General features: G+C 32.7%; 2 protein-coding genes, 1 long non-coding RNA gene and 1 other non-coding gene across 7 annotated transcripts; 3 read left to right on the forward strand and 1 right to left on the reverse strand.

Annotated features, from left to right (window-relative positions):
* Positions 1 to 9,508: 9,508 nt before the first annotated feature.
* Positions 9,509 to 12,033, forward strand: LOC127150520 (uncharacterized). 2 transcript variants are annotated; one of them, XR_007822902.1, is made up of 4 exons: positions 9,509 to 9,734; positions 9,844 to 9,919; positions 10,823 to 10,874; positions 11,241 to 12,033. It is a non-coding gene; the product is annotated as an uncharacterized LOC127150520 (long non-coding RNA). The 2 variants fall into 2 exon arrangements; XR_007822901.1 differs by having other exon boundaries at positions 10,823 to 12,033.
* Positions 12,034 to 13,360: 1,327 nt separating this feature from the next.
* Positions 13,361 to 43,269, forward strand: LOC103486094 (ultraviolet-B receptor UVR8). 3 transcript variants are annotated; one of them, XM_051088450.1, is made up of 13 exons: positions 13,380 to 13,472; positions 13,660 to 13,880; positions 15,527 to 15,713; positions 16,279 to 16,425; positions 23,601 to 23,682; positions 25,446 to 25,601; positions 38,500 to 38,673; positions 39,781 to 39,852; positions 40,532 to 40,603; positions 40,724 to 40,842; positions 41,628 to 41,713; positions 41,801 to 41,853; positions 42,900 to 43,269. In XM_051088450.1, the coding sequence occupies exons 2-13, from the start codon at positions 13,808 to 13,810 to the stop codon at positions 42,981 to 42,983; spliced, it is 1,305 nt and encodes a 434-aa protein (XP_050944407.1). In that variant the 5' UTR covers positions 13,380 to 13,472; positions 13,660 to 13,807; the 3' UTR covers positions 42,984 to 43,269. The 3 variants fall into 3 exon arrangements, with proteins under 3 accessions (XP_008442146.1, XP_008442150.1, XP_050944407.1); XM_008443924.3 differs by having other exon boundaries at positions 13,361 to 13,880; XM_008443928.3 differs by lacking the exon at positions 38,500 to 38,673 and having other exon boundaries at positions 13,371 to 13,880.
* A 6,334-nt stretch (positions 43,270 to 49,603) lies between these two features.
* LOC103486093 (heavy metal-associated isoprenylated plant protein 23-like) lies at positions 49,604 to 51,393 on the forward strand. The gene is made up of 2 exons (XM_008443923.3): positions 49,604 to 49,792; positions 50,904 to 51,393. Exons 1-2 carry the CDS (start codon positions 49,651 to 49,653, stop codon positions 51,221 to 51,223), a joined length of 462 nt encoding a protein of 153 aa, XP_008442145.2. The 5' UTR covers positions 49,604 to 49,650; the 3' UTR covers positions 51,224 to 51,393.
* Positions 51,394 to 69,239: 17,846 nt separating this feature from the next.
* On the reverse strand, positions 69,240 to 69,311 carry TRNAK-UUU (transfer RNA lysine (anticodon UUU)). Its single transcript has one exon. It is a non-coding gene; the product is annotated as a tRNA-Lys (tRNA).
* Positions 69,312 to 72,089: the final 2,778 nt, after the last annotated feature.

Raw genomic sequence — 72,089 nt, forward strand, 5'->3', positions numbered from 1 at the left:
AAAGAAAACAATTCTTTAATTGTTTGCTTTTACCTGATGCCATGCATGGCACATCGGAAGTATGTGGGTATTATTTCTGACATTTTACTAAGAGCATCAGGAATAGGTAGGCACTCCCGATGTTTTCGAATGGCGTCGGGAGTTCTCCTATAAAACCCTCTTTTAGAATTGTAAATCACATATTTGAAAGAGAAAGAGTGAAAGAGTGAAAGAGGGAAAGAGGGAAAGAGGGAAGATGGAGAGAAATTGAGAGAGACAAAGCTGGACGTCGCTCACTGTTCTTGTCACTCACCGTCTCCACCATCGCCGACGTCTTCCACTCGTCGTCCATCACCGCTTGTTGTCTTTGCCACCGCTGTCGCTCGTCGTTCCGGTAAGGTTTTTCCCCTTTTTTTGTTTAATATAAAGAAAACTGTTTTGATTTAGTTTTTGAAATTGGTTTTGTTTGTTATTTGTTGTATTTTGAATGTTTGATTTTGTTAACTTAGGTTTAAAAAAATAATTTTTTTTTTAATTTAGTTTTAGGGTTTAGAAATGAAGGGTAAATTTTAGAAATATTTAGGTTTAGGAAAATGTTTAGAAATAAATGAATTGGAGAAATTGGAGATAGGTATAATGAATTAGAGGGGGTGGGATGTAATGAATTAGAGGTGAGAAATAGATAATCAATTGGGGGGGAGGGGGGTATAATGATCAATTAGATGGGGTATAATGAATTAAAGGGAGGACTATAATTGGAGAGGTATAGTCACAGATCAAGCACTTAATTGATTTGTTAAGCATCAAATGCTCACCTCTTTCAAAAAGTTCAGGGGAGACTGCCATAGGTATTTTTAGAAGTACAGCGACCCTGAACAAGCACGTGCCAACCCATTGTACAGATTGGTGGATCGTTTGGAAGATTGACACTTCCTTTGCGATCACTACTTAAGTCAACAATTTCAAGTGACTTACATCTTCTAACGTTCCTTCATGTTACTTCATTTTTGTTGTTTGCATGTATTATTTTTGTTGTTCACACAGGAGCAATCAATGACCAACAAGGCTGTTAGATAGAAATAGCCTTACAACCATAGTAGAAGGTCCAAGTTGTTCCTACAACGATATCATGAGCTTATTGAAGAATGAAGGCAATTAGTGGGACATGTGAGGCTGTTTAAAGAAACACTTCAATAAGAGTGGCTAATTCATTTCATAGGCAACAGCGAATGTGCATGTATGTTTATGGTTTATGGTGTTTTATTTTCTACTTTAATTGTGAGTTCATAACTTAAAACTATGTGTGTAGAATCAAATGTTGGAGCTCCAGTCCAATCGAGCTACTCAAAAGATCTTGGTTAGGGCCCTAAGCCTTAGTTGCGAAAGGGTGGTAGTAGTGCATCGAGTTCAACAACTCAAGAAATGCATGAGCAGAAGGTAATGCAATCTTGGATTAGAGAACTTAAAGAAGGACAACAACTTATGCTTGAAGAACAAAGAATATTGTCGGAGATGCACGCCCAAGTGGAAGAAATGAAGAAGATGATTGAGGAAATGACTTGGGTAAGCATAGGACCTTAAACTTACGGTACTTATTTTTGAAATTTTTAGTTATTTTTTATTCATGATAGAGAAATTGATTTCAAATGATTGAGTTTGGCTAACCTGCAGCTACGGTAACCTTTAGTTTAACTTAGCTTCTGAATTCTGATGAGTGGTTCTAGTTATCTTGCAATTATGGTAGCTGTTAGTTTAAACTTAGCTTTTGAATTATGATGATCTCTGTTTTCTGGCTATCCCTACAATTATGGTAGCTTTTAGTTAAACTTAGCTTTAGTGAAAGCTGCAAGATTGAGTAGTTTAGTATATGTAGTTTGCTCATGGGGTGAGTGTGTGTGTGTTAGGGGGGAGGGGGTAATCGTTTATGTTCAATGTGGTTGTTACGTTGGGTGGCACGCCTAAATTGAGAGGTTGGGTTGTTTTGGGTGGCACGCCTAGTTGTTTTGGACAGTATGCAGAACTTACAGAACAATTATGTTCTCACATACTGGTATCTCCCTCTTCTTTAATTTGAAGAAAAAGGAAGTTGGAGAGTAACACAGGGAACGTGGGAAAACCACTCATGTTCCTTATTAATTTAACTAATTAAATTAATATTAAAATTTAAATAATTAATTAATTTAATTAAATCATTAATAAAATCATATTTAATTAATATTTCATTTAAATCATATTTAATTAATATTTCATTTAAATCGTATTTAAATGATTATCTGTCACATAACCTATAGTTTTAATTTAATTAATTTAATTAAATTAAATTAAACTAGGGGTCTTTTTACAAATATAAAAAAGCGGCAAATTATTTACACTCTCTAGAACAATTTAAGAAACCAAAAAAGCCCATAGGCCCACAATGCGAAATAGCAAAACTACCTCAATAAACGCGGGATTAATCGTTCGAGCACGCCCGATTAACTAATAAACGATGGAAACGATCATCATACATAATCTTGTACATAACCATATATATAAATGATAAAGTACTAAATAAACAAAGATGCAGAAAAAGTTTAGATGTAGACGATCATATTTACAAAATACCATCAACATCGAGGGACTATAAAAAGTTTAAGGAACTTGCTCAAACTTTTAATCATCTTTACAATCCTTTATCTTCTTCACTAATTTTTCATTCATAATCTTCCTCGTCAATCGTTTATATCCTCGTAACTACTTCAACAAAAATATCTCGATCTATCACAATCTATCTCGCATAGAAAAACGTTTGAATATATATTCATTTCGATCTATTCGCATCATCTATATATATCTATCACGATCTACCTGGCATATAAAGAGGTATGAATCTATATTCATTTCGATCTATCTGTATTTATCTCGCATACAAAGACGTCAAAGTCTATACTCATTGTATATATTTCATTGAACAATTTATATTAGTTTTTTTTACAAATAGATGGTGAGCAAGAAGAAACAAGCATCATGTAACAAATCAATAAAGTCTAAAGTAAAGACGGAAGAAAGAAAAAAATAAGAATTAAAAAGAAATAAAGGTAACAAACTAGAACTTCAATATCTGTCGATATAGCATTGTATATTTGTGTATCTTTTTCTAAATAACGCTCTATATTTGTAAATTTGTTAAAACTAGTCATTGTTTGAAACATACTGTTTATTATGTCTTTCAACAGGTGAAACAGTATCCAAATAACATTATTATGGAAGATGAACAAAAAAAATGTTAGAATTACAGTGAATCAAATCAAGTCGAAAATAGACCAAAGAATTCTTTCTTGAGTTTTGACAAACAGCCGTTTTGGCCAGTTCCTTAACATTAAAATGGCCAAAATGCCAATACATTCATAAATTTTCTATTAAGAAAGCAATGCCATACCAAAAAAACTAATGTCCTTGCTTTCAACTTCAATGGACATGTAGCAGAATTTGGGCTGAAAGAATTTTGTTTCGTGACTGGACTCAAAGGTCACAAATTCCAGGAGTTAAATTTAGGAGAAAGAAAAGAAAATGGTCTGAAAAATACCCTTTTTCGTCATGACGACTTTATAACAAGAAGAGATCTAGAAAAAACTTTCAAAGCGTTACGCAACGAAGAAGACTCATTGGAAGAAAAACTAGTTAACCTCTATATTTTAGAAGCGTTTTTTATTCCTAAGCAAAAACACAACCACATAAATCTCCAAAATCTAGACATATTGGATCATGAAGAAACCTTCAAAGACTATCCATGGGGAAGGTTATCATACATTCTAACATATCAATTTTTGAAAAAAGCATCATACAGTGAGAATGATGTTGTATACCTTCAAGGATTTCCCTTAGCGTTAGTTTATTGGGCTTTTGAGACAATATCAAGACTTTCCAATTTAGATGTTGAGTTTGGAAGAAAGCTTGCAATTGAAGGGTCAGCCATTGTGACATCGGAATGTTTGGAAACAAGTGACTGGAGGACTCTAAACATGAACATTTTTTAATCTGCTAATGTAAGTAAATTTTGAGAATGCTTTATATATGTCTATCTAGATAGACAATGAAATATTTCTATCCATGTCTATCCTGAATAGATGATGATCTAAATCTATCACTGTTTATCAATACATTTGCTACTTTTTCACTAATAATGTAATATCATTTTACTTGTAGTTCTCTATGACACCACTAGGCTCCTCAACAGAAGAAGAGTCTCAAACAATTTTGAAATATTTCAAAGATATTGAGAAGCAGAAAAGAAAAGAAAAGTCAACAGAAAAAAAGAGAGAAAGAAATAGAAAAAAAACATAGAAACGAACGAAATGTTAAATGAAATAAGCGAAATTAGAAAAAAATCAAGAAAAAATAGAAGCAGAACAAATATTATTAAGACAAGGAATAAAAGAAATAAAAAGCATGTTGACAATGGTTATGAGAAGCTTGAATGTTCCACCACTATCGGCCAAACTTAAAAAACAACACAATGAGAAAGAAAGTGCATATACAAAAGTCATAGAGAAAAATAAACCACCTACTTGTAGCCTTGGCCTTCTTGATGAAGATGCAGAAGTTAATACAATGGTGAAGTATACAACAACGTATTGCTTTACGGTTAGTACCTTATTCATTATATACTCCTTTGTTTTGTTTAGTGTTGCTTAATTTCCAAATAAAAGACAATTGTATTGTTTCTTTCTCTATACAGGAAACTATCGTTTTGGAAACACAAAGTAGTTTGAAAACAATAGCAACTACAGATTTAGAAACACCCAAAACACCAATATTGACACAGGTTTAATTCTTTTCCAAACAATAAATATAATTTATATCGTATAGATAAAGATAGAAAGTCTATCTATGTCTAGATGTGATAGTAAGAGATAGTTTTCTTCATGATGTCTTCTAAACATTCTTACTTATTGCACTTGCAGATAGATGAAGAAGAAGAAGAAAACAACGAAATCATAAATTTAGAAACACCAAAAACACAAATGACACAGGTTTTAACTTGTTTAATATACAACTGGTTAAACGATCGTTTATTTATTTCCCATGATCGTTTATATATTTCACACGATCGTTTATATTGATCCCACGATCATTTATATATTTCCTATGATCGTTTATATATTTCACACGATCATATATTTATGTTATATGATCATTTATATATTTCACATGGTCGTTTATATATTTCACACGATCGTATGCATGTTTAAACAATCTTTATATTGCATAGTGGTCTACATTTTCTTGAACAAACACTTTGACAGCTCTTATTACATTCAAACAATTGAAGTTGAAGATGGAGAAAAAGAAAAAGAAGCTGAAAATATAAGGCAAGAAGAAACATCAAAACAAAGGCAGATTGAATTGGAAAATATTGTAATCGTTGAAGAAAAAAATAGAAAAAAAATATGACAAAAATGATGACAAACAAGGGGAAGAAAATAAAAAAGATACGACAAAAGGGAAAGAAAAGTTGATTGAAGATGACGTTGTTGATTGTAAGAAAACTGAAGAAGAAATTGACTCTGATAGCAGTGAAGAACATGAAGCACGAGAACTGGAAACAGAAGGAAACAAAAGAAAAATTAAAGAAAAGCAAAAGAAAAATAATGTTGAACAAAAAAAGACAAAAGTTACAAAAATGATATGGAGTCAACCAACCTCAACAAAAGAATAAAACAACAAGAAAAATGAAAAAAGAATGTCAACTCAAGAATACATGTATTTAGCTCCATCCTTTGACTTAAAATTTTTTCAATATTTTAAAGACGATTTATAGTATTTGTAAAGATTCAAATCATTAAACTTACCTTTTGAAAATTTCTTTATTTTATACTCAAGTAATTTGTATTCCATTTCACTCTTTATATCCTACACTATCCTTTAAAACGTATAATAGGGTCAATTACATTTATTACCACGATCGTTTAAATTCAACAACACTATCATTTAAACGTATAACTACATAGTTGTTGAAATAATATCATTCACGATCGCATAGTCGTTTAAACGTATAACAACATTGTTGATATGTAAAATGTATAGCAACATCTTATAAATGAAATCCTACATGATTGTCTAATTGTACAAAACATTATTGTTTAACATTATATCTTGTTGCCATCATGTAAAATGTATTAGAACATCGTTTACATGTAAAATATATAACAACATTGTTTACGTATAACATATAACTAATGAATATACAAAAATACTTTTAGTTAAAAATCAGTGATCGTTTACGTCTATCGTGTAATTAATGAATGTGACTTCAGTTATAAAATTAGTGAATTAAGGCGACGTGGCGACCTTGTGTAGAGTTTGTGGGTGAAAATGGTCAACAAGCATGTTGTAAATAATCAAAATCGTAAATCGTTTAGCATATATTACCATATCGTAAATCGTATAATCGAATTGTTTAGATAAACTAGCACGATCATGGTGACCATGTGTGGAGTTTTAGGGTTAGTGGGTAAAAATGGTCAAAACGCGTTTTATCAATGACCACTTCGCATTGATTAACCTGTCAGTGAGTCCAACACGAAAAGACACTTCATTTTTCGTCCCTTCATCTTCATCTTCCTTTCTTCTCACAAACCATTTTGATCTTAAGTTTCTCAACTTTTCAATTCAAAATTTTTGTCTCAAACTTCTCCTGTCAACATTAAAAACCATTAGATGTTGCTATTTGGATGAAAAAACAATGAGATCAAGGAGAAAAAGGAAACGATGTGCAAGGTGCTTCAGAAAATAAATGTAAAAGACTATGGTATGCTCTTAACAATTTCCTAGGTTCTGATGCCTCTTTCAGCCCAAGTTGGAAGATGACGGGATAGATAAAGGAAGATATTGTCACCATTTCGTGCACAGACCAAGCTAGAAATTGATTTCTATGTGTTTTAGATGATCGAAAAAAGTAGTACGAGAATCTCTTTAAAAGTTGAAATTTTTCGAGCTTCCTGCTCAACCCAATCTATTCTCGAACAGTATACGCCTGGATACACTGGAATCAGGACCAAAACAGAATTATGGCGAGGTAAAGCAACTGAGAAATAACTAGTAGGAAAAGTAGAATACGGTCTCAAAATGTAACATTAGTTAATCCTGAAATTCTCGACTGTTCAATTTTAGCTGAATGTATAAGAACTTTTCAGAACTTCTCTGTTTTATAGTTGTTAAACATGGTATGATATTATCCACTTTGGGTATACACCCTCATGACTTTGCTTTTGGTATCATCCCAAAAGGCCTCATACCAATTGAAATAGTTGTCCTCAATTATATATATCCAAGATGATTCCCTTATTTAACCAATGTGAGACTTTGGTCGAATTCACAAATTCTATGAATTAAAATTTTGTATTTCTGTTTGTTTTTTTGGTTTTGTTTGAAAAGTTTATTGAACTTAGAATTAAATTGGAACTCAAAAACATACCACAGGATGAAAAAAACTTACTCCCGACGTCAGATTATTACAATGAGGTCCTTGTATTAGTTGGTGAGCAATTAAATATGGTTGCCCGAGCCCACCCACCTACCCAATCGGATGGTGATAGGGTTATACTATCCCCACCAACTTAGTTTAAAATCCCATTTGAAGACTTAAATGTATATAACCACTTTCCACTTCAAAGATTAGCAATGTGGGACAATTAACTTAACTTTGGTATTTGGGCAAAAGCTCACAAGTCATTTCTAACAAGAGGTAGCTTGATTTCAACCTTAAAACTTTCTTAGAGTTCAAGATTGATTAAAGGAAAGTTTTAGAAGTGCCACCACCTTCACACCTTGCCTTGCCATCCTTCGACAGTCCACGATGGTTACTAGTGAGAGTTCTCCCTCATATGATAAATATGCATTTTTATTTCCTTTTATTGGTATGTGAATTTACAAGTTTTTCCATATTTGATATAACAAAATTTTATTTAAGGAAAAAAAAGGAGCAGAGAATTAAAACACATAATATTATAATAATAAATAAAACTCCAAAAGAAAAAAGAATTATAAGAAATAAAACGTGTATTTAAAAATAAGATAATTTACATAAATGTAACAAAAACAAAGAATATTTATGGTCCGTGTAACAAAAAAAAAATGTTCATGAAATCGATAAAATATTTTCATAATTTCCAAATTTGCACTTAAATATCGTGAACGATTCGTCACTTCTCTTTTATCTTCTTCCTTCTTTGTGTTTTTTTTTTGTTAATTTTCATAAATATAACAAAACCCCAAAAATATTTATGGCCCATAGAACAAAATCAAAAGGTCCAAGATATTTTCATAAATTTCAGGTTTGCCCTTGAATAATGCAGACAATCTTTCACTTCTTTTTCTTGTACTTTGAGATTTATTCATCTACTCTTCATATTATTACTTCTTCAGTTTACAATATTATGATTATTTATTTAAATATTTACCAATTTTTTCATTTCCTCTTTCATAATTTATTCCTTCTTCATTTCTCATCTTCTTCTTTTCTTCTTGGTACGAGATTTAAATGATATTGGTACAAGATCTAAACAATCTTGTACCAATATCTAAACAATCAATTGCTATCTCAGATAGACAACGAGATAGACAACTATCACTAGTAGATCATTTAGACTGAGTACAAGATCATTTAGATTTGATACAAGATTGTTTAGACTAGGTACAAGATTGTTTAGACTGAGTACAAGATTGTTTAGACTAGGTACAAGGGTACAAGATTGTTTAGGCTGGCCGATACAAAATTGTTTAGACTTGATACAATGGTACAAGATCGTTTAAACTTGCTACTGGATCGTTTAGACTGGTACAAAATGTTTAGACTAGGTACAATGGTACAAGATCACTTAGACTGGGTACAAAACTACTTTTTACGCGTGTGTGACCAATTAAGTGCGAAGGTATTTTTGTTATTTCATGTTGTGGGCCTGTGGGCTTTATCCTTTTTTTACATTGTTCTATATGGTGTAAATATATTCGCGCTTTGTTCTATTTTCGAAAAAACTGTAAGTCTTGTTCCACTCTCCTTTATTTTATTTATTTAATATCTCATAATTGGTGAAAAAACAAGTTGGAATACTTTTTATACTCCTTGAAGGTTGATTTATTTGAAAAGAAAATTTAGAACAATTTTTAGTTGGGTTTAAAACTTAAATTGTTTTATTAGACGTTGAAAAGAATGAAGATAAAAGCAAAAGGAAAGCTAATTATGGAGTGAGAGGCATATTGATCTTTTCTTAAGATCTTTTTTTTTTAATTAAAAAAAGAAAATGAAGAAAATGAGAAAAAGAAATATTTTTTCTTCTTCTTCTCCTTCCTCAACCTTCTAGAATGTCGACCCCCTTCCAATTGAAATTCTCGTTCACCAACCATCTCTTCATCTCTAACTCTCCTCTGACGTCGGATCGACGCCACATCCAGTAGTTGTGTGCTTCATCTCTTTCACTCCTTTTCGTCAACAGCGCGTCTGCATCTCTTCCTTTCTCTCCTCCAATCGACACCACAACCCCAACCAATTTGGCGAAACGTCGACCACCCCACATCGATTCAGTGACCGCCTACCATTGTTCTCTCTGGCTGGCCCGAAACCCCTATTTTCCTCTCCTTTAGCCGACGTACCACCCAACCACCCCTTGTGCTGTTTAACTCGCCGCTTATTTTTGGTCACACGATGCTGTTTGAAGCCATCAAAACGATAATATTCGCTGTAGTGCTTATCATGGGTAGTTGGATCTTGGAGTTGGGTAAGGTTTTGCTTATTTTAATGTATTTCAATTGGGTTTGTGGAATATTTTTGAATCCCCATTAAGTTTCAACTCAATATTCATAATACCCATTACGTTTTGAGGTTAGATTTGAGTTTTTGAAAGGATTTAGCTGTTGTCCAGCCTTTAAGAAACTCAGAATTGGGCGTTTTGACACAACTTGGGTAAGATTTTAAGTTCTTTGGAGTCGATCTTATGTACCCATCTAATATTAGTGATAATATTGAGTAAACCATGGTGGTGGAAGCTTGATTTTGAACTTAAAAGGTGGTTAGGATGTTGCCCATTGAAGTTAAGAGTACTGTGATTAGTTCTTGACAAGTTTTGGAGTGATTTAAGTGAATTTTCTTCGAGTTTGTACATGCCCATTGAATCTAAGCATTAAGATTAGATTACACATAAGACTCGAGTCCCAAAGTTGAGTATTAAAGGTCAAGAAGGGACTTTCTTCTAGCTTTGGAGGTCGTTGGTGTTATTTCTACATGTTTGAAACATAAATGGTTTGAGTGATCTTAGGAAGTCTTTAAGTTTGACTCGTGGTTATATAATGGTATAAATCCCAAGCGTTATCAATAGTGGGGATAAAAGCATATTTACATAAAAGACCCATTGAATTTGAACTAAGTTGGATGCTCATGGGGTTAAGTATCTAGATTTCAAGTCCAAGGATCTGTAGGTGAAAGGCTCAGTCTAATCTTAAGTGCTTTGAAATTTGAGGACCTTAGAAACATAAAATGGATTTAGGTGGCCTCATGAAGTGTAAGGTTAGTTGATTTGTGTTGATTTGGTCGAACTAAATCTAAAAATCATCAATAGTTGAAATAAAAGCATATTGAAACGAAAGACCCAATGAGTTTGACTTAAGTTTGGACATCCATTTTACTAAGGATCTAAATTTGAGGTTTAAAGGTTTGGAAGTGGATTTTTAGTCTAGTCTAAGGAGATTCGAAAATGTAAGGACTCTAGAAATGTAAAATAGGTCGAATGCTCATAGTGAAGTGTTTTTAGAGATTTTTGTGCTATCTTGCTAAGTGAAGATGACTGAGAGACCTTAATCTCTATTTCAGGCCAACTTGAAATGAAGAAGGCGTATAGTCCGGAGGGATCGAGTTATTGATAGTGAGTGGCTCATTTTCAAACTTTCTTTGCATATATACATGTTATTTTATAATTTCGTTTGAAAATTACCATAACTTAAACTTGTTATGACTACGTTTTCATTTATGTTTAAACAACGTGTTTACACATCATGATTTTAAGAATGTTTATGACTTGAATTTTATAAAAGCAGGTTTCAAGTTCTTATTTTCATTTATACTTAAACGATGTGTTTATTCATCACGATTTTAAGAATGAGTATGGCTTGAACTCTATAAAATCGTGTTTCAAGTTTTCTATTATATTTGGTTTTGAAATATGATTAACTGATATTTATGGCGAACGAGAATGTGATTTCCCTAAGGCTAAGCGAATGTGTTTCCGTAGCACCGCTTATGGTTGTCAGGAGGTTTCAAGGCTGAAAAAGACTGTAATTGGAGATCCGAGAACCTGAGCCTAGGTAAGGACATAGATGGAAGATTGTGATATGGCTTCGAGCCTAGCTTAACCAATGGTGGGTGGCTCTATGTCCACATATGAGCGGATATGGAGGTTGTTACTATTAAATATGCATGATCTCTGTTTGGCCGTGCGTTTTCTTGTGGATATGGATCATGTGTGAGCTACTATGGGCCGTTTATTTAGTATGCTATCATGGTTGGATTGGATCGAGGTTGATATCGTGGCTGGTACTAAATATGCGTGAGATAGTTTTGGCCACATGATTCCCTTGGTCATGTGCGAGCTACTTTGGCCGTGTATTTAGACATCTTGCCATGGTTGGATTGGGTACAGGTTTATTGGCCTTATTTGCGATTTATGGTAATATATGATTTTAATGCTTTAATTACTATTTTGTTACCGATGTCTTATTTAAATAGTTTGAAAACATGTCTTATGAGCTTTTACTTTTAAACAATTTGCCACTCACTGAGTTTTAGCTCACATTTTTAATGTTTTCTCCCCCGGTAGCAGTCAAAGACCAAGCCATCGTTGTGCTCCCTGTCATTAATTGTAAACTGTCATTCTTATTATATGTATTTACTTAAGTTTTGTATTGTATAATAGGGTGGTCAGAAATAGCAAGGGTCACGCTAAGGTCACATGTTTTGAAATCCCTTTTGGATTGTAATTATTTTATAACTAACATCTAATTTGGATAGAACTTTGATTGAGACTCTGGAATTGTCTGGATGAGTGTATGGTGAGACACGCTCGATGTTATTTAAGTTTGAAAAGCATAGAAGTGTGATTTAGTTCTTTTTTTCCAGGTGTGGTTAGTCTGTTTTTCAGGGGAAACTCTGCCGAAATTTTTATAGAATTTTTTTGAAAAGTGTTTTACTAATCTTACATTGGAAAAAGGAATGTTTTTAAAGAGTAGAATCATGCCACGATTTAGGTTAGAAGGGAAAAACCTAGAACGTGGTGTGACAAAAACCCCCCTTTCTTCTATTTTTAAATCATTTATTCTTCTATTTAAATCTCTTATTTCTTCTTCATCATTTTGTGCAAGATTCTTTAAAGATATTTCACGATTATTTCAATATCTTCTTCATCTTTCTTACATTCGAGAATATCAAGAGCGTTTAAATACCATTTTATTTGATCAACATGATCGTTTACTATAGTCAACACGATTGCCTAAATTTGAAACGCCTTTTCACATACTACACGATCGTGTTGATAGGATCTAAACAATCACTTGCTATAGTCAACATGATCGTTTAACATGGTTAATACAATCATTTAACATGATCAACACGATAGTTAAATTTGAAGGTTTTAACGATCATTTACATTGCACTACATAATCACTTATCGTAATCAACACGATCGTTTTCCGTGATTAACATAATCGTTTGCCATGGTCAATAGAATTGTTTAGCATGGTCAGTTTTTTTTTCCATTGTTAAAACAAACTACACGATCAGACCTAAACGATCGTAGATCATTTAGTTAGACTTTAATATACAATCGTTTAGAAGAATATTACTCGCACGTGTGTGGTCGATTAATCGCGTGTTAACTAAGATATTTTTGGTATTTTTCATTGTGGACATGTAAGTTTTTTTATTTTAAATTGTTCTATAGTGCATAAATATTTTAGATCGTTATATTTTTGTAAAAATCCTTTAAAAATATTATTATAATTAAACTAACATTGACGCTAGACTCATTAATCCATCAAGTCAAACCCTTAAGAAGAACGCTGATACGCATGATACATGAAATGAGACATTGGTATTTATTTACCAAACACAGGTTGAAAGAGATATATAATGCCAAAATTTAGCTGATCTTTCTATAATCACTGTTGACAATAATTGTTTTGTTTTAAACGAAGTCTGAGAATAATGGAGAAACGAAGGTTCTGGTTGAAGAAAGAGAAGAAGAAAAGTAAGAATTTGTCGGAAATGACTGAGTGTGAAATGAAGAGTGAAACGAAATGTGACCCCACTGCATTCAATTCCACTTTTCTTCATGGTAGCCCAACGCCCATATGCTCTTGTCTCGTCTCTTTCTTCAATTCTCACTTCATTTCCTTCAATTATTTCTCAATCTCTGCCACTGCCAATGTGAGGTATAGTTTAAATGTTCCTCAGTCGGCATTGGCTGGTGGTAGGTTTCTTACACCTTCCCCTTCAAATTATCTTCCCTGTCTCCATCACTATAAATACTTTCCTGCGAATTTCTTGATTTTTCAGACAAATTCGTGATGAGGTTCTCACTGTTTATCCTAAAGTAATTTACCCTTTTGCTCTTTTGGATTTATTTTGCCTTTTTCCTGCGAATTTCTTGATTCTAGGGACAAATTCGTGACGGGGTTCTCACCGTTCATCCAAAAGTGATTACCCTTTTCCTCTTTCTCTATTTTTCTTCATGCCCCAACGATTCTGGGATCTTCTGTACTAGATTTTGATTCTGGGAATTTAGAAAACATCTCTGAGGTTCTGATGGAAGCGACTTCTCCAGTTCGTCGCGTGCTTTTCATCTCCGCGGGTGCTAGTCATTCGGTTGCTCTTCTTTGTAAGCTACTTTGCTTTCTCTGCGTAATCTTTTCGTGTTGTTGTCTGGCAGATCAATTTCTAATGGATGCTGGTAAACAAGATTTTGATGAGTTTATCCATTGGGGTTCGGAAAAATCAGTATTTAAGTAGTGAGTGTTAGTTGATTTAGAACAGTGAGTGTTGTTCTATGATGGAAGGAGGTTCTCTTTCGTCTGCCATTTTGTGATAAGGGTTTGGATCTTTTGGTATGCTGGTTTTTCTTGATTTCGTGGGCCTGTGGCTTGATTGTAAGGGAGATCAGTTTTTTGTTGGGTTGTCTTCTTGTTTGTGCCTTCTATTCTTTTATTTTTTTTTTCTCAATGACAGCTCGATTTGCTACAAGAAAAAGTGACAAGGGAGGCACAATAGAATTTTAAAACTTGTGCAGTGTGTTGCTATTTCCTCAATATAAAAAAAAAAAAATGACAGAATGTATTGTCATTAAGACTCAGACCTCCTTCTGATTTTTGCTTATGAACAACTTTGATCAATTATGAGAGCTTATTCTCGAAGTATATGACAATTTAAATCCACAAACATAATTTTCTTAATTATTTCAATGGATTTCTAGAATAAAACCAATGGCGCAATGCCTCTTATCTCTCCGTTTCTCTTTCATTAACTTTTCACGCTTGCCTTCGATATCTGATCCCTTAATCATGTTCTATACTCTTTTTCATTTCCATTTGCAAGCATGTTACATTGGTGCTATGCCAGCCAATGGGAGAGCTTATGGTTATCTCTTGGCTATTGGGGCATACCTTGTGCCTCTCTCTCTCTCTCTCTCTCTCTCTCTTATCTTTTTTTATTTATAAACACCCTAGCTTTCATTGGGGGGAAAAAAGAAACAAAATAAGGGCATACGAAAAAGTAAGCTCAGAGGCGAACAAGCTCCCAATCAAGCAAGATAAAGTTAAGCAAGCAATTACAAAAAAGCTTCGTAACTGAGGCCCACAAAGAAACAGAACCTAGCGAGAGAGCATCAAAAGGATTAGTGCACACTCCCGCTTAACATTCCCTCTAAACATTGTACTATTCCTCACTCCATAGCCCCCACAAAATCGCGCAGCTTACCATAAAAATTTTCTTTTCTCCCATAAAGGGAGGATGAAGAAGGAATTCCTTGATCATCTCTCTTACCATAAAAAGTACCTTCCTCTATCTTACCTTGTTCTCCATGCGGCCCATCATTTATCACAAGATAATAAAATAATAATTTATTTTTAAAAAAAGTCAAATTTTCCCAACATGGCAGGTTCTAACTAATGGGCTACATGGAAATAGGTGTAACCAAGGCTACATCCAAATATTTTTCTTAAAAAAATACATGAAGATCCAAGCATTCTGTTTCAACCATAAATTCCAAAGAAAAAGAAACAAACAGGAATGACCCAAAAGGTGAAAAGAATAGGAGATAGAATATCACCTGGTCTTAGGAGATTTCACCTAAAGAAGCCTTGTAAATAATTCCAGTGCGTTGTAGCATGTTCACAGCAATATTAAATATGAATTTGTGTTTCTTTTTCTTTATTTTTTCCCTTCTTTACAAGTTGATTCCACGTGTCACAATTTTACCATTCGACATGGATGTCAGCTTCATTTAGCCTTATTTTGGATGGTTTGCAGCTGGAAATATTGTTTGTTCTTGGGGACGTGGAGAAGATGGTCAATTAGGTCATGGAGATGCTGAAGATCGATTTTCACCAACACAATTGAGTGCATTGGATGGCCATGAAATAGTATCTGTTACTTGTGGAGCTGATCATACAACAGCTTATTCTGAAGCACGAACAGAAGTTTATAGTTGGGGATGGTAAGTGACTACGTTTCAACATTCATTTTAAACCCTTCTATATACTTAATAAATATTATCTTAGATGACCCCTACAGAAGGTCAATGCCTCGACGGTGTTATCTGGTTAGTTAGACTTGATATTGCAAAAAAATTCTCTCCTTTATTTTACACACACACACACACGTTGTCGTGTCGTGTGTGTATAATATGTATTTGTGTATTTGTATATCTTCTAGGAGATTGGTCACTAAAGCTCTTGTCTATATATATAATATTTACAAAACAGGGTTGCTGAATGCAAAAGTGCCATCTCGGGAAGTAGTTGCCTCTTATGTTCACTACTAATGTTCTGATATTTTTCCGTTGCAACATTTATTGCCACGTACTTAGCTGTAGGTTGACTTCCTAGGTCCATAACAAAGGTGTGAATAACGATATTTTTTATTGTCCAATGTACAGTTTGTGAGGGAGGGAGGGAGGGAGGGTGGGTTCTTATTTAAGTTGGTGAAGTTGCAAATTTTAATAATATTGCTGCGAGGATGTATTTTATTCTTAGTAACTATTTCTTCAACTTGATTTCCAGGGGTGACTTTGGGAGGTTAGGTCATGGTAATTCTAGTGATTTGTTTACACCGAAGCCAATTAAAGCATTGCATGGTCTTAAAATAAGGCAAATTGCTTGTGGAGATAGCCACTGCTTGGCGGTAACTATGGAAGGCGAGGTGCAGAGGTTGGTAGATTTCCCCATTCTTATAAACAGTATTTTATCTGTTGCTTTACAGGAGAATAAGGTTTACTATGTTAAAACCCTAGGATTTAAAGGAAATTTTTTTGTACAAATAAGTAAATACAAGTAATGGAAAAGTCCTAATGGATCATAGAAAAAGAAAGAAAAATGGGAACAAAATATCAAGAGAGGAAAATTATAATATTTCCATAATAATCAAACTCCCTTGAACTGGATAGTATGTGTTAATAACATTCAACTCAACTCGTAGTTCCCGAAATGAGTTCCTTTATAGGGTCTTTGTGAGGATATCGACAATTTGCATCTTGGTAATTCTCTCTTTGATGTAGTGCCGATCAATTTTCACTTGCTTAAAATGGTCATATCGAATGAGGTATTTGACAATAGTTATGGCTGATGCAAAAATTAGACATGCGCAATGGAATATAGATCAAACTTTACTTAAATTGCATTAACTTAACATGCGAAACCCTATTTAATTAGATTAGGGTTTTTGAGGGAACTCACCTTTGTAGCTTTGTAATTGCTCGATTTTTCATCTGAAAACGAACTTAGACCACCATTAGTGTTGACCCGCTATTCTCCGGATTAGAACCGGTTGTGGAACCCAATGGGTGAAGGATTTGAGAGAGAGGGAGAGACGGAAATTTGGAGGAATGTCAGAGGTTTGGGAATTAATTTCTTTTGGTGATCAATTAAGAAAGAAAACAATCAAAGGTAAAATATTTTATAACATTTGAAAAACCTCTCCTTAAATCACCTAATTACAGGCATTTACAATCAATTAATGCATGTTATTAGTTCACCAAAATCTAACACCTCACATTCTACTAATACTTGGGGGACTTTAGTGGGTTTGGTGTCATAATCTTATGCAACCACGTAGCCCACTAGAGTTAGTGGGATCATCCACCAAAATGTTGAATTTTCTGCAAACTTTGGTCAAGGGAAAAATGATATTTTCACCATTTTGTCAAAGTCAAACTTTGACTTTTTCAAGTCAAAAAGTCTATTTTTTAACTTTTTACCATTTTGTTCGTCTGATCAATTTTGACCTCTCGATCATGAATCTGCATTTATTTTCTCGAAATCCAAATCACATCTCGAAAGTCAACCATTTGACTTTTTACAACTTTGACGATTTCCATTCTTTTTGAGCTTTTGAGTATGAATTCACATTCATATTTTTCATATTTTATATATTTAAATTACATTTAAACATAAAGCTCTATCTCTAAACTAATAACCAACAGTTATATCACATATATTTGTCAGTTTCTCTCACTTTATCCAATTCAAACAATTCGAACCAATCCAACATACTGTTCTAAATTAATTCCATATGAACTAGTAGGGGAACCTAATGGACTTATAGATCATGAGTTTCAACGATTCGAGATTAATTGGCTAAACTTTTTTAGGCCAAGCTAATTAACATGGGTCATTTCACTAAAGTCTCATAATTAACATAGATATATTCGTGTCCATCTGATGTAACCATATTTAGTAAGTCAATCCTTCATAGGTTGTTTGCAATCTTGGTTAGGTCAAAACTACTGTTTTACGCCTGAGAATATTTCTTGTTCCTTAATCCCTACTGATCCATTATTGAATAATTGGTTTAAAGTCCAATCTATAAACCGAATCCTTCTCAAGCCAATGAGAGAGTGGGACCCCTTGTTTAAGATCTGGATTTTAGGGGTGTTAAAAAAACTAGTAACCCAACCGACTCAGATTACCTAACCCAAACCGTACATGTGGGGTTGGGTTAAATTTTGTTTTGGATTAGGTTGGGTTGAGTTAGAAAATTAAAAAAAAAAAAAAAAAGCCGGGTTACTGGGTTGGGCAATTAAGGGTCGGGTTGACCTAACCCGACCCAGTTATATGATATATTAGGGAAATTGACAAAACTAGCACCATTTTGGTTTTAGAAAACTCGTAATTTTGTTTTTCTTGGGGTTAATCTCAGTCGAGATCAACCCGAGATTCTTCCCAAATTTTAAAATACTCTGAAGAAAATTTCTCGGTCTCTCTCAACTGAGTGCGTCATCGAGATAGTGCGCTTTTTTATTACAAATTTGAAATTGAGGTTAACTCTTCTCGGGCCAAATTTACCACAAGAGTCCCTAAGTTGAAAACATAAGCATTCAAGTTAATTGTTCCCGGGCTATTGTGGCCCCGAGATGCACCGAGCTGAAAAGCATCAACAACTAAAGTTGCCTCGAGATGCACCAAGCTGAAAAACATCAATAATTATGTCATTGATCTTGGGCCAAAGTTGCCTTAAGATGCACCAAGCTGAAAAACATTGCAATTATGTCATTGATCTCGGGCCAAAGTTTCCCTGAGATGACCCCGAGCTAAAGAACAAAAGCATTATGTAATATGATCTCAGGTTTAGGTTGCCCCGAGATGTCCCCAAAGTTTAAAAACAGAAGCTAAAATGGAAACTAAAAACCAAGGACTAGAGTCTAGACACTTTTTAGTCATTTGTAGGAAAATATCTTAGCCATAAATTAAAGATGACCAACCCGCCAACCTGCATTTTTTAAGAAAAATTAAAAATTTCAAAAACAATATGAAGAAGAAAAAAAGGCCAACCCACCAACTCAACCTGGCTAAACCCGAATTTTTTGGGTTGGATTGGGTTGGGTTGGATTGGGTTGGGTTGGATTGACCCTTGCATATTGAACCGATGATATTCATTTTTTGCCAACTCGGTTGTTTTGGGTTAGTCCATATTTTTCCTCCAACCCGATCCAACTTGGATTTAGTTCTTAAGGGAACAACCTATCTACTAACCCTATAATGGGTCGGAGTGAATTTTGTCTTGCATCCTATGTCCCCAGCTATCTCGGTCTTACCCTTGAAATTGGAGGCTTACTGGGCCAACGCTGATGAGCTGCGTTTACTTATGCAGATCTAAGAATAATTCCGTGGGAACATGAGTTCATAGTTAGCTCAGGATTTAGATTAAGTTACCTAGGTCATCAATAAGCGAAATAGTCAGCTTTATACTGTAAACGGTGTTATAATGTAAAAGTGACTATTTCATGATTCAGTCCTAAGTAAACTCTTTACATAGGATGCCCGTACTTTCATATCTCTACATGAACGATTCAGGATCACATTGTTTGTATTAACTACAAAGCGACCGTATGCATAGTGTCCCTAGAATAAAGCGCCTAACGTTATTGATATATTATAGACCGTTTAGTCTATATACTCGAACTTGATTTACGTTTATGTTTCTACATAAAGTTCAAGTTTACTTAAAATAGCCTCGAGACCTTAGTTTATTGGATGGTATTCAATTTCACTATAATTTCTCAATAACAACTTTATTGAATAGAATATGATTTTAAATTACAAACTACGAGTTTTATGACATAAATTCCAACAATGGCTTGGTTATCACGGTAGACGTCCAATAGTGCCTTCGATGTTATTTCAATTTTGATAAGGTGCTTTGGATTTCTGTTCCTTTAGAGATCCTTTGTGCAAGGGCTTTTAATTTTAGCTTCATTATACCTTCTTGATTATTGGGGGGTATTTGGAGAGCTCAAATGTAATTAGGATTACTGAGAATCAGAGGAGTGTTGTAAAGTGTGAGTAATCGAAGACAAAATGGAAATGCAATCGTAAAGCATGAAAACAACATGAAATAGAGATAGATTGAAAACTGTTGGAACGAGATAAGTTTTGTATTACAAATCGAACCTAAAACGTTCAGTCAAAATATGGGTCTTGGATTATATTACAATACAAACCCATCCCATTACGGCTCACTGAACACCCCTTTGAATGTTGATATAATACTAAATTTACTTTACCCATAAACTCTAGCCTTTGGGTTAATTACTGATTTAATTCAACATGGTAGTAGAGCAGGAGGTTCAAAAAGGTTTTGTGTTCAAACCCTTATAATGCTATTTCTTCCCCAATCCATTTTGATTTCCACTTGGTTTGGTTTTCTACCTATTTCAATCCCACAAGATTAGGAGAGTGTTAAGAGCTTTGATATAATAATAAATTTACCTTCATCCATCAGTTTAAGCTTTTAGGTTAATCTTTATTTAAGACACAATGGTGTGTTTTTTAGAGTGCCACATTACTAGGTTGTCCCACACAAAGGTGCAATAGCCATTTCTTGATCTTCAATCTATTTTTGCACTAGACCTATCGACATCAGTGAAGACTTTGTTCTTTCTATTTATTGACTTTTTGAAATAAGATCCTTCTCCAAGTGTGCCCTTTATCTTAGTAATCTGTAGATTGCCTGAATATGAGCTTAGGTCGGACTATTACTAAACTGGCTTACACAACTAACTGCTAAACTAATATCAAGTCTAGTATGAGTGAGATATATAAGTTTTTAATGTAGGACCGTTTTGGAAAATATTGTATTTCTTGTACATTCTTGTTAGTTCTTGAGCATTCTTCTGTGCAAGATGCCTTAGTTCATTATTTTACTTAAATACCTCTTGCTATTAGTTTTGTATTATTACCCTCTGTTTTATTTTTATCCTTCAGTCTTAATTTATGGGGTAAAAGTTAGTTCATTAGTTCTGTTTTCAGCCTATAAATATGGCTGGAGACATCCTTTTGAGGTTGATGAGAAATGTTCTTTTCTTTTTCTTTTTTTGAGAATTAATTCCATCCAGTTTTCCTACCAGTCTTTGATAATGTTCTTTGTAAGCCAGAGCATTTTCTTAGCCAAAATTGTAGTTAGGATCAGTAGGAGTATGAGTAGGTTTACACCCAAGCATACCTCTTTCCTTTAGCAGGCCAGGAATATATTTCTTTGAGAGATTCACAAACCTTAACTGGCTCTATTTTAGAAGTCCTCTAACTTTTACTTCAAACGCTTATGCCAAGAGTGATTTATGTTTGTTATTTCTTATGCATGGTACCTATAAGAATAATAACTATCCACATAAACAGTACTAATCGTTATCTTTCCTTGGAGAAAATTTTGGAAAACAAAATATGATCAGGTTGGTGTGGGCTTATTGGTGCACATACTCAAGTGAACAAATATGTGGCTTGTGGGGGTTTGTGCAATTTTGTGAGGTGAGTGGAACAACAAGATTTTTAGAGGGGTGGATAATGACCCTAGTGAGGTTTTGGCCCCTTGTTCGCTTTCACGTTTCTTTGTGGGATTCAGTTTCAAAGTTCTTTTATAAATCCACAAGGGAAGGTTAACTTTGATCAAATCAGTTCTTAGTGCCTTCCCTGCTTTTTACTTTTCCCTTTTTCATGTCCCCAATGCGTCTGCTGATCCTAGTTATGCTTTATGCTTTACGCTCTTTGTTAACCCTCTTGTACTTAGAGCATTAGTCTCTTTCATTTACATTTATATGAATAAAAAGACTTGTTTCCTTTTCAAGAAGAAGAAAAAAATTGGATTTTTTATCTGGTAAGTTTTGGGGAATGATAGAGTTTTTAGAGGGAAGAATAGGGACCCTTGTGAGGTTTGGTCTTTGGTGAGATTTCATGTGTCCCTTTAGGCTTCGGTTTCGAAGCCTTTTTGTTACTATTCGTTAGGAAACGTTAACCTTAGTTGGATCCCCTCCCTTTAGTGGGGCTCTTTGTTGGGCATGTTGTTTTTGTATGCCCTTGTATTCTTTCATTTTTTTCAACGAAAGTTGTTGCTTCTAAAAAGAAAAAAGATCTTTTATAAACCCTTCCTCTCCTCATTGCAATGAGGTTTGTAAATCCAAGTCCCTGGAAGCACAATACTCTTTGGATCTTTCTTGACGCTGATGAACAGAGTTTAGATCCTTCTGGGAGGTATGTTCCAATGTTTCCTTTGCATTATGCATTGGAGAATTGTTATTCAATCTTATTCCAAGTTTTTAGTAGATACCTTTAACTCGTTAAGGGAGAACTGTGTACGAGCATAAGTTCCTATGATGTTTGAGGAAAATTGTGCTCACAGCTCAAGTAGTCATCATTCTTCGAAAGCCCTCAGTCATTCGACTCTTTCCTTCCCAGGTTTGAAGATTTAGTTTACTAGAGGTGTTACTTGTCATTCTTCCTCCAACTATCTCTCTTGCCTTGTGATTTTGATGAGGACTTGGCTGTTTTTATAGTGAAGAATCTGATCATCATCATTCGTACCCAGTTCCAGATGAACCATTTTCCGTTCATCATTTGAATTTTTTGATATTTTGTTTCAAAGGGTTGGGGAAAAGCAGTGTGTGCCAGATACGAAGTTCAGTGGTTCTCTCGTCTCACCCTCGCAGATACTAATTTTTTTCAACTGTGGATGGAAGCGTGTGATCTTAGATTGTGTAAAGTGCGTTAAGGTCTTCTAGAATGCTCTTGCACATGGTTTTGGTTGTAGTCCTTAGGGTTGAAGCTACACTTTCAAGGATTTTCTTTTTTTGAAGATTGTCGAAGGCTGTTGTAACTTTTGGGTTTTTCATTCTCCAACTTCCTACACTATTCTTTTGGTTGATTACATAGTCTTGTGGTATCTCTAATCTCTAATTTGTTAAAGTTTTGGTTGGAGGAGATTAGTGATTAATACAAGATAAGTCTCTTGTTGGATTGCATGCTTTGTCTCAGCTCGGGTTCAAGCCCCTTCATGTTTGATTTGGATTGATTTTGTTTCTCTTGCTTAGTCCTATTCTTTTCTGTGCTCTTGTTTTGGTATTTTAGTTTGGTTTCTTTGTACTTTGGGCATTAATCTCTTTACATGTTACGAGTGAAAAACTTTGCTTTGGTTAAAGAAAAAACAACAAATATTAGCAATTTAGCAGTCTCCGATTAATATTGATTTTCACTTGTTGGCCGTTTAACGAACTTTCAGCCACAAGTGAGGGAAGTGTTTAGAGTGTTGATATAATATTAAACTTGGCATAACCATCTGTTTAAGTTCTTAGGTTGATGGTGATTTAACACTTTTATTTGCCTTGATCAATTTATTCATCATAGAAGAGAGAACTAGAGCATATTCTGGAGCTTTGTTGAAGTCAAGTTACATTGTGATCTTCGTTCGATTTATTTACTATTTATATGAATGATTTATCTAGTTATCTGTTTTCCTAAATTGATTTCTGTGTATATATATATATATATAAATATATATATTATATTTTAATATTTATAAATATGCCTTACTCTATGTTTATTATTGTATATGGTTGAAGTTGGGGAAGGAATCAAAATGGTCAACTTGGTCTTGGTACCACTGAAGACTCTCTTGTGCCGCAGAAAATCCAAGCATTCGAGGTAGTGTTGTTTTTACTGCTATTTCAAATGCATATTCCTGTGATGCAACCTGTGCTTAAATTTTCTGCTTTATGATTGAAAGCCTCTCAACCTTGGGTAGATAAACTTTGATCATTTTGCTCTATGGCCTGATTTTGAACTAACGTACTCGCACGTATACATTTTCAAAGCATGGAATATATCAATTTATTTTTAACTAATTCTTTCTGTCTTGGTCTTTGTTTCAGTCTTTGATGATTCGGTCGCAGATTTTTTTGAGCTCTTAATTGGTTGTATTTGGATATATTGGCTGAATTTGTTCTTTTTTTCATTGTACTTTGAGCATTAGTCTTTATTTATTTTATCAATAAAAGTTCTTTCTATTTCATAAAATATATCATTTGATAATGAGAAAAGAGAAATAGCATTTGGACAAAATCTTGATATGGTATCCTTCATTGGAAATAAATCACACACTTCTATTTTTTGAAGGATCAAGTTCTTGAAAATTATTTAAAGGTGTGACTTGATGCAACTTTTCTGTATTGTTATTCTTACTCTAATAGCCTTTTAGCTTTTTTTTTATTACTAATCTTGTGGTTTGGCTTCCATGGGATTTTTGTTAATGATATGAGAATTATTATTATTATTATTATTTTTTTTTATTATTATTATTTTGAAGTATAATTAGCAACTTAAAAGTTTTTATTGGACGGTATTGGTTGGAATTCAGCAGAAAAATAAATTCCCTTTTGGCTTAATGGATATGGAGATTTCTGGACGAAAGATCCAGTACGGAGAAAATTGATTGCCTTGAAGTATGGGTAACATCTCTCTCTAAAGGGTGCTTGGAAATATATTGATAAAGTTAAAAAGAGTCTATAGACACAGTACTTGCACATTGTGTAGACGTGTTACTACTCATTTTTAGTCAGATGTTTGGCTTGGGGAATAGGGTGCCGAGGGAAGACTTCCTCTCATTTGCTCACACGCATAAAAAGGAAGCATCTATCTCTGAACAGTAGAGTAATGAACCGGCTACGTGGAGCTTATGGTTTATGAGGAATTTAGGGAACTTATATAAGAAAAGGAAAATACATAAACTTGATTTAGAATAATGGGATGAGCAGGCACTTTGGATCGACTCTTGAGGATGATGCTTTCATTATTTGGCCCACTTTCTTGTTTCTTTGTCAAAATCCAGAGGAAGATTTGGATCCCATTCTTTGGATATGTGAGCTTGCCCGTCATAAAGATATCAGTATCATGACCAGATTGTTTCTCCTCCATTCCTCTTTCCAAGAGAAGATTTGGATCCCATTCTTTGGACATGTGAGCTTGCTCGTCATAAAGACAACAGTATCATGACTGGGGAGTTTCTCCTCCATCTGTCTTTTCGAGGGAAGGGACAATTCTTGTGGCTTGTTGGTGCATGTTATTTTGTGAAATCTTTGGAGTGAAAGGAATAATAGAGTGCTTAAAGGTTTGGAGAGGGATCCTACTGGCTTTGGTTTCAGTCTTTTATTTTATTATTTTATTATTTTTACTATTCTATAGGCTTTGCCTTGCTTGATTGGAGCCCTTTTCTGTACACGGGTTCCCTTTTGAGGCATGGGTTTATAGTCATGGGGGTAACTTACAACCTTACGCATTCAAGTGTTCTTTAATTTGTGATCTTATCCAATCCCTCTATAATGTCAATATTGTTTATAAAAAATAGAAAAAAAAAAACTTTTTATTCTGTAACGTTTTATTCTAAAGTAGGCATTGTAACTTGGTTGCAGGGAATACCAATAAAAATGGTAGCTGCAGGTGCTGAACATACTGCTGCTGTCACGGAAGATGGGGAGCTCTTTGGATGGGGCTGGGGCCGGTATGGAAACTTGGGGTTAGGTGACAGAAATGATCGATTGGTGCCCCAGAAAGTTTCTTCTGTTGATGTATGTTCAATTCAACATTCTTTATCTCTTGTCATAATAAATGATGATGCAAGGTTTTTACCAAGCCTTTTGAATTTATATACGAAGACACACACTTGCTTTTTGGATAAGAATCAAAGTTCATAGACAAGAAATTCATAGCAACTCAAACTGAAGGAATTACAGAAGTTTTCTCCAATTGGTTAAAAGAGTGAATAGATCATAAGAACTATAAAGATGTGCACTTGCACCAAGATAGATAATCTGTTAAAAAACATTTCAAAAGTGTTCTTTTATAGAGGAGGCGATTGTGCCTTTGGATTAATGATTCATTTAGTAAATCATCAATAATATTTATCTGATGACTGGATTCATTTTTTCTATTAGTGTTTTGGTATACATAGTCCATGAAAGATGCAATAAAAGGGTTGGGAGTCTTGCTCAGTCTGAGTTGCTATGAATTTTCAAATTGAATAGCAACTCTGCTAGTTGAGAGAAAATTTCAACCAACTACAGAAAAAAGTGTTTTAGTTACCCAGCCACTTGCAATGAGAATGTACCCAACGAGAGGAACAAACAGGGAAGATAGGCCCCAATTCGATGTATTGATGATAAGAGAACACAGTCAGATAAAAACAGAGTAACAGTGTAGTCAAGAACACAAGACAAGAGCATAAACACAAGACAAGAACACAAAAAAAAAATAAAAAAGAAATGATAAGGGCAGAACTCAAGGGCGTCTCCCTCTCCTCTAAGCTTCCTCAAGCAGTCAAGCTTCAAATTCTCCACACCACTAACCTCATAGAGAAAACCCTACTTAAACCTTCAAAGCACGATCCGTCTACACCCGTGGTCCCTGTCTTGGAGCATCAGAACTGTACCCTTTTTCCCTTACGGTTTTGCTGCATTGGCATCGACACCCTTTTACCTCGGGGGCCTTACAAAATGTTAAAATTTGAATCAACTCTAGTAGCAGACAATGTGATGTCCAATTTGCTAGTAGATTTTTTTTTGAATGGATATGTAACTTTTCATTGAAAAAATGATGGGGAATGGAACCTATCACCTTGAGGGATAGTACAAACACTATGCTAGTATAAATTAGTTTCTAACTAATTCTTAGTTGGTTTAGCCACTTTATAAAAGGAGAAGTTTTCTAGCACTTGTCTGTATTCTTTATATCTTGTAATCTCTCAAAAGGAAATGAATTGATAGCCTTCAAAGTGGATGTAGATGCTTTTGCCGAACCACTCTAAATCTCTGTGTTGATCCATTTTCTTGTCTACTCTTTCAAATTCCTTTACTCTATTGTTGAAAGCTTGAAGCTTACCCATTTCATGAAATGGAAGAAGAAAGAAAATCTAGCCTTTGCATGAACAAGAAAAAGGAAATGAAGTAAAGGATTTTACTTTACCATTACTTTTTGGCAGTCCCAAGCAAAGAGAGAAAATGATGGCAGCTGTCCATCATAAATAAACATTGCATTGGTAAGTGAGAAAGATAATAAATAAAATATTTTGCTTTTATTTTCTAAAGATTTTATCAATTGGTATCAGAGCCAGGTTCTTGAAGACCCTAGAGTTCTTGAGTTTTTTGAAAAATTCTACAATGGTTACAACAAAGTTTGAAATAGAAAGGTTTAATGAAGGATGAGATTTTACTCTATGGGCAAAAAGAATTCAAGCAATTTTGAGTTCTCAAAAGAGATTAAAAGCTATTCAAGATCCAAAGAAATTACCAGCAACAATGACTGAAGTAGATAAGCAAAGCATGGAGGAGACAGCTTATGAAATCCTAATTCTCAACATCACAGATAATGTGCTAAGGCAAGTGATCAATGAAAATACAACATATGAAATATGGGAGAAACTAAAGGCTCTCTATGACAAGAAAGACTTGCAAGCAAACTCTATGTGAGGGAGAAACTTTTTTCTTTTAAAATGAATCAGTCCAAGACTCTTAATGAGAACTTGGATGAATTCAAGAAATTGACAAATGATTTCAATCGATCGGGAGAAAAACTTGGGGCTGAAAGCAAGGCTGCCATCTTGATAAATTCCTTACATGATACTTACCAAGAAGTGAAATCAACTTTGAAATATGGAAGGGAATTAGTTTTAGTAGATGTTATTACTGCCTTGAAGAGCAAAGAGTTAGAGCTTCAATTAGAGAGAGGAGGTGCTGAGTCCCTTTTTCTCTAAGGGGAAGAATCAATTCAAGAAGAATCAATTCAAGAAGAATCATTTTAATAAAAACCACAAAAGTTATAGAGATAGACCCATCTTGAAATGTTTTATCTGTCACAAAGAAGGACATTTCAAGAAGAACTTCCCAGAAAGAGGAAGACACTATAGAAGAGACGATAGTAGAAAAGTTAAGCCATATGGAAGAGAAAAAATAAACAGGCATAGAGATCACGGAAGAGATTACTCAAAGAGGCTTAGGGAACATGGAAGATATCAAGGGAATACTGGAGAAGAGCCTTATATACTGAGATACTTGCTGCTGCAAATAAAAGGGCCATGGAAGTTGAAATCAAGGAGGTAGACTGGGTTTAAGACTCAGGTTGTACCTACTATATGACTTCCAACAAGAGCTGGTTTGTTTACTACAAATCAGAGGAAGGAGACTTAGCTTACATGGGCAATAACAATGAATGTGAAATCATTGGAAGAGGCTCATTACTATTAAGGTTCCCATAAAACAAAGAGGTTCTTTTGAGAGATGTTAGACATGTTCCAAAACTTAAAAGAAACCTAATTTTGTTGGGATGCTTGATGACCAGGGATGTACACTTACCAGACAAAAATAAACCTTGACGATAGAAAAAGAAGGCAGGACTATCCTAACTGGAAAGAAACTAGATGGTCTCTATGTGTTGAAAAGAGTTGCTCAACCTAAATATGTTCTATCGTTTGAAACAAAAAAGAATTATGAGTTGGAACTATGGCATAGAAAACTCTCACATATAAGTGAGAAAGGTTTGAATGAACCCATAAAGCAAGGCCTAATTCAATCAAGGGGAATAAAAAGACTCAGTTTCTGTGAGCATTGCGTGTATGGAAAGTCCAGAGGAATGAGGTTCACTGAAGGAGAACATGCCACCAAGGTTTTTCTTGACCATGTCCATGGGGATCTTTAGGGACCATCTAAAATAACATCTTAGGGAAACTCCAGGTATTTCCTATCCTTGATAGATGATTATTCTAGAAAGGTATGGACTTATTTACTTAAGTCTAAAGATCAAACCTTTGAATGTTTTAAAACTTGGAAGGCTAGAGTTGGAACTCAAACTGAAAGGAAGGTGAAATATTTTAGAACTGACAATGGTTTAGAATTTCTAGGCAACAATTTTAACTCAGTGTAGAATTGCTAGACACATAACAGTGGCATATACTCCACAACAGAATGGAGTTGCAGAAAGGATGAATAGAACATTGATGGAAAGGGTTAGATGTATGCTATCAGAAGCCAAACTTCCTGAAGATTTTTGGGCTGAAGCCTTAGCCACAGCAACATACACCATTAATAGAAGTCCTAGTATTTCTATTAATATGAAGGCCCCTGAAGAAATGTGGAGAGGATCACCTCCTGACTTATCAAACTTGAAGACCTTCGGATGCACAACCTATGTACATACTAAGCAAAGTAAGGTGGAGCCTAGAGCCTTAAAATGTATGTTTATAGGGTATCCTAAAGGAGTGAAAGGGTATAATTGTTGGAATTTTACTTCAAACAGAAGCTTGATTAGTAGAGATGTGACTTTCAAAGAAGATGAGCTCTACATGAACTCTGAAACAAGTAAGCAAACAGAAGTGCAAAATCATACTCCTAGTTTCTATGTTAAAATTTATCCATGTCATAAAGATTCTGTGATTATTGATGATCAATCACAATCACCAGATGCTCCCAGCACCTTAGAAACAGAATAGATAGACAAGCTGAAAACCTAGAAGCTTATCTTCTAACAAGAGATAGAGAAAGAACAACTAGACCTCCATTAAGATATGCAAAGGCTGATTTAATCTAATCACTCCCTAGGAGATGATAATGAAGAACATAGCAGTTTTGAAGAAGCATTAAATAGTGATGAAAAATATGAATAGCTTGCTGCAATGAAAGGTGAGATTCTCTACATAAGAATGAAGCATGGGAGTTGACTGATAGACCTCTTAACAAAGGAGTTATCCCCTGGAAGAGGGTCTACAAGAAGAAATTCTTAGGAGAAAAGAATGAGAAGGTGAAATTTAAAACAAGACTAGTTGCCAAGGGCTTTAAACAGAAAGAGGGAGTTGGCTATACCAAATTTTTTTCTCCAGTAGTAAAGCACACTTCAATAAGAGTTCTCCTAAGTATCGTTGCCTGTGAAGACCTTGAGTTAGAACAGATGGATGTCACTACAACTTTTCTACATGGAAGCCTAGAAGAAGACTTATATATGGAACAACATAAAGGTTTTGAAGCTAAAGGAAAAACAGACCTAGTTTGCAAACTAAAGAAATCCTTATATGGATTGAAGCAGTCACCAAGGTGTTGGTATAAAAGGTTTGATGTTTTCATTAACAAAATAGGCTTTATGAGAAGTCTATACGATCCTCTTGTCTACTATAAGAAGCTAACTGATGGAAGCCTAATCTATTTGCTGTTATATGTTGATAACATGCTATTGGCTGGTAAAAATTTTACTAAGCTAAATGAGATAAAAGAACAATTGATGAATGAGTTTGAAATGAAGGACCTAGGGTCAACTAAAAGGATCCTAGGAATGGAAATCAAGGCGAAAAGAAGCAGAAGGGAATTGTTTCTATCATAGAAACAGTATACCAAGAGAGTCCTAGCCGAGTTCAATATGGCTAATGCTAAGGCAGTGCCTACTCCTGTGGGCCAACAATTCAAATTATCTGCTAAGGACTCTCCTAAAGACAAGCTATGTCTAATGTTCCTTACTCTAATGCAACTGGAAATTTGATGTATCTAATGGTTTGTACTAGACCTGATTTAGCATACATGATATAACTCAAGCTTAGTCAGTAGGTACATGGGAAATCCTGGGAGAAATCATTGGGAAGCTACTAAGTGGGTATTTCGATACCTAGTGGGAACAGTGAACAGAGGTTTGCTATATGTAGCTCCTGATGAACCTAAAGTTCTTTTAAAGGGCTATGTTGATGCAGATTTTGCAAGAGATTGTGATAAAAGGAGATCCTTAACTGGCTTTTCTTTTACTTTGGGAGGCAAATTTAATCAGTTGAAAGTCTAATCTACAATCAGTGGTAGCTCTATCAACTACTGAGGTAGAATTTATAGCAGTTTCAGAGGCAGTAAAAGAGGCTATATGGCTAAAAGGTTTGATAAGTGAGCTAGGTTATGATCAAGACGCCATAGAACTCCTATGTGACAATCTAAGTGCAATTCATCTAACAAAAAACCAGCAGTACCATGACAGGACAAAACATATAGATGTTAAATTGTTCTTTGTTCGTGATATTATTGAGAAGGGAACAATAAGCATACAAAAGGTTCACACAGAAGACAATGTAACAAATTTTCTAACTAAGGCTTTACCTAAAGCTAAATTCAGTCACGGCCTAAATCTACTCAAAGTAGTAGATTTACATGTTGAGGAATAAATACCTGAAGTGAAGACTATCAAGGAAGTTCTTCGTTCAAGAGGGAGAATTTGTTGGAGAATTAATCTTTGAACTCAACTTCTTTGCTTCCTAGATTTATTAAAAAACAGTTCAAGAAGTTAGAAACTAAATAAAAAACTAGAAATCAGTTATAAATTAGCTTCTAACTAATTCTTAGTTGGTTTAGCCACTTTATAAAAGGAGAAGTTTGCTAGCACTTATCTGTATTCTTCATATCTTGTAATCTCTCAGAAGGAAATGAATTGATAGCCTTTAAAGTGGATGTAGGTGCTTTTGCCGAACCACTCTAAATCTTTGTGTTGATCCATTTTTTTCTCTACTCTCCCAAATTCCTTTACTCCATTGTTGAAAGCTTGAAGCTTACCCATTTCATGAAATGGAAGAAGAAAGAAAAAAGAGGAAATAAAACCTAGCCTCTGCATGAACAAGAAAAGGGAAATGAAGTAAATGATTTTACTTTACCATTACTTTTTGGACAGTCCCAAGCAAAGAGAGAGAAAATGGTGACAGCTGTCCATCATAAATAAACATTGCATTGATAAGTGAGAAAGGTAATAAATAAAATCTTTTGCTTTTATTTTCTAAAGATTTTATCAGCTAGTTGTACACTCGTGTTGGATTCATTGAAAAAATGGAAATAGACTAATGTTTAAAATATAAGGACACAAAAATAAGAAAAGGAAAAAATGCATATGAAAAATAGTAGAGTGATCCCATATTTTCAAAAACTATTGATTCAATATTTCATGAGCAAAAGATTTTTCCAACTGACGAGCCTTTCGGCAGTGGGAAAAAACTTGTGACTCTTAACAGTTTTAAAGCTTTGATTATGAATGAAGCAATCAAAACAAGAAATTTATCAAGAAACGTACTGGAGGAAAATAGTTATAATCCATAAAAAACAAACATTCAACTAGCAAAAGGTCTCAAGTAAAAACGTAACTGCAGCTCTTTAATTGCTAATTAACTCTAAAAAGAATCCCCCTTTGCAAAATTCTAAGGCTTATTCGCAACCCGCAACCCACTAAGATTACCTGCTTAACCATCATGACACCTAGTTGTGAAAAAGGAGCCAGTCTCAATAAATGAAAAGAGGTCATGAATTTAATCCATGGTGGTCACCTACCTAAGAATTAATTTTCTACGAGTTTCTTGAACACCAAAATGTTGTGGGGTTAGTGGGTTGTTCTATGAAATTAGTTGAGGTGCGCATAACTTGACTTGGGAACTGATGGAATCCGGTATGATAGAATAGAGATACTGATTTTATTGATGAATTAGAATAGGAATTACAGGGAAATTGAATTGAAAATGTCTCAATTCAATATACTAGGGTCGAACCTCTTGCTTTCCTTTCTTTCAAGGATAAACAAGCCTAACCAAACTCTCGCTCAAATGATAACTACCTCTCCTGCCTAAACAGAAAGCTATTTGTACTTTCTTCCCACCGACTTTCCTAACTAAAATTTTACAGCTCATTAACAGCTACTTCATTCTCTTCATTACCCTTCACACTTGCGATGCTTCTTTTACCTCTTCTACTATATTGTAGGATAATGGGAGGTCTATCATTACTCTCCCTCTCTATATTTACCTTGTCCTCAAGGTGAAAGCCTGGGTATAGCTACTGCATCTCCTCATAACTCTCCTAGGTTGCCTCATGTCTCGGTATGCCTTCCCAACATATCAACACCTCTCAACTCCCTGTCTTGTTCTTCTGATAACCGAAAATTTCTTTAGGAACTGCCTTCCATTCGTGATTCTCTGTTTAGTACTGAGTAGTAGGATGCACAACAACATGTTCACCTATCATCGTCTTCAATTGGAAAACATGAAAGACGGGGTGAATAGAAGAACTAACTGGTAGTTCCGGTTTGTAGGCTACTGGACCAATTTTCTCAATAATTTTGTAAGGTCCAAAAAACTTTGGAGAAAGTTTTTCGTTCCCCTTCTTCCTCAGCAACACTTGCCTGTACGACCTAATCTTTTAAAACACCATATCTCCTATTTGATACTGCACATTCCTCCTATTTGATCAACGTATATCTTCATCTTTTCCTATGCAACATGCAAATATTCCTTCAAAGCTCCTAAGGTCACATCTCTCTCCTTAAGTTGTTCATCGAGTGTTGAATTCAATGTCTCTCTATCACCATAATAGATTAAAGGAGGTGGCTGACGTCCATATACAACCTGAAAAGGAGTTATGCCCAATGCTCTCTGGTACGTTGTATTATACCAGTATTTAGCCCATGGTAACCATCTCACCCATTCCTTCGGTCTTTCACTACAAAAGCAACGTAGATAATTCTCCACTCCACGATTTACAACTTCATTTTGTCCGTCTGACTTTGGATGATAGGCAGAGCTTCTATTCAATTTAGTTCCAGCCAAACAAATAGTTCTCTCCAAAAATTACTGAGAAAGACATTGTCTCTGTTCGAACCTATGGATGTAGGAAAACTGTGTAATCTCACAATCTCTTTTACAAAACAGGCTACCACTGTCTTGGCTATATAAGGGTGTTTAAGTGTTAAAAAATGCCCATATTTACTAAGGTGATCAACTACAACAAATATCACCTTGAATCCATTAGCTTTAGACAGGCCTTCCTCAAATGCTTGAGGCATCAGTACAACTCCTATCCCATAGCCTGAGGCATCAGTTTCGATTTCAAATGGTAGGCTAAAATCGGGCAATGCCAGCATTGGGAGAGTCATCATTGCATTCTTCAACTTAACAAATGCTTCCTGGGCAGTAGTCCATTTAAAGCCCCCTTTCTTAAGTAGTTGTGTTAGAGGAGCATCTATGGATCTATACTGATGCACAAATCTTCTATAATATCTTGTCAATCCAAGGAAACCACGCACCTCTCTCATATTAGTTAGGCAAGGCCATTAAGCAACTGATCTAATTTTTTTAGGATCTACTTCAACTCCTTGCCCTGATATAATATGCCCCGGGTACTCAACCCTTGACTTTGCAAAACTACACTTCTTTCTATTTGCATACAACTCATGCTCTCTCAAAACTGTTTAAACTTCTTCCAAATGCTTCAAATGTTCCTCAAGATTCTTGCTATATCAAAATATCGTCAAAGAAAATTAACACAAATTTTCTCAAGTGACTTGAATATTGTGTTCTTCAATGATTGAAAAGTAGCTGGTGCATTAGTTAGCCCAAATTGCATGACTAAGAACTCATAATGTCCCTCATGAGTTCTAAAAGCGGTTTTCTCTGTCTTCTTCACTCATACGGATTGGATGATAACCCACCTTCAAATCTATCTTAGAAGACAGTGAGGCCCCATTAATTCATCAAACAGTTCCTCGATGATAGGTATTGGAAATTTGTTTGGAATAGTCACATTATTCAGTGCCTATAATCCACACAAAATAGCCAACTACCATCCTTTTTTTTTACTAGGAGCACAGGACTTTAATATGGACTATTGCTCGACCTTATGACTCCTGAAGAAAGCACTTCTCCAACTAGTTTCTCCATTTCCTCCTTCTGATGATAAGCATACCGATACGGCCTCACATTAATACGATTAATATCCTTCTTCAAATGTATGTGGTGTTCAATGCTTCTTCTTGGAGGAAGCTTCTCATGCCAATCAAAGACATCTGCAAACTTTTCTAACATAGCCGGTACTGATTCCTCTAAGGTATGAACCTCATCAATACCATAGAATTCAGCCATTGTCATCCTTCCATATTCAATTGCTCTACACTCAACAAGAAATTCTTGATCGGAATCTCCCCAAGTCTTGATCATATTCTTTAGGCTCACCCGAGATTTAGTGAGACTAGGATCACCCTTGATGCATATCTAAGCCTTGGAATTGGAATGTCAATGATAAATTTTTCCAATCTACCTCTGTCACTCCCAAGGAGTACAACCATTGCATTCTTAGGATGATGTCGACTCCCCCCAACTCTAGAGGCAAAAAGTTATCCTTCACTGTCCACTCGTTCAGCTGGATTTCTACTTCTTCGCATATTTCCTTGCCTTGAATTGCAGTTCCAGAGCGGAGGATCACCCCATAGTGAGGTGTTTCCTTAGTTGGTAGTTGCAGCTGATTCACTAGTTTCTCAGAGATGAAATTATGAGTGGCTTCACAATCTATCAGCACTACCACTTCATCATTTTGTATTTTTCCTCTCACCTTCATGGTCCTCGGATCATTAAGTCCTACCACTGAATTAATTGATAGTTTTACACACGCTGCATTGTCTCCTCTAACTTCCACAATATTCGACTCCTTCCTTTCTACATCATTCTCTTCAATTATTTCAAATTCGTCATTATCATCTTTCACAACAAACATTCGTAACTCTCTTTGATCCTTCATTTTACATTTATGGCTGGCAGACTACTTTTCATTACATCTAAAACATAATCCTTTCTCCTTTTGCGCCTGAAACTCTGCATCAGGTAATCGCTTTATCGGCCCTTCCTTTCGGGTCTCACCATTAGTTGATCCCCTTAAGGTAATTGTTCTCGTAGGAAATGTAGTATTTCCTTTGTTTTCGTTGGTGGAAGTGTTTACATTAGACTTTGTATTCCCCGAAGGGTATTGTGGGTATTTCCCTCCTGCATACCCATTTAAATTTTCCTCTCCTCTAATGATTTCTCTATTATTAACCAATTGTGCAATCTGAATCATCTGCGCTAAGCCTTTCGGGTGGAAAAACTCTACCTCAGCCTTTATTCATGGTAATAGCCCATTCATGAATGTTTCTTCTATAACTCTTTCTTGCAAATCAGATAATGGCGCTACTAATTTGTCAAATAAATTGCGATATTCTTCCACATTAGTTTCTTGTCCAATTCTAAGAAATCGACCGCAGATAGATCCCTCTCTAACATATCGAAATCGAACTAGTAAACGTTCTTTCAAATTTGTCCAGCCTAAAAATTTATCTCTTCCTAAGTTCGGTACCAGTTCAATGCTGGACCTTCGAAGCTAATCGTAGATACTATCATCTTCTCAGATTCACTAAGTTTATGAATTTGGAAGTGCCTTTCGTCGCGGAAGAGCCAGGAATTTGGATCCTCATCGTTCAAGACCGGCATTTCTACTTTTTTGAATTTGTTTCGGTCTCCATTGTTGTCATCGTTATCAGTTTTCTTCTTGAACTTATCTGCACTGATATCGCGACTGGAAGAGGCTTCAATATCCTTCAGTTTCGTGGTCGTTGGTTCTCGCATCGGCGATCTGATAAGCACTCGCTCATCAATGATTTTTCCTTTGCAGCCGTTATCATAAACATTAACATCGCTTGCTGCTGTTTTTCGGATTGCAATTGCATTAATTCCAGGTTCTTCGTGATTTCGCATAGGCTTGCTTCGATCACTGGTATTTTGCTTATCTCTTATTCTTTCTTTGATACGAGTCTGTACCATTTTTGCTTTTCTTTCCAGAGTTCATTGCTTCGATACCAAAATGATGAAATCCAGTATGATAGAATAGGAATACTGATTTTATTGATGAATTAGAATAGGAATTACAGGGAAATCGAATTGAAAATGTCTCAATTCAATATACTAGGGCCGAACCTCTTGCTCTCCTTTCTTTCAAGGATGAACAAGCCTAACCAAACTCTCACTCAAATGATAACTACCTCTCCCGCCTAAACGGAAAGCTATTTATACTTTCTTCCCACCGACTTTCCTAACTAACATTTTACAGCTCATTAACAGCTACTTCACTCTCTTCGTTACCCTTCACATGTGCGATGTTTTTTTTCCTCTACTATATTGTAGGATAATGGGAGGTCTATCAGACACTCATGGATATGGGAAAAATATAAATTTCTTCAACACTAAGATAATCTACTTCCTGGGATCAATGAAGGCCCAACCAAAATCTTTAGGACTTCATAAAGATTTGATAAGGAGGCTAGGCACTCCCTCCTTCTTTGACTCTTGAACTAAAACATCATCCGGAAAGATGATGTACAAAAATTTTCATAGTGATTGGTTCGAAAACCGCAAGTCCATGGGTGATCCCAAGTGATAGAATTTCATAAATGCCAAAAAGAAACCTGTATAGTATTATGTTGTATTTGTTCTTTTAGTCTTTTTTGCTCTTGCTATACCTCTCTTTTACTTTCAGCATTAGTCTCTTTTATTATCATTAATAAAGAGGCTCGTTTCCATTAAATAAAAAAAAAAAGAACTTGTATAGACAATAACTAACCTTAGAAGTGTGAAGAGAGAGGTTTTCTTAAGAATCAAACCACACTCCTCAATTGAAGAAGAAAACTTGTAAGGGATTTTGGAGGGTGCTAGCAGGCAAAGCCTCAAACACGGCCTCTAGGCTGATTGAATAATGCTGCAAGATCTTCCCCAGAAATGTCTACAGAATTGACGTCTTCAGGCACTGGGTTTAAGGCCTAGATATCATGCAAATCACTACTTACACTCAAAGAGGAATTGTTATTGAATATTTTGAGACTGGGAAGCTCTTGGTGAAGAAAATTTTGGCGCTTAATCAACCTGGCCTTTGAATCCAGAAAGGATATAAAATAACTCATTAAGTCTTGAGAAGGACGAGAGCTTGAGGGAATTTAATAATCTATAATTAATTTGGGATGGTGCATACATAATCATACAACAATTTGACCTTAGCTGAAAATGAAATGAGATCTCTTTTAGAAGGCCTCTTGTCAAATGATAATGACTAAATGGTATTTAAGACTGTTTGATATGGGATCCGGATAAAAATTTTTTGAGGAGGTTTAGGGAGAGGGGTTGCTTAGGTAGGAGCGAGAAGATTGCTAGAGAGAAAGAGAGAATGCTTAAAGAGAGTATATTTACGATGAACCTGAATACTGTACCTTTGAGAATGCATCACTAATGATTTCATGGCCTTAATTTTTTTTTTTTTGGGATGAAAAACATGACTTTAATTGAGAAAGATTTAAATAACCAAGCCCACAAAAAGAGTAATCTCATTATTAGGACTCCAACTATACAAAATCAAGTTCGTAGAATAATTGATCTTAATTATTGAATTGAAAATCAAAGATAATAGTAAAGGGATGTTCTAGTTAATGACTTTACTGTCTCCTGAAAACCAGTCTGCCAAACATGATTATATTGAATTCATAAAACCCCTTAATTTTAGAAGCTTAAAAAAGAAGGCGGATTCAATGTCGAAAATGGCCCTAAAATTCATTCCATCCGGACTTTTCATGAGTTTTATTGCTTTATTCTTCTATCTACTCCTGAGCTATCTTGCAACCTTACATTGGCAGGGTGACAAGATGGTGATGGTTGCTTGTGGATGGCGGCATACGATATCAGTTTCCTCCTTGGGCGGATTATACACCTATGGATGGAGCAAATATGGACAACTAGGACATGGAGATTTTGAGGATCGCCTTGTGCCTCACAGGCTAGAAGCATTGTGTGGAGATAATATTTCTCAGGTGGATCTTCTGCAGTTTATACTAGATGTTGTGTTCCTGTGCCAAATTTCATGAACATTTGACTCTTAGGGGGCATTTGGTTAGCGATAAAAACAAAGAGTTAAGTTGAGTTGAGTTGGTAATAATTATAGGAAAATTATTGGGGAGTTGACGCATATAACAAAGTGAGAAATGTGAGTTGTTGCGAATAACGAGGTAATAAACCTCTTTAATTATTGGTGAATCAAACGGTGAGTTGGTTTTTTTACCCATCCAACCCAACTCTCCCAAATTACCCAAGTTGCCAAACACCCCTTGAGAAGAAGAGATTCTTAGAATCTCTAGAGCAGAAAGGCTGAGTTCAAATCTTGTATCTTTGTTACTCATATTTGTGTTTGACAACTTGTCGGTCGGAAAGATTCAATTCTCTAACCTTTTGGTCCATTGGACAATTTTTCATACTATTACCATTTATTGAATGCCATAAAAGAAGCATTAAAGAATTGTGTGGGACTTGGAAACTAAATAATATATGATGTGAATGAAAGGAGTATAGACTACGGCGTACTAGAGAGTCTAGAATGTTTTTCATATATGCCTTAACTAGTTGAGTTATTCTTAGGTTGTCAGTGCTAGAAAGATATTTAAATTCTTCGTTCCTGTAAGAAATTGACAGCAAGTGTATGAACTCTTTCTTGATAGCAAGTGCATGAACGGTTTTCTTGATCGAGTCTATAGAAGTTCCATACAGAAGAGGTGCAGTGGGAAAATTTTGAGAGGTTAAACATTAAATTAATCTGACACTGTAGTATGAGATTCTATGAAAAGTACCAATTCAATAGTTTTCTCTTTTTGTTAGCAAGGACTAGACTGGAGAGTTTGGAGGTAGATTGTGAGAGTGCATGCTGAACTAAATTTTGACCGGAAACAATGCTGTTGAAATGAAAATGCTGGAAGTGAATTGCTTTATGAGGATTCTTTTGCTGTGATTATCATGCTACCGCATGAAACTGGATAACATTTGACCTCATTAACAATAAACAATTTTCATGTCATTTAGATGCCCTTACCGTTATTTTTTATTCCTTCCAAGATTGTAATGAGGCATTGTTGTCTCAAAATTTTCAGATATCAGGTGGTTGGAGGCATACAATGGCACTTACAACTGATGGAAAACTGTATGGATGGGGCTGGAACAAGGTTTGTCCATTGAATTCCCCTTGTAATTCATTTTAAATTTGTAGCTGTTGTAAGTAGTTTTTATATTTCTTTTTGAACAAGGGACAACTTTTCCTTGAAGGTTCAAGATGAAGTTTGGTGGGGGTCAATTGTTTTCTATGCTGTGTTTTGGCTAAAAATTACTGGGAGTCTTCAGCAACTCTTTCTGAAACTATGACCAATTGTAGGAGATTGTAGTTTTTGTCCCTTTTTTTATGTATATCCAAGATTTTATCATCATGAATATAACCTTTTATTAGTTTGTTTTCTGTAATTACCCTCTCAACTTCATAGTTCCATTGAGACTTATTTGTGACTTTCTTTAGTACATTTCATTATATCAGATACATTCTTTTTTCCTTCTTAAAAATAAATTAATGGATAATGTCATGCATCTTAAAGAATTTACTTAACAAATTAATGAAAAATAAGCTTGATGTTTCTAAAGAAATCCATGTTTAGACAAATAAATATAATGGATAAGGAGTTGCATTCTTGCAGATGCTATGTTCTGAGCTTTTTACTTATTTTGCTACTTTTGTTGACCTTTTAACTTTATTTTCAATCACTTAAAAGTTAACGTACATTGTTTCTAGTCTTTACTTAGTTTGTTTGATGATATACTTGGCATTGATCTCATATTTTCTCTCTTCACGTACAGTTTGGGCAGGTTGGAGCTGGTGATAACATTGATCATTGCTCTCCGATACAAATAAAGTTCCCCCAGGACCAGGCACATCCTTGTTACTTAGCTAAGAATTTTTTAAACTTGTCATATATTTTTGTTCTGTGAAAATATCTTTATAAGAATGAAGATGGCGATATGATTTGATCTTTCTTGTTCTCTTATCAGAAAGTAATTCAGATCTCATGTGGATGGAGGCACACACTGGCTGTTACTGATAAGCAAAATGTGTTTTCTTGGGGTAGAGGTACAAATGGACAGCTTGGACATGGAGAGTCAGTTGATCGGTAAAATATGTGCTTGGACTGATATATGTGTTCTGCAAAGTACTTCTGCTGCAGTATTGTTTATTTTCTTTCCCTGTAGAACCATCAATACTACTTTTGTTTTGATTGCTTGTTTCAGTTTTGACTTCTATTCCATATATTTTATATAATTTTCTTTTAAATGAACATTAGCTCAACTTTTGCCGGTGTTTTGTTTTAGTATTGATAGTTTCCTGTTATTTTTCTCTTGATGCAACCAATCATCATGGGAGAAAATCTCTACGAATCTTCACAAGGCTGATTCTTTCATTTCCTATTTTTTATCTCTTTGTAATTTCAGTATTAGTCTTTTTTCATCTCATCGCCAAAATTGTTTGTAGTTTCTATGAATCTTCAAACGAAGCTAATTACAAGAGACTAACCCTCTACTAATCGAGGATTAATGAGTTAATTTACAACATACTTCTTAGCTTATTATAAAAGCTTGTTTATTATTTATTTATTTATTCTCATAGCATTTTTGGCTTTTAAAGATCAGTTGGTGTAAGTTGTGTGGTATGATGGGTTAACTCTACACTGGGTAACTTTTTATGGTAGAAAGATTCGTTAGTTCAATTGGGTATTGAAAATTTTGGATTGACCAAAACTGTTGTATTTCCTCGGAAAGAGTAAGGATTATAATGAGTTTGGAGCTGGCTGGTTTCTCTAGTTTAGAATTTCCTTGCTGGATGTCTATCTTTGTTTTTCCAACAATTCTACTCCAAAGTTGTAAAATGGGACTGATGATATCTATTCTTTAATTGAAGGAACACACCAATGATCCTCGAAGCTTTGAGCGTAGATGGTTGTAGTGGTCAACAGATTGAATCCTCAAACGTAGATCCATCTTCAGGTACTGCTTTATTTCACTTACAGTTTCCACGTTCATGGGTGCATTTGCTAATATTTCTATCGTACAATTATGCTATTTCTTGTGCAGGAAAAACTTGGGTATCGCCAACAGAAAGATATGCAATTGTTCCTGATGAACCTGTAAGCTTCGTTTTAATTAGTTTTTCCATTTTTATGACATAATATTTGCATAGTTAGTCTTTGATCTTTAAGACGGCCAAAGAATTATTTAATTTTTAAATTCTGAAAGGGCAACAATTGCCATGCTTATATTTTTTTGTTCTTGTACTTGCGTTTTTGAAATGCAATATAACAAGCAAGATGGGATTTGTGAGTAAAGTGGGTTTGAGCTTTACTCTCTACCCTTTCTTATAATGGTAATCTTCACATTGAGCATAACCAAATTAACAAACAAGTGTATTAGGAAGTACAAGGTTTGTGGTTCAAACCCTTCAATTCCAATTGGACTCAGTTCAGTCTTCCCATACGGGTTTGCTCTACTTGCAAATGGCTGTAGTGATATCATTGCTTGATGGAAAACTACTATTGATATCTATAGAGCTTATGATACACATGAATATAATGTTAAATCATCGTACAACTGAAAAGCATAGGCTAAAAAGATAGGAGAGGTTTAATCTCTCCTAATAGAAATCAATATGAATTGAGGAAGGAATGATATTTTATTGATACCATATTAAATCACTAATCAATGAATAGGTTATGGTAAATTTAATTTTACCAATACTTTTAACAGATATTGATAACAAGAGAGGAAGGGCATTTCCTTTGATTGGGGAATTCCTTCTTCATCTGCCTTTTAGAGAGAGAGGGTGTTTCCTTTGGTTTGCTGGAGTGTGCCGTGAATTGAGATCTGTGGGGAGAGAAACAATAGTGTTCAAGTGTGTGTGTGGAGAGAGACCTTGGTGAGGTTTGAAGTTTCTCTTTGGGCTTCAGTTTCAAAGGTGATTACAGTATTTGGCAGTATTTTACCTAGTTGGAAACCCTTTGTTTAGTGGGTTTTTTGGGTGGCTTGTTTTTTACGGATGATCTTGTAATTTTTCTCAATAAAAGTTGTTAGCTTCTATTAAAAAGGAAAACAGATATCTGATATCAAAAAAATTGGAGGAAAATCTGGGTATGATGTTAAAAACAAGTTAATGCTGGGAATGATATTCTTTGTCCAGGTACAGGGGCCATCAACATCTGTTAGGGGTAACGGGAGTGATGCCAACGTTCCCGAAAACGATGTAAAAAGGTTACGTGTCTGATTTGCTATGGGTTTGAAAACGATGTGGAAAGATGTTAGCGGCACTGATTCACTGATTATTGTAAATTCTGTGTATTTTGTTAGAAATTTAGTGGGTAGGGGTAAGGGAGCTATAACATACATAAGCCATGTGAGAGTTTAACCCACAGTTTTTGGGTCTAAATGTTCTACTTTTATTTTGTTTGGGTTTTTAAATAGCCTTCAGTTCTAAATGTTATTTGCTTTGTTTAGAACAATGACTTTCCTGCTTTTTATGGCATGAAAATTAGTAACCTATCTACCCAAAACGATGTGCGTGGACATGAATTTTCAGTTTCCTTTTTCTTTTGTTTTTGTTTCTTTTTAATGTAATTATAAATTGTATGTCATATTTCCTTTATTTATTTATTTATTTATTTATTTATTTACGAGTATTAAGTTAAGAAAATATAATAAAAGTATCAACTCCAATTATCACCAATGTTGACCTTATTATTGATTAGAATTTATAACTTATCTAAAGAGGGTGATATGTTAAAATTCTTTATGAATATTCTTCTACGATGAACATTTTGTTATGAAATAAAGAATAATGAAACAAATAAAGAGAAGAATAGAGGAGAGAGAGAGAAGAGAATACAATTGAACTCAATTGTTGTCTATCTTACAAAGGTACCACACTTTTCTATTTATAGGACATATTATGATATATGTTACATTATGGAATTCAATGGGATGAATGTTATAATATTGAATTGAATGTGAGAGTTATATGAAAATTGTAATCTATGTAGATTATGGATATCTACATTTATAATATATCATTATATTTCAATACATTTATTGATGTTGTCATAAAATTCTACCAACAGTTATCTAATGCTATGCTAGTTTGTTTTAACAAGTTTTTGCTATTTATTAGCATTTTCTCTATATTTTGAAACTTATTACATCGAGTAGAATTGAAGAATTGAAAGTACCATCTTTTGTTTTATTTTTATTTTGCCTTCTACACATTTATTGTATTTGAGTTTAAGTGTCTAATTTTAACATTGTTAGAAGTTTAGAGGTTCAGTTGTTATTGAAAGTTTGAGAATGTTGTAACTACCACCATAGGTAAGAGTGGTTTTTGCAATTTGTATTATTTTATTTTAGCATTTTGTGTTCTAAAGTTTGACAAAAAAAAGAAGAGGTATGTTTGCCTAATTTTGAAAAACTAAACTCAAAATCAAATGGAATATTGATAGCTTGCATGGACTTTAGAATGAATTATTTCTCTTTAAAGAAAATTTTTAGGCAAAACTTTGGTATTGTCTTGTGTTACCATTTTCTTTTTCATACTTTTGATGTTGTTTTGGTTATTTATTTATTTTTCTTTTTGAAACTTATTCTATTTCAGTTGATAAAGAAAGAAAAAGAAAAAAAAAACTGTTATCAAATAGGAGACAAGTTAGGTTCTAAAGTACTTTTTATTTTGTTTTGTTATCTTAATACAACAGTTGAAAAGATGTAAGATTCAACTCTTTCACCTCGAAGGAACATATGCCACTTACCATTCTATTCTACCCTCAATATGAAATAAGTTTATGAAAATTAAAAGCTTGAATATGTTTCATAACCATCTGATTTTTAAAATTAATTAACCTTATTTCTTTCCAACTTTGTTGGAATGAATTTCATCCAACTTGAATTTGAAGAGTTTAATTTTAAGCTAAAAAATTCTAAAAATCAAAACGAATTTTTGTACTCACTTTTTTTTTTCGGTAGAGAGTAGATAATATAACTAGAAATTTAAAGATGAAATTTGAAGGACTATTCTAATTACATGATTTTGAAGGATTAAACAAGTTTTAACTTAAACAAAGTTTGGAATGCATCTAAGTCTTTTCTACCGTTCTCTAGGTTTAGAATTCGATTGTGGAATCAATTTAGTGATCAATTCTGAAAGTTTTCATATGAAGAGAGAAGTTTGAACGCTAGTTAAATTTTCAACAAAATTACTCAAAGTTCCATCATCCTTTTTAACTCAACAAACTTTGGCATAATATAGGCTAAGTACATGCAAAACATTTGCATAAACACAATTGCTAATTAAATCAACATCAGGCTAATGGAGTTTGTGGAGTTTTAGGAGTTCAACAACTCACCAAGCAACAACCATACTCATGGTGCAGTACCATAGATTTATGAATTCCACTAAAATGGTTTTCTATTAAATTGATTTTTCTTTAAATATGATAAATCAATTTAAATGTAAAAATTTTATGTAACTAAAATAATTATTCTAATTCCATTTAAATGTTCAATATTTAAATCTTGTTTAAATATCAAATCTCAATTTGTAATCGTTAATTATATCCAATATTATTAAAAATTCATTCTCTAAATCATTTCAAACAATTCAAATACATCAATCACATTGTTCTAAGTTTAATTTTTATAATGAGCTAGTAGGAGGGACTTAATAAACTTACAGATTATAAGCTCCATTGAACTGAGATTAACTGATAAACTATATAACCTAGATAATGAACATTTGTTAACTAACGGGACTGTCCACTATAGCCTGTAGTTGCACTCTTCTCACTAATAGACTTATTTGTGTTCACTTAATATAACCATGATTAGTAAGTCGATCCTTCATAGGTTGTTAGTAATCTGATCTAAAGGGATAACTTCTCTGTTGTATCTAAAGGAGGGTAGGAGAGAATTTCATTTTGCACCATATGTCCCCAACTATATATTCGATCTTACTCCTGAAATAGGAGGTATATTGGGACAATGTTGTTGTTGAGCTACTCTTACCTGCATATCTAAGAATAACCATGAATAAGTAGGAGTTCATAGTGGGATCAGGATTAAGGACAAGTTACCTAGGTCATCAAAATTGAACTAGTTAGTTTTAAACAGTAAACAATGTTATAAAGTAAAAGTAATTATTTTACGATTCGATCTTATATAAATTCTTTACATAGGACACTTTTACTTGCATGTCTCCACATGAACGATTTTGGATATTACATTGTCTGTACCAAATATAAAGTGGGTCGCATCTATAGTGTCCAACTCTATTTCTATACTAAAGACCATTTAGACTATCAATTTGAACTTGATCAACTTTTATATCACTACATAGAGTTCAAGCTATGTTCATACTACAATAAAGGAACCTTAGTTTATTGAATTTGAAGTTTATAACGATAGAAGATCATCTATTCAATAACAACTTATTGATCAATAATATATTTATTAAATAATAGAATAGTTTAACATTCACAAATAACAATTAGAGACATCAAACCAACAAAATTGATGTTTATATATTTAGCTTTCAAAAACTAAAAACTACCGATCAAAAACTAATATAAGCTGCAAAATAAATTCAAGAACCACTGCCCTAATAATAGCCAAATTAGTTCAACAATAGATGGTGGGGAACATAATTTCATGGTGTTAAAGTAGAAGAATTAGATTCCAAATCTTCTAAATATTAAATTAATGATGAAATTAGTGTTCTATGTTGATCAAATGTGGAGTCTCTTTTCTAGCAAAATATTTTTGACTTATTGCCAATTATTTATAACCATGTTTTCAATGTGCTGCATCACTAAAAGAAATATTGCAAATCTCTACTATATATTAAATTACATATTATATAGTGTACACACACACACACTACATATATGTATAGATATGATTTTCAAGAATATATTATTATTGTTCAATGTTCAAACATGTATGTGGTTGGAGTATATATTTCTCCAGCAATTGAAATGATAGAATGGTTTTTCTTTGGAAAAGGAAAAGAATGTAATTATATTATAGAATGTTGACATGGTACTAAAAATTATTATTTAATATATATAAGATATATTTTCTTAATATTAAAATATTCAACTTAATTGGAACCCAATCAATCAACAAATCTACCTTTGGGTTAAAATACTATATATTATTTTGCCTCCATTCGTTTAGATTTGTTTAATTTTAGTTCCTTCAATAAATTTTGTCCCCACATTGATTTTTCAGAAAGAAAAAAAAATATCTTTTTTTATCTATTTGCATTATAATGTTTGAAAACCTAATCACATATGGTTTTTCTTTTCATGAAAATTATTATTATTATTATTATTATTTAGTTAACTTTTGTAAATAATTAATTAATTTGGATGAACTAAATTTAAAAAGTGGGTTAAAAATATAGGAAATAAAATTGAACTACTAAAAATAGTAAAACTTGAAATTGAACAAAATATTTACCCAAAATAGGACTAAAATAGTATCTTATTTATTAGATTATACACATCTTACTCCTTTTAGAAATAAACATAATATTTACCCAATAACATAAAATACACCTAAGACATTTCAAACGTTATGTTACTGATTCATTTTTTTTTTAAAAAAAAAAATTCTTCTTTTGAGTTTAATAACATGCAAGAAATGTATATCATCACTTTTGATCTTTACGTAAAAAGACCAACATGGATTAGAAATATCAAATAAGTTACATAGTTTTAAAAAATAAATAAGAAACTATCGTATCTAAAATATTGCCAAGAAAAAAAACCTCAAAACATAAATCCATAAAAGTACAAATAATTTAAGGTGAAGATTTAAACCTCTCATACATTCCAGTCAAAAGTGTATGTATTAATAGATACAACTTAGACAATATATAAATATAGAATTACATTATTCAAAATTAACTCATTTTACGTTACTTTACAATATGTATAACGTACCATTATGTGTTATGAACATCATTATATGAATCAACTAAAAATCGCATATTGCAAACATTCTATATTTAATAAGGAGTGGAGAACAAACTTTTGTAATGTTGAAGCTAGCTGCCTTTTTTCTTTTCTATGGTGAAATCTTTAACCTTTTTAAGCATGACCCTACCTTGCATCCCCTAATTTCAATATTGGGATATAAATGACCCAAACACTATTTAATTTACACATTAAATACATATTAAATACATACATACATATTTACACACATAAATACATATTAAATTAACATGATTATAGTTATCGACATTACTTAATTTACATCTTTAATTTTGACTAAAATCAGCGTCAAATCCAGCGGCTCACATTTGATTATATATATTGATTATGTTTTTAGGGGTTGAATTCGTATAGTATATAATAAGGGATCTCATAATGTAATGTAGGGACAAAACGTACACAAAGAAAACATAGACCAAGGGGAAACAACGTGAGTCCCCTGATGCCAATAACATCAAACAATACGCAATTTGAGTACAAATGGTATAGGTGTGGGTGTCGATGAAAATGCAATAAAATATATCAATAAAAAAAGGAAAAAAAAAAATACAACTTTTTAATTATAGTTGAATATATATATATATATATATATATATATATATATATATGTATGTATATATATATATATGTATGTATGAGCTTCTTAATTCTACTAAATTAGCCATACATAGCCAAATATTCCTCTTATCTTTCTGCCTCTCCTTTTTTTATAATATATTTAGATAGATATTAAGTTTTTGGCACCAAAGAATAAAAGAATTTCAAAGATTTCCTTCAAAAAAATCCCAACGGAAAAAGAGAGTTGAAAGGGTTTTCCACGCGAAGTTCTTTTTATTATTATTATTTTTTTTTTAAAAAAAAGCAACAGATGATATCAACAGGCCTTCTATTATTAAGAATATGCAATCATATATAGTTTCCTATTAGCTAAATAAAGAGACATGGTTGATATCATAAGTAAACATAATTATAATCTCTTCTTTACTCTCTCGAGACAATTTTGTTAAATCAACCTTAAAATAATCATGAAGAATTATTTTCAAAGTGAATAAAGTCATACACAATAATGTATATATATATGAAAGGGTTTTTGGTCCTAAACAACGAGTATGAGCCAATTCCCGCGTCGATAGATCTTAGTCAGATGCAAAACAATGCTCCCTTAAGAGATTATGTTAATTGGTGGTTGAGTTCGATATAATTAATTGTGTGTTTATGAAAAATTAAGATGAATTGACCTGAATAAGAGCTAAATAAATGTATGATTATTGAGACTAGTCCAATCCTCGGGCGCACCCAAACCCAAAGACCCCTTGAAAGTCCACATGTCTATTAAAAAAGTCTAGCAAGATGAATCTTTGATCAGCCTAGCCAAGGTCGCTCTCGTATCACCAAAATTTTAGTATGGAACATACCCCAAGTGAAATAGATGAATAAATTATATAAATAGTTTGATTCCTTTACGGCTACACTAAATACCTTATGGACTAACTTAGGTATTAATATAACACAACACATGCAAATTCATTTGTAGGTCAACTCAAATGAATTCTTCTAAATCAAAAGAGTAAAAAATGAACCCAACTCAACGATAAGTGACATAACTTTTAGAAGATTTAATATCCTTCCCACAAGCGTGGAACTAAAAGAAAAAAGAAAAAAAAAAGTCAAAAAAGAGACTAGTGAGAGCAAAGAAGGTAGGGTTTTTAAAATTTGACTTTAGCCAAAAGAGAGGGCATGCCCTGTCTTTTATGAAGCTATATCCACACAACACTTACTCTCTCTTTTCCTCTCTATATAATATAAATTCAGTACATAATACTTTGTTATGTGTGTTTTTTCATATCAGTTTTATTGTGGAAAGTACTTAGCCATATTATCATTCAAATAATGGGTGTTGAGCATTATTTGATATGCATTTCCCATAAACATTACAAGAAACAACTTCAATTGCAAACTGTGGAGCTTAAAGTTGCCATGGATTGTGATGGATGTGAACTTAAAGTCAAGAAAGCCCTCTCTTCCTTACGAGGTTTCTTTTTTTCTTCTCATTCTTCTCTTTTTTTTCTTTTCTATCGTTTCTTTTATTTTTGAAGAATTTGAATCTACGACATTTAAATTATACTGATTACATAAACTACTTTCTCACATTTTCAAGCTGCATTACGACGTTTACCAAAGATATATATTGCAAGTTTTATTTCACTAAACATTATGTGTGATAATGTTTTTATAATCGGTCGTTAATTAAAGTGATTTTAAGAGGTTTTTGTTTTTTTATTGTACTCTTTGTTATTACAAAAGCTATTTCTCTTTCTCTCTTTATTTTTGTATGTAAAAAAATATGTATGTTTACTATTTTATTTGAATTGATAACCATCTTTCTAAAATATTTAAAGATATAACACAATGTAATAGAATTTATAAATATATAAAAATTTAGATCTAATTAATAAAACTTTATCAAAGTTTTTATATTTACAATTTTTTGAAAACTATATAATTATAATTAGTATAAAAATATTACCTTATCCTATTTTTTTTTCATAAACAATAATACGATAGTAATTAACATTAAAATTTTCTAAGAGGTTAAATGATCTTAAATTCAAAAGAATTTATATATCATTTATAGACTATGAGTTGTTGTGTAAAGAACCTTTAAAAGGCAAGGTTGGTGTGGGAAATGATTTTTCAAAAAGACATTCCCGTTTTATTGGAAGGAAGAAAGAAAACCAATTTTCCAAATAATGGAAATTAAGTGGATCATTTTACTTCTTTTCCTCCTCATGTGTGTTTTAATTTTAAACATTTTGATATATAGCAAGATAAATTAAAATATTTACGAATTATAGTAAATTTTAAGATCTAGGACAGAAAAACACGAACATTTTTTTTTTTTTTTTGTAATTCTTTTGAGACTAGTTGCTATGAGGAATATTTTGGAGTTAATAATTAAACGTATAATTTAAATAATTGCAAACCTAACAAAATCTATTGATCATGTCGATAAACTAAGATCAAATTTTAAATTTTTGATATCTAGATTACTGTGTTGTATCTACTATATTTGATTGTTAGATGTGCAGCCATTGCTGTTCCTGTTGAAAGGAAAATATTATGATATATTGGTGTATATGTAGGGGTGAAATCTGTGAAGATAAATAGAAAGCAACTAAAGGTGACAGTTATAGGATATGTGGAAGCAAGCAAAGTATTGAAGAAGGCAAAATCCACAGGAAAAAAGGCAGAGATTTGGCCATATGTCCCCTATAATTTAGTGGCTCATCCCTATATTCCTCCATTTTATGACAAAAAAGCCCCTCCTGGCTATGTCAGAAATGCTAATAATGCTACTGTTGAGGACAATAACAATGCAAGTTTTCTCAAGTTTGATGACCCTTCAAATTTTGTCTCCATCTTTAGTGATGATAACCCTAATGCTGCTTGCTCCATCATGTAGTAAAATCAAATATTATTCCTTGCATTCCATAGCAATTTTTGGAGTAATAATCGCGTGTATAACAATAACATTTACCAAAATCTATCAATAATGATAGATTCTTTTAGAGATATTATATAGTTTATCAATAGTAGACTACATAACTACATTTAAATTTTGTTACATGTACATGTTCTTTTGCATTGGTTATTATACTTGCAATTGTCCTTTAATTTCACAACGTTTTTCTTAAAATAATCTATTATGTCGACAAAATGATCTTATGACTCTCTCATTCATATATATCAACCTCCTAATAAATGGATGTTAGTGTGATTAGATGAAACAAATATATTTGGATTCATGTAATATGAACACAATTATAATTGTTCAGATATAAAGGTTCACTTTGCTATTGTTATGTTGCTAAAAACTAAGACATATGCATCACTTCCAATGTATTGTTAATTACTCAACTTTAAAAAATCTGCATGTTTAATAATTAGTACAATGCATAATCTTTAATAAAACATAAATTATGTACAAACTCAATAAAAATGATTGAAACTTAGCTTATTATTAAAATTCAAGCACACAATAGTATGCAAACGATAATTGCAATTGGAGGGTAATATAAAAGGCAAACATAGAAATTATATTTAAAAAATAATTCAATAATAAATAAGAATGTAATCTATAATAATTATAATATTTGAAATTCAAATTAGATTTGAAAAAAAGGAAGAGAAGTAAAAAAGGAATAAAGAAATGCAAACAAAAGCATCACTTTGTTGTTTGGTAATTAATGGCTTTGGTGAGGATACCAACAGAATCAAACTTTTGTCTTCTTTTTGGCTTTTTTTGAACTTTTCTTTTATCCTTTTCTTTTCTTCTTTTATTTCTTTAACCTTTTCTAACATTTTTTCATATCCTAAGGCAGCGTAAAGTACCTCTTCTTATAATATATGACAATTCATTTCAAACTATTTAGGCATTATTTGTTGTTTAATTTTTTAATTTTTTTTAATTAAGCCCTGTAACCACTGCTTTTTACCTTTAAATTTTTTCATATATTATCTGCATTTTACCAATTGTTCAAAAAAATCAAATTGAAATTTGAAACCTAAAACGTAAAAGTACACTATTAGAAATTAGGGTTTTAATGACACTCGAAATCAATAAAAACGGGTAGGATGGAGTAAAATGTGTCGTTAAAAATGAAAAGGCAGAAATTTTCTTGACACAGTTTAATTTTGGGAAACTTACATAAATGTAACAAAACTATAAACTATTTACGGTCTGTGTAACAACCTCATTAAGGCAAATTATTTTTTCAGAATTCCTTATTTGCCCTTAATCTTTTATAACGATCTTTCACATCTGATTTTCTTCTTCTTCCTGATTGTTTCACGATCGTCGTTTCCGAGTTATTCATCTCATCTTTTATATATCTTTCATCTTGATCATTCGAGCTATTCCGAGTTATTTTTTGTAATTTTCGACAACATTCGCTCTGATATCCATTATCTTCAATAACATCGTTTCTCTTCTTGTCATCTTAGACAATCAAGATCGTGTATACTGCTCTGTTGATATCATCTCAATTTTTTTTGGTTTCAGTGAGTATTCTAAATATCGTTTTTCTTTGAACTATTTAGTTGATTATAAAATTTCGTTCAGAATTATATATTTCGGCGTGAAGATAGAATGTTTAGTATATGTAGGTATTACTGTAAGACATCCTGTATTTGGTTATGAAGATCGTTGAATGTTTTGATTACTGTTTACGTTGATTTAAGAATTTATATTTCAGTATGAATGTCGTTTGAGTTTTTTGTTGTTTGTAAGAATTTAAGATTTTTTATTTCGCTTTGCACTTTTAAGAATCACTGCAAGATGTGTATATCTTTATGAAGATCAATAATTTGAAGTTTTTCAGGATAATTTTCATTGAATTACTTGATCGTTTGCCTCTATCAACATGATCGTTTAACAATATACAAATGATTGTTTTGTTGTAGAACACGAAAATTTTCAATATTTTGTATGATCCGCATCTTTAAACGATTTTGTATCAAATTCAATACGATTGTTTAAACGATGAGCATCTAAAAACGATCGTGTATCAATTTCAATAGGATGGTTTATACGAACAGTATCTTTGAACGATCATGTATCAAATTGGATATGATGGTTTAAACGATCAGTGTCTTTAAACGATCATTTAATTTATTATATACGATCGTGTATTGGTGTTAAACGGTCGTTTAGTATTTATTAACTTCTTTGCACGATCGTTTAGTATTCTCTTATTACATCTAAATACTTAATTATATTTTCTTTTTTTCCAGATTAGAATGTCTATTCCTATTGTTGTTTTTTATGGAGGTCAATGGAATGGCTGCAATGCTTAAGAGAATTACTTGGTGTCCTAAATTTTGGTAGATATGCGAGTCAACTTTAATTCTTTAGTTTGCTTTGACATGTGAACAACTTGAATTGGATGAATCAATAGAATTATCTGTTTTATTTGATTTTGGTAAAAGTAATGTTCAAACTGTGTTATCGATAAAGAAGGACAATGATGTTGCTTGGTATTTAGCTTTTGTTAAAAATGCAACCAGTAGACATCCATTAGTTGCCCATGTAAGTGTTGATTGTTTGAAAACGTCTTCTTCATCTAGTAGTGTACGGGGGAATATTGATATGTCACTGAATATAGGTTTTTCTTCTTCTGTTTCAAATGATGAAGTTATAAGAGACATCTCTTATTATTCTAATTTGAAGGAAAAAAAAAGTTTATTTGAAAGTAAAGAAGTGCTTTTAAAGTGTTTTTGCATAATAGCAGTGAAAAACAACTTTCAATTTAGAACTACAGTATCAAATTTGAGGTCTCTTAGATTTAGATGTCTGCAAGAAGGCTGCAAATGGTATGTAAGGGTATCTCGTTATAAGAAGAATGATTTGTGGATGCTACGAAAATACACTTCTGACCATGATTGTTCATTGAGTATTGCCCAATGTTCTCACATGCAAGCTTCGTCAACAGTAATTGACAATTGTTTGATAGATGATTTTAGATTCATGTCTACTAATCGTTCCATTCATAAAGAGATTGTGCATAAGGCTCGTACAAATCTTGAAGTTAATATAAGTTACTAAAAAACTTGGAGGGTAAAAGAACATATGGTAAAGATATTACACGGTGACACAATTGAATCGTATGCATTGATTTCAAGATTTTTTGATAAATTGGTTGAATCTAACCCAGGTATAATCAGTTTTTTATATCACATTTAAATTGGTTTGCAGATAGATGTGGATAGACTAATATCACAGTCTATCTAGATAGACCAATATTGACATCTTTGATATTCTTTCTGTTCTTTTTTGTTTGTGTTGATAGAAATGTATTTTTAATTACTATAGGTACATGCACTACTTTAGAAATAGATGATATTGGTCATTTCAAGTTTTGTTTTATGGCTTTTGGTGCATCAATTGAGGGGTGGAAATATTGTAGACCTATCATTTCTGTTGATGGGACATTTTTTAAGTGTAAGTTTGGTGGCATCCTATTAACAGCTTCATCACAAGATGGTAACAATCAAATCTTCCCTCTTGCTTTTGCCATTGTAGATTCTGAAAATGACGCATCATGGACATGGTTTTTTGAAAAGATACGAAGTAGTTTTTCAGAGTAATTTAGTCATTGTTTCTGATAGGCATCTTAGCATCCTCAAAGGAGTTTTAAGAGTGTTTTCTGATGTTGAGTATTGTGTGTGCACAAAACATCTTTTAAGTAACTTAAAACTCCATTTTAAGGATCCACCACTTGATAAGTATTTCTTGAGTTGTGTTTATGCCTACACTGTTGAAGAATTTGAGTACCACATAAGATGCATGGAGTCTGTTTATTCAAATAGTAGAGATTATCTAAATAATGTTGGTTTTGAGAAGTGGTCTTGGTCATATTCACGTAGACGAAGGTATAGAATAATGACATCAAATTGTGCAGAAGGTGTAAATTCAGTGTTTAAAGATCTTAGAGAACTACATGTGGCAACAATGCTTTGTTCAATTAGGGATGTATTGCAAAAGTGGTTTTATGAACGAAGTAAAGTTGCTTCTACAATGAAGAATCATTTGACTTATTGGGCTGAGAACATTCTACGTTTAGAACATGAAAAGTCAAGAAGATTATTGGTAAGATTTTTTATTTTTTTTATCTCGAACAGTTAGAGATAGATTGCTATCTTTGTCTATCCAATAGATAAAGATAGCAATTTATCTATTTCTGTCTCAGATAGGCACTAATAGATTGATATTTATATATATCTGATGTATACAGAGATTGAAATCTATTTCTTCTTATGTTATTAATTGTCTTTATTTGTGTTATGTATTAGGTTGATCCAATAAGTACAACTGAATACCAAATAACGGATGGAAATCAACAGTTTATTGTGAAGTTAAACATGGGATGTTGTAGTTGCCGAGTATGGGATGTTGAAGAAATTTTTTGTGCACATGCTCTTGCTATTTTACGAATGATTAATTTAGATACCTATTCTTATGTATCTGAGTTTTATTATAGAGAAATACTATCAACAACATACAATGGTTGTATTCAACCTGTTGGATCTCATTTTGATTGGAGAGTTGTAGATTCTGTCATGAAAATATTACCTCAAGTCTTTAAACGACAGGCTGGAAGACCAATAAAACAAAGAATTCCATATGTTGGGAAATTTAGTAGTTTAACCAGATGTTCTAATTGTAATCGTAAATGATATAATAGTAGGACTTATAAGCAAGACAAGGTTTGAACAATTAATGAGAATGCGTATTATCTTTCTTTCATTATTATGTATACACGTTTGATATTAAATTTGATGGAGAGTTGATATTGTTTAGACATTAGATATATAAACAATCGCTTAATACTTTTATGTTTATTAAGAAGATCGTTTAGACTTTACTAAATGATCTCTTAAAGATATTGCACGATCTTTTACATTAGTGTGATACATATAAACAATTGCTTAATATTCTTCACTTGTACGTTAAGAAATCGCTTAATATTCTTTTAGATATTAGTGTGATTTATATAAACGATCGATTAATATTTTTTATGTTTATTAAGTTGATCGTTTAGACTTTACTAAACGATCGCTTAAAGATATATGCACGATCTTTTACATTAGTGTGATACATATAAATGATCGCTTAATATTCTTCACCTATACTTTAAGAAATTGCTTAATATTCTTTTAGATATTAGTGTGGTTTATATAAATGATTGCTTAATATTTTTTTATGTTTATTAAGTTGATCATTTAGACTTTACTAAATGATCGCTTAATATTTTTTATGTTTATTAAGTTGATCATTTAGACTTTACTAAATGATCGCTTAATATTTTTTATGTTTATTAAGAAATCATTTAGACTTAACTAAACAATCCTTTAAAGATATATGCGTGATGAGTATTTCTGTACACGAATGTTTTTATATTTTTATACAATTTTTTTGTGATATGTATCTAAATGAATACAAACATTAACTCAAAAGTACAATAACCAAATATATTTATTTACCAAAAGTATTTATTTGCCCAAAGTTCCAGTACATACTGTTGCTAAACAGCTTCATGTTTTCGATAGTTAGACAATCATGGTTAGCATTTATTATAAGGCATTCAATAAATTTAGAACAGAAAATGACACAATCTAATGAACGCCCTTTCTATTATGTGGTATTTGATTTGAGTACTGGCAAAGGGCCATATTTGAATCGTTTTGAATGAAGGTCCACTCCAATTGCAATTGCGAGTGAGGCGATGCATCGTGCAGATATTTCAAGAGCTTGATCAACAAGTTTCTTCTCAACATAATTTGGCATGGAGTCGAACACATAGATCTTGGCATTTCCTCATATCAGCTGCAATAGCCAACCAATGTTCTTTTATGCTGATGCAGCCAATCACATAGTTGACATCTCCCCACCCTGGTTTTTCTTGGAAATCACCAACAGCTATGTTGAAATAGTATTCCAAATCTTCTTCTCTCCATAGATTTAAGTGTGATGTTGTGTCTTTCCAATCAGCTTTCTTATTGACTGCTGTCAGTAGATGAGTTTTAAAAAGATGTTGCCAAACTATGCAGTGTGACTTATTGATTCCAGTCTTGAAGAACAAGTAAAAAATTTAGTCAGAATATAATTATGAAGTTTAACTTCTATACAAAAAAAATTAAAGAATAAAAACTTACTATAAACGCGGAATCTATTGCTCTAAAAGTACACTTGTGAAGTTTCTTGATATACAACATTTTTTTCTGCAAGTGGGATAATAGCAAATCTATGGTTTACAAAGAAAATTAAATGATCGTTTAGTGAATGAAAGGAGAGTATAAGCGATCGTTTAGAAAATACAAGTGATCGTTTACTTACTAAGCGATCGTTTAGAAAATACAAGTGATCGTTTACTTACTAAGCGATCATTTAGAAAATACAAGTGACCGTTAACTTACAAAGCAATCGTTTAGAAAATACAAGTGATCGTTTACTTACTAAGCGATCGTTTAGAAAATACAAGTGATTGTTTACTTACTAAGCGATCGTTTAATATATATATATATATAAACGATCGTTTAGTGAATAGAAGCGATCGTTTAGAAAATACGAGTGATCGTTTACAATGTTTTTTCCTTACTAAGCGATCGTGTAATATATATAAACAATCTTTTGGTTAGATAAAGTATGTTGTACTTGATCATGTATTTTTATATATAAAATGAAATTTGGAAATAGTACTTATGTCTCCTAGTATCTATGTGTTTTCTTCAAGCTTTTTGAAAAAATCTTTCTTTCTGGTTGTGGAGACTACTTTCCTTTCTTCATGAGTTGTTTTTCTTGATCTTTTCCATTCTAAGTATTCCTTCTATAATTTTTCATCCACTTGCCACATGGAATTATATCTATCTACATCTCTGATTTCGACATCTGGGACAGGTATTGTAGGTTTTGATATGATCTCACTAGATGTTGTGGATGGATTAACTTGTTGAGTTTGATCAGACACCTTTTTATTTGCTATTTTACATAGCTTTCTTCTCTTCATTGGTCTTTGTTGATCTTCATTTGTTTCCTATAATGCACAATGTTGTTAACTAAGGAAAAAATAAAAAACAATAATAATTGATGCAAAGTACTTCAGAGTTCTTTTATATACATACCGATATAGGTTCTAAATCAATTGTAGAACTTTCTTTCTACGTTATTGGTTCATTTTTAACCAAAGTAACTGCTTCATTATTTTTTTAAATCTCAACCTATTGTTTTGTTGTTTTCTGTGATGTATGATATTAGACAAGTAACAAAATATTAATTTAAAGGACTACACATTTTGTTGTGTATACATACCAATTGAGATTTTATTTTTTCAGTTGAGGTAGATTGCTGCACATTTCCAATTGTTTGATCCTCAGTTACCTTGTTCATTTTCTTTTTCTTTTTCTATCTCAGCCAAAGTAACTAGTTGATCATTTTTTTGTATTTCTTACAAAGCATAATATTATATAAGAAACAAACTCTTAATTCAAAGGACTACACAGTTGTTATGTATACATACCAGTTGAGATTCTTGATTTACAATTGAAATTAATGGTGGCACTTCATGAATTTGTACAGTTTGATCTAATAGAGCCATTGCAGGTTGGTTGAGAGTACTACTTGATGATGGTAGTATCTCACAAAGTGGAAGAGGTTGGCTCACAAGTGGAAGGGTAGGAATCATTTCTGGCATGTATTTTTCTTTTTGAGTTTGAGCATTTAGATTATCCGATATATCTCTTATAGTCAGTAGCAAGTTTGCATCCCTGTCGTCTATGCTTACATCACTACCAGATTCCTCTTGATGTTCCCTAAACAAAATGAGAAAAAGAAAAAAAATACAATTGTTACTTATTTAGAATGTAAGCAATTTTCAACATTATAAATCAGTAAACAATGTTAACCTTTGAGTTTCCACGTTATGACCTTGAGTGTGTTGTTCTTCAACATATGGCTGGTCATTGCTCATCATATCTTCTTTATTCTGATGATCATCATTTTTGTCCATATTGTCTTGACTAAATCCATCATGAAGAATAATGTCCATATTGTGCTTCATTTCGTCCAACATTTCCATTTTATCATCCCCTCGAATTTGACTTTCCATGAAAGCTTTCTTTTGGGTTGATAGCTTGAGTTTAGCTTGAACAACAGTCGCAATGTTACAATCAAAGAATTGTTAATACGTTGTATATCAAACAAGCTACTAAACGATCGTTTATAAAATAATATGATACTCAATATGGTATTCGACATAAACGATATTGCATTAAGCTAAACGATTGTATATGTTCGAATGTAAAAGATCGTGTAATTTTGTTAAACGATTGTGCAATTGTTTTAAGCGATCGTTGAAAAGTTTTACTTACATTCTTATTGTCGAATATGTTCTTCTGCAACATTTTGTAAGTTGGAGCTTGTGTGCAATTCCATCTTAATATTCTAGGGATTGATCCCTTGCTATTTTTTGTGGCTAGGTGATCACTTGCAGTTGAGAGTATTTCATAAGCCCACATCTAAAACATTTAAACAAATATGTTAAACTTTGATGTTTAATTTGTATTTAATTAAAGTGTATAAACAAATAAAAATTACCTGAAAAGCAAGTACGTAGTCTTTTATGTTGTAGTATGCCACGACTTTGGAACTTCTTGTCCTCTTTAACTCTTATGCTTCTTTTTTCCTTTGTAGAATTTTCTTCAAACTGTTAAGCAAACGAATGTAGAAGAAAGTTGACCAATCGAAGTTCTTGAAAACTTCTTCATCATCAACTTTTCCCAAAATATCCATATCAAACTGTGTTTTTTTATCCTTCCCAACTATCACAGTTTCGATAAAAAGAGCCAAAGCAACCTTCACAGCATCTTCATCATTTGTAAACTCAAAGTTTATGAAAATTTCTTCAAGTTCCAAGCACGTTATTATTTTCTTGTTCTTTAATCCAAATAGAAGGGTTTGTAGGCGCTTATTATCATAGTCTTTCTCCAATGTTACACTGGTTGGACACAACCCGATTATGATGTTGAATTCATTTTAGGTGAAACATACATTCTTCCCCAAAATAGAAAAATAGATTCCATTTGCGTTGGCTTCATTAGGTATCTGACTTAGCAAGAAGTGATGGATCAACTGGCCGTTGAGACATTCAGTAATGGACCAAAAATTGATTTGTGGAACATCTGCAACTGTTCCTTGGTCATTTTATCTTTAATAGGACAACCAATCTCGTGCACTTGACATGAGACAGTGGGAGGAAAGTATTTGTTGATAGGTACAGCCATCCTGAAAATAATGATCATAATATACTTTCGTTATGTACACGATCGTTTATAAAAAATAAACCATAAATCCTAAAATTAAACTATCGTTTACTTGATGTAACAGATTGTTTAATCCAAATAGAAAGTAATAATACATTGAAACATTTATCAATCTAGAGAATAGAAGTTTAAACGAATCCGAAAACCTAAATGCTTGAGAATAAGAATTTAAGAATAGAACGATAGTTTTTCAAGACAGAAGTCGAAATCTTTGAAATATAAAGAAGGAAAAGTGTAACGTTATAGTAGAAAAAGTTCAGCAAAATACCTTTTGACGTTGAAAAGAAAAATGAACCGAGAGAAGAATCGAATTGGAAACCTTTGAGATGAAATGCTGAGTGATCAGTGCGTTTGTGTATTACGAAGTGACAGAAAACGAAGAAGGCAGAATGTATATATTGGTTGTTTTTACCAAATGGGCAATATTGTAAATTCGCGTACTTTTTTTAAAATGGTGAATCACATTATTTACTATTTAATATATATATATATATATATATATATATATATACATACATATATATATACATATATATATATATACATACATATATATATACATATATATATATACATACATATATATATATATATATATATATATATATATATATATAAACGATCGTGTAATTAAGTCAAAACGATCTTTTAAAAAATGTAATTGATCGCATTGTTAAACGATTGGAAAAACATATAATGTTAAACGAGGATGTTGTACAACTAAACGATCGTGTAGGATATCATTTATAATATGTACAATTTACGCGATCGTGTAGTATATTATTTAATCGAATATGTATATATGTGATTAAACGATGGTATTGTTGAATATGAACGATCGTGGTAATAAATGTAATTGATCCCTTTGTACGTTTTACAAGATAGTGTAGGAAATAAAGAGTGAAATGGAATACGGATTTCTCAAGTATGAAATAAAGAAATTTTTTAAAGTTAAATTTAATGATTTGAAGCTTTACAAACATTATAAATCATCTCTAAAATATTGAGAAATTTGTAGGTCGAAGAAGGAGCAGTATCAATGTATTATTAAGTTGACATTCTTCTTTTGTTTCTCTTGCTGCTTTCTTCTTGTGTTAAGACTTTTGTCTTTTTTTATTGACTAACATTATTTTCCTTTTGCATTTCTTTAATTTCTCTCTTGTTTCCTTTTGTTTCAACTTCTTCTGGTTTTGACTGCTATCAGTGTCAATTTCTTCTTCAGTTTCAGTTTTGTTATTATCAAATTCATCTTCATCAATCAACTTTTGTTTTCCTTTTGTTGTATCTTTTGTATTTTCTTCCCCTTGTTTTTCTAATTTTTCTTCAACGATTACAATATTTCCCATTTAAATCTAGTTTCATTTTGTTTTGTCCTCCTGGCTCCTATTTTCAACTTCTTCTTCTTTTTCTCCATCTTTAAATTCAATTATCTAAATGTAAAAAAAGAATATGCTGTCAAAATGATTGTGCAACAAAATGTAGACAGCCATGCAATATAAAGATCGTTTAAATATGTATATACAATTATGAAAGCAATTGAGTAGCAAACAATTAAAAAATATATGAATTAGAGAAATACAGACTAAACGAATAGTCGTGTGAAATATATAAACGATCATTTAACATAACTAAACGATCGTTTAGTTATGTTAAATGATCGTTGAGTTATGTTAAACGATCGTTTAGTTATATTTAAATGATCGTAAAACCAGTTGTATATTAAACAAATTAAAACCTGTGTCAATACGTGTTTTTGGTGTTCTTAAATGAATAAGCCAGTTGTTGTTTTCGTCTTCTTCATCTGTCTGCATGCACATAATGTAAGAATATTCAGATACATCATGAAGAAAACACATCCAGACAGATAAATTATATCTGTCTATACGAGTTATTTTTATTGTTTGGAAAAGAGTTAAACCTATGACAATATTTGTGTTTTGGGTGTTTCTAAATCAATAGTTGTTCTTTCCAAGCTACTTTGTGTTTCCAAAACAGCAGTTTCCTGTAAAGAAAAAGAAACATCATTATCGTGTTTTATTTTATTTGGAAATTGAGAAACATTAAACAAAACAAAGGAGTGGAAAATGAATAAGGCACTAACCGTAGGGCAATTTGTTGTTGCATACTTCACCATTGTATTAACTTGTTCATCATCATCAAGAAGATCAAGGATACAAGTAGATGATCTATTTTTCTCTACGACTTTTGTATATGCAACTTCTTTCTCATTCTGTCATTGTTGAAGTTTGGCTGATGATGGTGGAACATTCAAGCTTATCATAACCATTGTCAACATGCATTTTATTTCTTTTCTTCCTTATCTTAATATATTTGTTCTATTTCTATTTTTTCTTGATTTTTTTTTAATTTCACTTATTTCATTTAAGATTTTATTTGTTTCATTGTTTTTTCTTTTTTGTTTTTTTCTGTTGCTTTGCTTTTTCTTTTCTTTCCTGCTTCTCAATATTTTTGAAATATCTCAAAATTGTTTGAGAATCTTCTTTCTGATGAGTCTAAAGGTGTCGTGGAGAACTACAAATAAAATGATATTAGATTATTAGTGAAAAAGTAGTAGCAAAGGTATTGATAAACAGTGATAGATTTATATCATCATCTATTCAAGATAGACATCGATAGAAAATCTTTCCTTGTTTATCTGGATAGACATAATCCTCTAAGTTCACTTACATTATCAGATTAAAAAATGTCGATGTTTAGAGTCTTCCAGTCACTTGTTTACAAACATTCCCATGTTACAATTGGTGGCCCTTCCTTTGCAAGCTTTCTTTCAAACCCAACATCTAAATTGAAAAGTCTTGGTATTTTCTCAAAATCCCAATAGACTAAAGCTAGGGAAAATCCTTGAAGGTATACAACATCCTTGTCAATGTAGGATGCTTTTTTCAAGAACTAATATGTTAGGATGTATGATAACCTCCTCTATGGATAGCCTTTGAAGATTTCTTCATTATCCAATATGTCTAGATGTAGGAGATTTATGTGGTTGTGTTGCTGTTTGGGAATTAAAAATGCTTCTAAGATATAGATGTTAACTAGTTTTTCTTTCGATGAGTCTTCCTCATTGCACAACGCTTTGAAAGTTTTTTCTATATCTCTTCTTGTTATAAAGTCATCATGACGGAAAAACGCATTTTTCAGACCATTTTCTTTTCTTTCTCCTAGATTTAACTCAGGAAATTTATGACCTTTTAGTCCAGTCACAAAACAAAAGTCTTTCAGCCCAAATTCTGCTATATGTCCATTGAAGTTTAAAGCAAGGACATTAGTTTTTTTTTTTGCATGACATTGTTTTCTTAATAGAAAACTCAGGAATTGTGTTGGTATTTTTGCCATTTTAATGTTAAGGAATTGACCAAAAGGATTGTTTGTCAAAACTTGAGAGAGAATCCTTTTGTCTATTTTTGACTTGATCTGATTCAATGTTTCTAAGCTGTAGTATACAGTAATTCTAAGGTTTTTTTTGTTCATCTTCCACAATAATTTCACTTGTTGAATGACATAATAAATAGTACGTTTCAAACATGGGCAAGTTTAAACAAATTTACAAATGCAAAGCGCTATAAAGAAAAAGATACAGAAATATACAACACTATACATACAGATATTCACATTCTAGTTTGTTATCTTTTTTCCTTTTTGTTTCTTCTGTCTTTGCTTTATACCTTATTGATTTGCTACACGATGCTTGTTGATTCTTGCTCACCATCTATTTGTAAAAAAAGGAGACTAATATAAATTATACAAACAGTATAGAAACAAATGTTTGTATGTGACATAGATCGCGATAGATATGGATTAAACGAAATGAATATAGATTAAGGTCTGTTTGTATACGATATAAATCGTGGTACATGTATGTGGATGGTGAAGATAGATCAAAATGAATATAGACTCAGACCTTTTTTATTCTTGCTCACCATCTGTTTGTAAAAAAGAAGACTAGTATAAATTATATTAAATAAATTATATACAATCAGTATAGAAACAGACATGTTTGTATGTGTAATAGATCGGTATAGATATAAATTGATCGAAATGAATATAGATTTAAACCTTTTTGTATGAAAGTCAGATCGTTGATCGCGACAGTTCTATTGAAGTAGTTGCCAGGATGTAAATGATTAACGACGAAGACGATGAAAGAAAAAGTCTGAGCAAGTTCACCTTTTTATAGCCCCTTTATTTTGATGGCATTTTTGTAATTACGATTTATTGGAGTTTCTGTGAATTTTCGTTTATAAACGATCGTTGAAATTTCTCTACACGATCATGTATACTTGAACATTTTCGTCATCTTTTACTGTTTATTACCTTATCATTTATATATATGATTATCGCTTATATAATGTACAGAATCGTGTATGCTTATCGTTTATATTTACAAAACGTGATCAGATGCACAATCGTTAAAGTATATTGTTATTGTTTAGCGTTTATTGTTGATCATTTATGTATTTGGTAATTTACGAGGTCGTGTATCAATTGTATATTATTTTACACGATCCCGTCTAATTATCGTTTACTAACATTAGTCGTGCGCGTGCGAACAATTAATCGTGCGTTTCTTGGGGTATTTTTGGTATTTTGCATTGTAGGTCTATGGGCTTTTTCCGTTTCTGAAATTGTTCTATAGAGTGTAAATAACTTGTCGCTTTGTTATATTATTAAAAAGACCCCTTTAACTTTTCATGACACAATTTTTCCGTCGTTCATTAACGACATATTTTTTGTGTCATTAAAAAAAATTCCTAATAAAAAAATACTCATTCCCAAATTTAACAAAATTTTCCCTTTCTTTGTAATTTCTCTAACAAATCTTTTACTCTCCATAACTCTTCGCCTTCTTTAATGCATGATGGGCAATATTTGACCCATAATTATCTGTCTATTTTATGTTTCATGACATGTTTATACTCTTTATTTTAATATTTTTATGTAGATTAATAAACTAGACTCCGTCTTAAAGTTAATGCTTCAAAAATCAACATAAAGGGAGTCCGAACAAGAAAAATAGAGCATTTTGAAATTGTAGGGGCGACGTTGTAAATATCTAGAAGTTTACGCAAGGAATAGCGTGTTCAATTCGACCCTCAGTGCGCGGGTTTAAACCTCATTTGACGCAAATTAGGGATAGTTGCAAATGTAGCAATTATATTCAAAATAATTAAGTATATAGCAACATTTTAAAATTTTTGCAAATATAGCAAAATTTGTCAAAATCTATCAATGATAGGAGTCTATCATCGATAGATCATGTAGCAAATGTTGGTCTATCACTGATAAACCATAGGAGTCTATCAACGATAGAAGTCTATCACCGATAGATTTTGCTATATTTGCAATTTTTTTAAAATGTTGCTACATAGTTAATAATTATTCTAACAATTGTTATCCATTATAATTACCCAATAAATTTCGAATTATTTGAAAGCCATCCGCGCTCGCCTCTCTGCCAGTCAACACTCCACCACGTGTCGTCTTCTTCTTATGCACCTACTGCCCTCAACGTCCTGACTTCGAACCTTAGCTCTCACCTTTTATTTTTTCGACGAATCTCTTTCTTAGCATTTTCATAAATATTTAGCAACTTTCTGTAAACCTCCATTCTTCCATCAAATTTCGCGCGCGTGCATCCTTCAGATCACCATTACGAATCCCAGGAGCAATTATCTTAATTATTTTTCTATAAATACCTATTCTTTTCCCGATTCTAGCTTCCATGAAATTCATTCACTAATCATACCAAATTTTCTCTCAATAAATTCCTTTCCATTTTTCTCTCTGCAATTCTTCAATTCTAGCAAGATTTTAGTTCCAACAAGATTTTCGTAATCCACATGGAGGAGTAAGTCTTATTTGAGGTGAAAGGTTAGTGGGTTATGCATGTTTTTCTAGAAACATACACTTTTGTGTCAAAATTAGTTTGTTGTTCTTTAATTTTCTTCAAGGAAACATGAATTTCATTCTGTAAACGTTTGTTTGTAAAATTAATACTGATTTCTTGAATATTAATTTCTCAACTATAGTATGCATATATTCATTTTTCTTATATTTTTATGCAGAATATTATAATAGACTTCATTACGAAGCTAACACAACAAAAATCAACAAAACGGAGTCCAAACGAGAAAATGGGTAATTTGAAAATCTATGACATTTTGTAAGTAAGTTAAAAATCCTTGACATGTGTCGACATCAGAACCACACGCACCTCTCCAAGGTCAAGTGTTCTAACTCACCAATCGCAAATTAATTCCAAAATTTTTTTGCATCTCCTTACCGCGCCTTTATTCACTGTTCGCCTCTCTATTGCTGCAATGTGTCATCGTCTCCTCATTTGTACTTCTTAGATGTCCTAAGTCCGAATCTCAGCAATCGCAAATAAGTTTTTTTCATATATTTCGAGTGGTAATTAAGCAACTTGTCGAAAATCCTCTGTTTTTCTTCAATTTCACGCGTGCACAAGCTCCAGACCATCGTTTTGAACCTCTCTAACGGTTATTTTGATTTCTTTTCTATAAATACATATTTTCCCCTAATTTCTCATCAATTCATCCATCCAACTCCAATTTTCACCAAAATTCTATCTAAATTTTATTTTGCCAAAACTTTTCTCTTTCCATTTTGTCATTTTACTCCAAAAAACTCTAGCAAAGCAATCTTCTTTGATCCAATGGAAGGGTAATTTTCTAAGGAGTAAGAGGACGATGTTTATTCAATTTCTTTGAGAGTTTCTTCCATTTATTTGTACTTTTTGTTTGTGAATTAAATTTGTATCTAAAAAATAACTTGCTTTGATTCCATGTTACAAATTCTCTTAATATTCCCTACATACTCTTTTATATTTTCTTTTTTCTACTAACCACTTTCCTTTCGAACTTTGGCTTCAAGAATTTTTATTACCAACCATTCCCTTGGGTTCGACACCTTAACTTGCCACCAAACTACGGTAAAAAGTAAGGGTAAATCTAAAAAACTTTCTGCAAGGTAAATTGGTGAGTTCCTTGTCTTTTTTCTTGGTTCTTGGCTTGCAACTAGTATTACATTTTCCAATTAGTAGGAAAATTTCATATTTCCTCACTTAGATGATTTTTTTTGCTTTACCAAACTTCTGCGAATCTATGAAGTATCATGCTATATAAGTTTCAGTATTATCTAATTTAGGTTCTTAAAGTACAAAGGTTAAATTCTTAACTCGTTTGTTTAGTTTTTTTTTCTCTTATGAATTGTACATCCTAAATTTTATCATGTATCAATTTTTTAATAGAGTTACATCCAGTTATCGTTATGGTTATGGTTACACTTACGATTTTCACTATATTACCAATATATTAATATTTGATTTATACTTATCACAATAGATAGCTCATCAATTTTCACCTAGGAAAATAAAAAATAAACCTCATAAAAGGAAGAAAATATTAATTTAGAAGAGAAAATATATAATTAAAAAAAGATGATCTAATAATAATTATTATTAAAAAAAGCTTCAAAAGACAAAAAGAAGAATGAGAAAATGTATTTTAGAAAGTATTATTGTGATTAAGTCAAAGATGTATTTGGAATAACTCAGATAAAAAAGGTTTTTTAAAAATTCCTTTTTATTTATTTTTCAAGGTTCGCAGCAGTTGTTGGAGTTAGTGATCAGAAGTTTGCTGTGGAGTTGTCGAAAATGGCACCCAGTGGTCGACCGACAATGGTCACAGGGATGGTGTCTACAGTTGGCTGACAAAATTTCTAGATAAATTAAGGAAAAAAAGAAGAGGTAGTTCATGGGCTTGAATATTGTTTGCTATTCAAATCCATGAGTGTAAGAAGCTTTGGTGAAGATAGTCGTCAATCAATGAGGTGAAAATGGTCAACAATTGCCAATGATTAAGACAATTGGTTAGTCGACGACTGTCTTGACAGTCGATCACCAAGGGTCATGACTATTGGTCATTGACCATCACTACGTTCGTTTGTTAATAGGCACGACATTGATAATTAACGATAACAATTGATCACCGTCGATTAAGATGTTCACTTGACGATACTAACATCCAAAGTTGTAGGTCACCAACAATCAAGACAATTGTGTGCTTATTAAGACAATTGATAATCGACAGTCAAGACGATCCAGAGGCGACGGTTAAGACCATCGATTGTTGTAACCGTCAATTGATCATGATTATTGTTAATCGTGAAGTTGGCTAATGCTTATTACCAACTGTCATCAATAACCATTGATAAGAGGTTGAAGTGAAATTTTTCCTAAAACATATAACATTCAATAGAAATAAAACATATTTCAAACCTATAAATTTGGTTTCTTAATCCGATTCATTTTATTCCAGCCCAATTAGATAAAAAGTGATTAAAAACAAATCTAAACTATTTCTTTTGTGTTAGGTAAAATAGATGGAGACATAGATATGTTAAAATCACTTTTTAAGAATACCTTCAGTCTCTTGTTTGAAACTACAAATACGTATTGAATTTTCATTAAAGTAAAACTAGGGGTAGGCCGATCGAGTCTTAAAATATTTGACTAAGTATGTAGGTATCTGACCCACTGAGGCAACTATAACAAAATCAATAATCGCCGTCTGTGGGGATCGAACCCACGACCACGTGGTTAAAAGCCACGCGCTCTACCACTGAGCTAAGACGGCAAGACATGACAGTGACAATCGTTTCACAAAATATGTTGTTTAGTTTAATAATTTGGGACATTCTAAAAGGTTGGACAAATTTCAAGAATAATATATTTTTTTTAAAACTCTCGTAAAAAATAGGATACTTAGAAAAGATACAATTTGGGATGAAGGTGAAACTATTTTGCGCACCCGGTACACAACCTTTTTAAGAAAAGAAAACCAAACCCCAAATTAACCTATTATTTGAAGTATAAATGATAGTCATTTGAAGTTTGGACTCTTTGACAAGTATTTCCACTAATCAAAAAATTTTGTTTTGATGCAACACATTTGGTTGTACATTTTAAGCTCTTTCAGTTGAACAAATTTTGAAAAAAAAATGAAAATTGTACATCTTTAGATGACTTTTTTCTTTAAGCTTTCAAGGATTTTTTTCCTTAAGTTTTTAATATGACCATGGTTTTGGTGAAAATAAGAATGCAAGTTCGTATAATTTTACATTCAAAATTAAAGTTCATATGAATTATAATATATAATTACAAACTAAGCATGATCTTGATCTCCCTCTACAACATCCTTGCCCTATCGTCGTCTACGTCGAATTCATATTTGATCCGTGTCGGAAACATTGAGTTGTCTTATCTGCTGAATAATATGTTCTACATTTATCAAAGCTTGATCACTCATTGAACTCAAATCTTGTAAATTATGTTTTATCGAGTAATTGTATATATCATGAAGAAAATTATTCTGAACGATTGCAAATAATGTAATTAAATAATGTGCATGCTATAAAATTAGAAAACAAATCATATTAAGATTCTTGTCATGCAATAATAGTAAGCGCCATCAGATGTGATAAATCGTCTTGTAATTGACTTGTACTAGGAAAAATAGTCATCTCATATAGTTGACTTGTGTGTTACATCTCCTTGTGTACAATGATCATGACGTGTATGCCACATTGTGATATACTCCTCGCGAATCTTATGCCAACCTTGATCGTATTTTCCTCTTAAATCAATTTGGTGCAGTGTCGGGTCTGTAAAGTACAATGATGGTCTGATTTGCAGCATATCAAACTATCACAACACATGATCCAGTACATGCCACTTAACGATATGGAAGACTATCATAGGGCCCAAGTAAGTCCATACATCTTTACCATTATGACGTCGATCAGGTAGTAATGTCATAATATCAGGAGTGTATAGTGTCCAATTCATCTGTTAAAAAATACAAACATAAGCAGAAAATCGTATAATACTTTACTACCTGAGTGTGTATCAGTCGGTCAAATATATGTCGATATGTTAACAACATATTTGTTGATTGTTTCAATGTAGGTAGGACACCACTCCATCTAATGTGTGAAAAAAAAATAATAAGTTATAAAGAGTGCAAATATATTAAAAAAAAGCAATATATAATTAAAATAATACCTGGAACTCAATGGTGGAGCTAGCTTGTAATGCAACTTGTGGTGCTACAATAGGAAATCTATCATATGCTCATACTTGCAGTAACATTAGTGGCCTAGTCATTTCTAAAGATTGTGCATTACTGGCTTGACACAATTTTCTATAAAGCTATACAACGCATGTAGTGCCCGAAGAGTACATACCAGCCTAGTTGAAATCACTTAAAATCGGAAGAAACATACAGTGCACTAAGGTACTTGACTTGTAGGCAAACAAAAAACCTCTAATAAGTTGCACAAAGTATGCACGAGCATATCTATGGACACTTCCAACGTCAGCATTTGGTGGCAATTCTGCAAACTGTTTAGTCAACCATGGAAGGCTTAATCTTTAACCTTTCATGTCAAGTGGTAGAACTTCCCAGAAATCATCACATACTTGTTTTCGGTTATAAATTAATGATCCCACAACAGGCTCACTAATCATTGGTAGCCCTAACTGGATCGCAATGTCCTGCAACATGATGATGCATTCCCCACAAGGCATATGAAATGTATGGGTCTTCAGTCTCCAACACTCTACTAATGTAGTAATGAGGTGCCAATCCAATTGCATGAATTCAATTTGAGAAACCCAAGAAATCTAGCAGCCTCTACATACAATACATTTATCAAAAGGGAGTGTGTGCTCGGATGCTATCTCTCTCCTCTGATAACTCAAAACCATAGTAGAGGGAGTATCCCATATAGATTGTTAGCGATGAGCCTTTGTTAATACAATTGAATAAGATTAATAGGGCCAGGTTCTATTGTGCAAATTCCCTTAAAAAAATTAAAATAAAGAACAATTAGAACATAAAAAGTATTTCATTACTAACATAAAAGTGATCGGTTAAAATAGTACACATCAATGTCTCGAAGATGAAGTATTCGTTGTACGTAAAGGACAAGTACGTTTGTTATGTCATTCTACCTTACAGATTGTGCATCTAACTAATTGACTATACTTTTTCCAATCCATTTTATTACAAACCCAGGTAGTTTTTGGTCAGCCAGGAATGTCTGCATTTAGGCGAACTTCAATGAATGATAACTCTGGACAATAATCTGGATGTTGTATTGGATGGAATCGATCGTCATAACAATATTTGAAGTTTGGCAATAAGTAGAATTCATCAATATAAGGCATATATGTCAAATGATGTATTACAAACTGCAATTACATGTGAGCATGAAATCTTAAATAACTGCAACTTGTTGCAAAAACACATCCTTTCCATCAAATTTACTACCTGTGTGTGTTGGCTTTTGTATGGAGAAATCATACTTATTCCCATGTGTATCTTAAATGTTTGGGTTTCTCTATCAATGGA

The sequence above is a fragment of the Cucumis melo genome, chromosome 8, assembly GCF_025177605.1.
Source record: "Cucumis melo cultivar AY chromosome 8, USDA_Cmelo_AY_1.0, whole genome shotgun sequence".
In the NCBI taxonomy this organism is placed as follows: domain Eukaryota; kingdom Viridiplantae; phylum Streptophyta; class Magnoliopsida; order Cucurbitales; family Cucurbitaceae; genus Cucumis; species Cucumis melo.

What these genes read in the sequence shown, in the direction of transcription:
- LOC103486094 (XM_008443924.3), top strand. Translation starts at nt 13,808, where the DNA reads ATGGAAGCGACTTCTCCAGTTCGTCGCGTGCTTTTCATCTCCGCGGGT. An exon ending in GAAGTTTATAGTTGGGGATG is followed by an intron (nt 15,714 to 16,278) that starts GTAAGTGACTAC and finishes CTTGATTTCCAG; the next exon opens with GGGTGACTTTGGGAGGTTAG. An exon ending in CATGGAGAGTCAGTTGATCG is followed by an intron (nt 40,843 to 41,627) that starts GTAAAATATGTG and finishes CTTTAATTGAAG; the next exon opens with GAACACACCAATGATCCTCG.
- LOC103486093 (XM_008443923.3), top strand. Translation starts at nt 49,651, where the DNA reads ATGGGTGTTGAGCATTATTTGATATGCATTTCCCATAAACATTACAAG. An exon ending in AGCCCTCTCTTCCTTACGAG is followed by an intron (nt 49,793 to 50,903) that starts GTTTCTTTTTTT and finishes GTGTATATGTAG; the next exon opens with GGGTGAAATCTGTGAAGATA.